The following is a 66,665-nucleotide window of genomic DNA, read 5'->3' as shown; positions in this document are numbered from 1 at the left end:
AAATGCATACAAGAAGAATCAGAATTAGAATTCATGTAAGGGCTAAAGCACTTTTTTTTTTACCCCTATGGGTGGAGATCCCATGATAATTACATATGCCATGTGGATGTGACATCACAACTCCCATAAACACAGCTTCTTATGATTGTTATTTGAATGACTACATATACCGCTGTTGATTTATTTGAATACAGTTGGCATGGCTGGGTGATGGAAAACACATAAAACTTTCCAAACCCAAAATAAATTTATCCAGTCCTAAATAATAACTTATCTGGGAAGTGAGAGATGGTTTTAATTACTCTATTAAAGAGGGCAAAAACTTCAAGAAAAGGATCCGTAGAGTTTGAATTTGTTCTTTATACATCATGTAATTACGACTGAGAAACAGTCTTATTTAAGATTCAGCTGACTCTGAGTCCATTTCCTAATTTACAAAAGAATCATCCAGCTCAATGGCATTCTGCTGGCTTTTAACCTAAACTTCTTTACCCAGCTCTGATAGATTACTAGGTTTTTAAATTTATCTGTACTACAATCATGCCATCTAAATGTCCCAAATAATTTATTCTATGCCTGTCAATAGTAAATAGCAGATATTCTTATTAGCATTACAGCATACCTATCCCAGGGAGAGGGGTTTTTCAGTCCCTTCTTCACACTTTTGAACCTGTTGATCTATGTCAGCCTGTGTGGCAGAACTAGGCACCTCAAAGATTATCCAGAATTTACATATATACAGAGAGAGAAAATAAAACGTGGCATTTGTACTGAAGGCAAAGCTGGGGAAACAGCTATTCCCCATTCCCTTTGGCACAGGGTGGTGGGCTGTTCATCCCGTGAGCATTAGCTGACCCCTCGGCACGTAGCACTGCCTAGCTCCTGAGGTTGTTCTGAACTCTAGAGTGTTTCTCCCCTCACCTTAGAAACACAGGGAGGAGAAAAAGAAAAAAACAAGAACACAGAGGCAAATGCTGAACTGGAAACACTGCCAGCACAGGAAGATCTCAAGTTACTGAGATGAAGATCTCATGGGATGCTGGAAGGGAAACTAGCTTATTGCAGGGAGAGGTGGTGGGTGACAGAGTGTACAGATCTGCAGATCTGGAGGAAATCAGGCTTCCTTAGTTCTGTTGCTCATGGAATAGCTTGTCCTCCCTTATCGCATTTCAGCAAGCATATGGAGCATAACTATTCTAATAGCATCTTCTGAACTGGGCGAATACTTTAGGGCTACATTCTAATATAGGTTCTGTTTTTCTAGTTGTTATGCATTAGATGAAAGTGTTATGGGATACTGCTGCTCAAAAGTAATGCTTGGCTAAAGATGGCCAGATAAGAATGGGTAACCATTCCAGTCACAGGACACAACACATGTGCCCAGCAGGGAGGAAAGGATGAAACAAATTTCATTTACAAATTCCAGATAAGGAAGGTTTCAGCTGGAAAAATGTCTCTGTTGCAACATGTAGCTGCCTCCTCACACTTAAAAAAACCCCAGACAGATAGTTTCTCCCTTTCATAGTCATCCATTTACTTTTATTTAACAGGAAATCTGAGACTATCATGCAGCTGTCTGCATTCCCCTTGCAGCTGGAATAAATTAGTGTACATTTATTCAGATTAATTTAGGACTGGAGACATCAGTACACCTTTATGTGTCCCAAAATCCAAGCTAATCAGCTTCACAATGATCTAAATCCCAAAACAAGGTGCTTCGGTCCTCAGTGAACCTGAAAAGGTCCCAGGTCACTGAGAGCTTCAGGGTACACAGCAACTTCCAGAATCACCTGTTTGGTGCTGTGGATGTTGGCATCTTGTCGTTGTGTAGTTAACAAGGGTATACTTGACCACAAGATATCTCAGGAAGACACATTCACCAAGACATTGGTTGCTAGGCTTTACTTAACACTTCAGTCTCGTTTCTTTCCTCAGCACCTCTATTGATTATTTTCGCATGCATTACCCTGCTTTGGTGGCTGGAATCTCAGAAGCCTGGCTCTCCACTGAAGAAGAGCACCTCTGGAATCCAGGCAGCAGGAAAGCACTCCACCCCTTTTTTCTTTTTTTAAATCTTGTTTGACACTTTGTTTTTTTCTGAACTTTGGAAGCTAATCTGCATAAGTGGGTAGATGGAGACCTGCAATTCCTGTATTAAGGCAGAGCCTCTTATTAATGCATTTATCTAAAGCTAGGCAGATTACAGGCAGGGATTTTTTTTTTCTGTGTGAAAAGAGAACTTTAATTTAGACTGCTCCTGGGAGTTTTTTACTGTTTTGAAACAGAAACTGCTACCTAGAAAAAAAAGAGCATGAAAGCAGAGGCTCAAAGTTACTTTATGAACCTAGGCTTACAGGCAAAAGTACTTAGGTGTTCAAATGCCCTTTAAATATGGCCTTACAGATCTTGTCTTTCTACACCCAGCCATATTTTGAACCACTTGGGAATGTTATGATTTGTGGTTTGATATGGCCTGTGGTTTCAAAATGATGCTGAACTTGTCATTGAGGTTACCCTGGAGAGACAGACAGATTTGTTTAGACCAGTCTTTGCCAGTCTTTGCTAGTCTTTGCACTCTTTAGAGGAGTTTGTGCACCCTGTAACATCTGAGAGGCTTCCAGTACTAGAGGTCTCCAAAGAATACAGAAGAGTACAAAAATGCATTGAGCAACACTGGCAAATTTGATCATGGGGCTCATCCCCCCCATCCTACTTTCATGACCCTTTACGAAACTTGTATAAAGCCTTAGTGCAGTTAAATAAATGCTTTGTTAAATAAAGCTACTCTAGCTTCACAGCAAGATCTAGCTTCACAGCAAGATCTACCTTTCAGTTCCCATTGCTCCTGTCAGTCCTACCCACTGAGGTGCAAGCATGGGAAGGAAGCTGATTTGATCAGTACTGCTCCGCCTCAGAAACATAGATGACAACTTTGTTTCCTTCCCAGTGTGCAGCTGTACAGATTGATAGCTCCCACTGATCCTGTTTGGAGTCCTGAACGGTTGGCACTGCTGAAAAGTTCAGCTCTGTATTTTGGTAAAACTAGCATGATTGCTTTGAAACCCACATTCTCTATGGTCACCCCTCTGGATTGCCATTTCCTGCTACAAAAGACTAAGAAGAAAAATCTGCTCATGGTATTAACCGGCAAAATCAATAAAGAGTCTGGCTTGTGACCTCTCCATACAACCTTCATAACTTCAATTAAGTTGGAGGGATATGATGAATGATACAAAGAGATAATGTTTTATATAAAGAAATAATGGTAACCATAAGCACAGGCACCTTTCTCCCTGTATATTGTTAAATGCAACCTGAAATTAAGGCTTCTCTATATTTTGGAAATATTAGATTTTTGCTATTGCATTATACACAAAATAAAATGCTTTATTTCTATTAGTTTGAGACCTTACATACTAAAATAATAATCTTTTATAACGGTTTTAACAGAAAATAGATGAATGTGTTGGATGTTGGATGTTTTTAAAACAAGAAAAGAACTGTGCAAATTAAGTGAAGGTCAAATTTCTTGTGGTTGAACTCATGAAGTAAATACAGAACACATTTTGTTTGTATCTTGGGGGAACAAACTGTTTTTATGGTGGAGTAGTTGTATTACACTAAAGCAAGCAGTGTAAGGTATTGCATTTCAAAATCACATAATCGTAAAGTAGGGAACATACTAACATCCAACATAATCAGTCTCAATCACAAAAACTGGAAACAATTCTGAAAACTGAAAACTTAAAAAAAACCTCACCTTTGTTTTCAAAACAATGGTATACAAAGGAGGAAGAAAAACTGCACTGAATGCTGGTGTAAACCTTCATATCACTAGGCTCTAATAGTGAAAACCTGTTTATCATACATTATTTTATTATGTGAGTCTAATTCAGAGTGGTCATTCAAAATGGCTATAGTTGAAACATCCTGCCTTGTTGCTAAACCCCACTAACTCTTTCATGATCCAGGTCTCCATGATGCAGTATTTTACCTTAATTCCCATACTTATGTTTCACGAGGAAAATGTATGATAAAAATAAACATTGTACAGCATCTTTATTGAACACGACCTGTCAGGTATTTTGCAAGTTTTACTAGTAAAATTTAACAAGATGGTATCTTCAGACAATAACAATTGAGAAACGGTTATGAGTGTCTGGAAACCTGTCAGACTTCGCAAATTGTTCCTGTTCTATCCAAGGAGAAAACCAAGATCCTTTGAGATTTACAGCAAAGAATCTGAGAACGAGGAGCTCAGAGTGGAGAACAACATTCTGTTACTGGAACTACTACTGCAGGGCATTGGCAATTCATGCATAGGTGCTCCTTTGGGAGGTCCTTTGTATTTAAGCAAAAATTGTATGCAGCAAATATCCTCAGCAAAAATTCTTTTCCGCTCTGACTCACTCATTAACAGCTGTGGTTGAAACTAATCAACACCTGTTAAATCCCTGCTTTTGCAAAATTCCTAACCTGCTGAATTGATGCCTCTCTCCCAAGGTAAACAAGCTGCTCTGTATTATGAGTGGTTGCATTTGGGAATTATTGTGTGGTAGGAAATTATGACATTTCTAAATAAACAATGATATTGACCATTAAAATGATAAGCCTCCATTTGTGATCCACTGAAACACAAGATGGATCCAATATTCCTAAAGGAGGAGTAACTTAAGCTCATTAGTTTTAGGGAAACAAATAAACAGTGTGTTTCTAATTATATCAGTGAGTCACCCTGACTAATATAATTGCACAGTAGAGTGCAGATTTAATAGGGTACTTTTGCATGCCTGAAGTCTGTCAACCTTTTCAAAGAACAATGTTCTTGTCACTTTTGCCTTTCCCAAGCACAGCCAATCACTAAGCAGCATTAGTCCACCATCACAGCCAGGACAGTTTAGGTCACAATCCTTAATCTTTTTCTATACGGGGACATTCATACTGTCACTACACAAGCGCTACACAAAGAAGTAACACATTCCTCTTCCCTGGTTGTGCCAATTAGCTTAAACACTGTGTGCTGGTGGAGCTTAAGAAGTGTACTACTACATAAGCAGATCTGAAAATGTCTGTCACACCTACTCAGGCTAAGAGTATTTAAAAATCTCAAGGCTATTCTCATAATAACTGGGACAGAAAAGTGAACATATTTAAGTAAAACCCAAATTTCAAATCAGGGATTCAAGTCTTCACAACCTCTTATGGATTGACACTTTGCAGGTTATTACTTCTTCATTATGGAGACACGATTTTTCAGATTAGAAGTGCACTTTAGGCAGCTACAACTCTAACCTCCTGGTTGCTTAACTTTTCTAAAATTCTGTTCATTAAGAAAACACAGGAAAGAGAACAGACTTTACCTAAATTGGAAGTTTTGTGTGGGTTAGGGTTAAGGGTGTGGGGATGTGTTTCAGGTGGGGCATTGCTTTAAAATGCAGAAACACCATGATAAATTAAGTTTAATTATGACAGTTGTGATTATACCTCAATCACCACAAATCTGTAGATCATGTGTTCATTGTACAGTCATCTTGGCAAAACTGCCATGTAAGTATGGCTATGGTTTATTCAGCTTGTAAAAAGCACCCTTTCAAGTTTAAAACAAGTGTTTAGAGTAGTAGAAAAAAAGTATTGTACTTTGTCTGTCTGTCTATCTGTCTGTCTGTTCTATCCTCCCTCCTGCACTGATTACTGCACATTAGCTAAAAATTTCACAAGTTCACAAAATTCTAGTAGATCTCTGATCCCATTTTCCTCTGTAAGCATCAGCAATAACTCCTAGATCCCCTCCTTGATTTACATTCTTCTCCCTCCTAGTCCCTCCACCCAAACAGTTCCACAACCAGAAAGGCACATGCAGTACCACTTAATCGTAAGTTAGTACTAAAACAATACACTAATAAAACCAACACAACTGCTATGTATTTATTCCAAGACCAAGAAGTTTTATAGCTCTCTTTGGTCCTGTATACTTTGGCAAATATGCTAGAGTAAGTCATGCAAGTTCTCTAGCATGAATAAAATTGATTTTATTCTGGAGCAATATTTGTTCACAAAATAGAATAAATGTGGGTTTGGTATTGAGATTTCCTTCATGGTGGAAAAGTCTGTCCACCTGGAAAAGACATTCCAGAGCAGTCTGGAAAGAAAATTTCCCCCATAGTCCTCCCCAGTGGCTTGATAGCATCCATACTGTTTGTCCAGTCCAACGGCTCTGCAGCAAAGTCACAGCCCTTCCTGATTTTCCCATCTAGTGGTCCTCCAGCAAAGTTTACCCTGTGCAGCAGAGTCTCCCAGTAGCATCTTTATTCCCACTCTCCCAATCCTACATTTGTGAGTCATCTCTTTGGTTTTTCTTCAGCAATTTCCTCATATGCCCTCTGCGTGCCTGTTCTCCTTCCCATGGCTTTCTCCACCATATCTCTCTCAAACTGCTATTCCCAAATGGTCCTCAACTCATTCCCAAGAAACTCCTTTTTGTTGTTTCTACTCCAATACCAAATTTTTCCATTTATTTTCTTTGAATCCATTAAATTAATGGATGTCATCAAAACCAGACTGATTCCAAGCAAGAAAGCTAAATGTCTTCTCATGCAGAAAAATAGGAGCTACAGTTGCTTCTCCAGCTAAACAGGGGGTCTGCTGCTCCCCGCATGTGCTGTGAGCCAATGGATTAGTGGAGCTGCCTAAACATAAAGCTGTGAGCCCTAACTTCTATCACACCACCTGAAAGCCACTGCTCCACTTGAACTGCCTCCCCAAAACTCACTGCAAAAACTCTGAAGGAGGGCATAGATTTTTTTTTATATATATGGAAACCCAGAAACTCTAGGGAAAGCAAAAGGGAAAATTCTGTTAAGGCAAACGAAATATATGGTGTAATAATTAACTTGGGGACAACATAAAATCATATCATAATACACTTGCACTGGCCCTGTGCTGAAACTCTGTGTGCTAAACAGGTCTTTTTTGGGGTATTAGTCACTGAAAACTCCCAATTCTTTACCATGATGTTAAAACGTAGTAAAAAGACTAAATAAATGAAAAGCCACTTGCAACATATCTTCTGGAAATGCACTGCCTCTCTTTCCTTTACTGTTCTCCTTAACCTGAAACACCCCACATTCAGCCTCCTCTCTGCAGTACAGATACAGCTCTGCTTTTGCCGTCTGCTGTGGGGTGGGTCTGCAGCCTGAAGCCACAGCAGCACATCCTCGGTCCTTGTAGGGTTTCCAGCATCATGGGGCTGCACAAAGTCCCCATCCTGACTGGAAAGAAAGGGGAAGGTAGCGCAGTCACATGACTGAACCACAACAAGCAGATGCACACATTGCAGGGCTCATTTCCTCAGCTCTTCTAATGATTGAATGGTGCCGATGGTGCCATCTTCAGCTAACAGAGATACAATCTGCAGGAGCAGCCTGGGAGGAAGTGTGTGCACTTTGAAACTTGCTTACAACCTTTCTTATCTCTCCTAGTGATTCCAGCCTTCCCAAATGGTGTGACCCTCCCAACATATTTGAACTGCTGTTTGGAATTTCATTCCTAAAAATTTATGACAAAGGCCAGTGGGAACAACAAGGAGAGACATTTGAAATTCCACAGGCATGTCCTCCTAAGAGCAGTTTTACTGATACAGTGCACATCAAACAGTACAAGGAAATTATCCATTATAGTGAAACTCAGAGAGGAACACCTAACCGCTGAGTTACTAAATACATCTCTAAAGTACGAAAGAAGCTGTTATTGTCACTCTTGCTCTGATCAAGAGCCTTTGTGTTGCTTATAGGCATTTACATTTCAGTTCTTAGAAATCAAATAATACCTGAAAGCTTTAAAAACTTTATGCTAAGAAAACTCACTGACTTACGAATATTGATAATACTTTTGGTGGGCAGGAGAGAAACTTTCTTAAAAGAAAATATCTCTGGGAATCTTTTGGCACTGAAATTAACATACATAATGATGGAATCCAACTCTCTACTTTTAGCCTGTCATTTACTCAATAAGTAGTACTGCTGTGAGGGGACTAGGGGAAAGGGGATGTGAGGGAACTCATCTACACACCTTGAATATGCACACCCGCCCCCAGCAGCCCTACTACCTGTTCTGTGTCACAAACATGGTGTAAGCAATTTCTTGTATTTGCAAACACTTTTAATACTATACAGCACTTACTAAGACACAGCAAGTTTTCTCTTTTCTCATATTCAGATCCATTTGCTTACTTCTTGTATCTTACTGCTTCCACATCACTTACATCAGCTTTTGATAGAAGTTTGCCAGAAAAGTAGAATTAGACCAATCAGCAACTGTCAGAAAAAACACACATATTTTAGAAGCAGTTTAAAACTTGCTACCTTTGTCTTTACTTGAAAAATACCCGGTTTTGCAAAGGCTTGTCCATTTTCCCATAGTTAACCTAATAAATTATTTTACAACTCTGTCACATTTTTATTCCCAGTTTATAAAATAACCTGTTTAGCTCCTTCTTCTTTTATAACCTTCCTTATCCCTTGTTTTCATTCAGGCTTTTCTTTCAGGCAGCCTTTTTTTAAGCTGCTCTGCAAACCACCAAGTCTCTTCTGAACATTTCTCTCCTGGGAAATCTAAGTGAGATTTAGCAGGAAGCCCTTCTTCATACATACTTCTAAAAGAGTTAATTTAAAACAACGAGTTCATGCATGAAGCACCCTACTACCCATTTTCTTGGGTGTGGTTGGGATAGAGTTAATTTTCTTCAAGTAGCTCATTTGGTGCTGTGTTTTGTATCTATCTGTGACCAAAACAGCTAGATAGCACACCCATGTTCCAGCTGTGGCTAAGCAGTGCTTATGCAACTCCAACCTCTTTTCTCAAGCTGCCCTGTCAGTGAGCACGCTGGGGGTGCACAAGAAACTGAGAGGGGGCACAGCCAGGTCAGCTGCAATTTGTGTTGTGCTAACCCACACTGCTTGGATAGGAATATTTTAGTAAACTGCAATCTAACTTAAAGTAAAAAGATACTACAGTGGCATTAAACTACTTAAATGGGCTATAACAGGCTCCTAAGAATTGAAACTTTCAGGGCCAAGGAGGTTTATTTAATGGGGTGATACTTTTAAGCTTCTGGAATCTGTTGCACTGACGCCAGGAGGAGAAGGATGAGCCCTATTTCTCACCTTGCTACAGATCTCCTGGGTGACTCTGAATTGTGAAATGCTTTCTCTGTTCCTACTTGCTCCTGGCTTTTTTCCTGAAGATCCTCTCAGCAATAGTACCTCTTGCTGGAGAGCTGCAGTTTAGGCCTTTCGTGTAGCCTCATACCACACAGGAGAATGTAACACCTCATAAGGCTTCCTCACACAAACAGTCCTATTTGTTAACAACCTCTCACATTAACTTTATTCCTCCTTTGCCTGCACCATGGCTCCAGCATGCAGGTTTGTGTAAGGGCTTGTCCTTAACCAACATTTTTATGCCCTTGTTTTTAAGCTAACCTGAGCCAGGGTGCAGATGCCTGTATCAATATATTTTTATATAGGAATATATTCTGGGAACTGCCATAACATCTTGAATGAGTGCATGCCATCTTGCAGAGGGACAGCAGCCAGGATGTGCCCTGCTGGACTTTGCTGAAGGGATCCATGACAATACCTGTCCTAAAAAGACACAAAAAGAATGATAGACGGTCCTTCTTGGTGAGGCAGCCTTTGTACAAAGATGTAGGCAAGCTAGTCTGTAACACACAAGACATCAGGGTGTCTCACGAAGGAACAGAACCATGAGCTCCATCCTGGGCTGACCAAAACAATTTCTGACATCAAGTAGAACAGCACCTCACATGGGAATGGGATGGCTACTTGAATCATGCAAGATCTTTGCTGTCATGAAACACATCGGCACAATAAATACCATTTTGAATGCAGAGTCCATTCCGGTTTTGCTTTGCTCCATGCACTTCTGCAGACAGGTTGGTCAGATTTGTCAGGATGGGTCTTTGGAGGAGGAGATGTGGGTCACTTACCATGGCCACACCATGTGCACACAGAGCATTGATCATGTAGGCATCCTGCCATATACAAGTCCTGAAGGTACCCTGAAAACATCTGAAACTGTGAAATTCAACTTCTGTCCCACATCAATTCTGACAAGTGCTGAAAATTATAGCAGAAGAAGGTCCATGGATTGGGCCGTGAAAGCCAAAATACAACAGGAATGACATACACACATTCACCCGAGCAGCTCACAGTCATGGTTACAGGCCTGCTTTCAGCTCCAGCTCTGGTGACCTGTTTGTAGAGAGAATTTGGAATTGTATTTGCTCCACTCCTGGTGCAGTCCTGTTGGCTGGCCAGACAGCAGATCCAGCCCAGAAAGGAACACCTGGAGCCTGTGTGTGCTGCCAAGCCTCAGAAGATTTAACTTGGGCAGAAAAGCAGTGGAATATGGCACAAGTGACTGTCACTGTGCTTTGTGGGATGGAAGACAGAACAGCCCAAATGCGTCCAGCACTCCAGCCAGAGACACACTCAGTCTTCACTAAAAAGAGATGTCTTGATCCATTCAGACCACACTGTCACAGCACACCTAATGCATCACAAGGCCAAAAGTTCTGCAGGGAAGAAATGTGGCTGCTAAGCTGGCATTGCAATGTGACTACCTTTGTCATTCCAAGCATGGAATGGAAATACTGGAATGGAAATAATAACATTACCTGAGCTCCTCCAGTGTTTTGCAGTAAGCACTGAGCAACAAAAATTGCAAGGACAGATAACTTCCTTATTTGATAAGAGGAAGAGAGATTTAGAATTTGTAATGATAATCATAAAAGTAAATAACAAAATATTATTTTTATGTGAAATGAGCTGTTCACCTTTAGTCAGTTTTGGGAGTACTTGGCTGCTTTCCTTGCTCCTAAGTAAAATGATGAATACTCTGTGCAGAAGTTGAGAAATCTATCTTGTGTGAGACTTAGGCTGTTTTTCTTCAACAGTTATGAACAGGAAATTATTTGATTTGTGACATTTTAATCTCCAGTTCCTTCAATATTTTATGCCCCACACACTATGATTCTGTATCAAGGGGCTTTCTGAGGTAACCCTTAGAACATTAGCAAGTTCCCATTTGGCTGTCAGCATAGGCCTAAGTAAAATTCAGGACTAATTTTAGCATTTATTGGAATGTGCTACTAGAAAGGAAAGGTCGTGCTCACAGGAAGACAGTGCCAACCTGGGTTACTGGCTTGAACCTGTTTCTCTTTCGCAACAAGTGATGCTTCCTTCCATCCGCTCCTGTCAAGCAGAATAAATCATACCAGCAACATCTGTTTAAGAGGAGGAATTCTGTATACACTTGTAGTGTGTACAGTACTCCCTCTTCCCAGAATATATTCACAACAGTGCTTCGCTAGCCAGGGAGGAGAGGGGAGCACACTGACACAGTACATGTATTGTCTGTGCTGTCAATACTGCAGACAGCATCCTCAGCTGATTCTAATGTGAAATACTGCTCCTTTAGTGAAGAAGAGTCAGAAGATGTTTTCAGTACTCACCGCCCCTGTGCCTGTGGGAGAACTACCTGCTCTGCTTCAAGTCTATGGAGGCAGCTTGATGCTCACTCCCTGGAACTTCTATGCCTTCTGACCTTTCTCCATTTGTTTACAAGAACCCATCTTGCAAGAAGGAAGAAAATTATCTGTCCATTCTACCTGGGCTTTCAGAGAAAGTCTTTGGATTCTGAAGGAAAAATGCTTCCAACACCTTTCCCCTCATACTGGAGAGGGAGTCTGTACCCCAAAAGGAATTCTTCCCAACACAGAAAAATTAGTTCCCAGAACTGGCAGTTGCTCACACAGGAGAAGCAGACTTACTCTTCTCCCCATTACTAAGTTTCACAATAAATATATCTGAATTTGAAAGGCGTAACTCCTAATGAGACTGTCACAGTTTGGAGACAAACAATCCAAACAGACACGACACTCAAACCTTGAGCTTGCTTCCAGAGGGTACTTCACCATGCATCCCCACAATACAAACAAATGTGGGAAATCCTTATCTTGTGCAATAATGAGATATGCAATACAGGGACCTTCAGAGGTGTCAATAAATGCAGGAAAAATACATTATAGAATCATAGAATCATAGAATAGTTAGGATTGGAAAGGACCTCAAGATCATCTAGTTCCAACCCCCCTGCCATGGGCAGGGACACCTCACACTAAACTGTATCACCCAAGGCTTCATCCAACCTGGTCTTGAACACTGCCAGGGATGGAGCATTCACTACGTCCCTGGGCAACCCATTCCAGTGCCTCACCACCCTCACAGTAAAGAATTTCTTCCTTAGATCCAGTATAAACCTCTGCTGTTTAAGTTTCAACCCATTACCCCTTGTCCTATCACTACAGTCCCTAATGAATAGTCCCTCCCCAGCATCCCTGTAGGCCCCCTTCAGATACTGGAAGGCTGCTATGAGGTCTCCACGCAGCCTTCTCTTCTCCAGGCTGAACAGCCCCAACTTTCTCAGCCTGCCTTCATATGGGAGGTGCTCCAGTCCCCTGATCATCCTCGTGGCCCTCCTCTGGACTTGTTCTAACAGTACCATGTCCTTTTTATGTTGAGGACACCAGAACTGCACAGTACTCCAAGTGAGGTCTCACAAGAGCAGAGTAGAGTGTCATCAATTTGATAGGTGGACCACTCGGTGGATAAAGAACTGGCTGGATGGTCACACTCAATGAGTCGTGGTCAATGGCTCAATGTCTGGCTGGAGATCAGTAACGAGTGGTGTCCCTCAGGGATCGGTGTTGGGACCGGTCTCGTTTAATATCTTTGTCACTAACATGGACAATGGAATTGAGTGTGCCCTCAGCAAGTTTGACAATGACACCAAGCTGTGTGGTTCTGTTGATATGCTGGAGGGAAGGAATGCCATCCAGAGGGACCTTGACACACTTGTGAGGTGGGCTGATGCCAAACCCATGAAGTCCAACCATGCCATGTGCAAGGTCCTACACCTGGGTCGGAGCAATCCCAGGCACAGCTACAGGTTGGGCAAAAAGGAAATTCATGGTAGTCCTGTGGAGAAGGCCTTGGGGGTGTTAGTCAATGAGAAAATGAACATGAGCCAGCAGTGTGCACTCACAGCCCAGAAAGCCAACCGTATCCTGGGCTGCATCAAGAGGAGCGTGACCAGCAGGTCAAAGGAGGTGAAGAGGTATTTGATACCACAGCACATCATGCCCAGGATGTAAAATTGGGAGCAGTTACCCAGAAGGGCTAGATCACTGCTCAGTCAGGCTAGGTATCGGTCAGCAGGTGGTATTGTATTCTCTTCCCTTGTTATTTCCCTTATCATTATTATTATTGGTGGTAGCAGTAGTGGTTTGTGTTATACCTTAGTTACTGGACTGTTCTTATCTCGGCCCATGGGAGTTACGTTCTTTCAATTCTTCTCCCCATCCCTCCAGCAGTGGGGGGAGGAAAGGAGGGAGGAGTGAGCAAGAACTGTGGCTGATTTACAACTGAGCTTAAACCACGACAAAAGACTCAAACAGAAAGTGATGACCCAGAGCTGAACACAGTACTCCAGGCAGGGTCTTAGGACAGCAGAGGGGAAGAATCACCTTCTTTTGGTGCAGCCCAGCATATGGTCGGCTCTCTGGGATGCGAGCGCACACTGCCAGGTCATGTCCAACTTCACATCAATCAACACTCTCAAGCCCCTCTCCACAGGGTTGCTCTCAATCACCTCATTCCTCCACCTTTTATCGATACTGGGGGTTGCCCTAACCCATTTGCAGAATGTTCCATTTGGCCTTATTGAACCTCATGAGATTCGCACAGGTCCACCCCTCAAACATGTCCAGATCCTCTGAAAGGCATCTAATCCCTCAGACGGGTCAACTGCTCCATTCATCTTGGTGTCACCTGCAAAACTGCTGAGGGTGTGCTCAATCACACTATGTCCTTGATTAAGATATTAAACAGTACTAGTCTCTGTACAGACCCCTAAGGGACACCACTCATCACTGATCTCCACATAGACACTGAGCCATTGATCACCACTGTCTGGATGCGATCATTCAACCAACTGCTCATCCACCAAGCAGTACACCATCAAATCTCTATCTTTCCAATTTACAGAGAAGGATTTTGTGAGGGACCATGTGAAAGGCCTTACAAAAATACAGACAGATGGCATCCATAGCTCTTCTCTTTTCCACTGATACAATCACTCATTATGACATCCTGAAGGCTTAATTGCCAATTTGTGTTAATTTTACAAAGCTTCCTTAAAATTATCTCTGTGCATAATTTATCAAGGACTATCAAAAAGTAGTACAGATAATACTTACTTCAGTTAAGTTGCCATGACCACAAGTGATCACATGCCATGATCAAATGAAATTCTCTTCCCCAGAGAATTTCACTAGCAGGAAACTGAATAGAACAGGAAAGAAAACCTAACTTGGGAAACCAGTAAATGAGGTGTTATCTCAGGTACCATACATACCAAATAGTCTCAGCTACTCTTTAATAATGTTTCATCTGCAGTTCTAAGAAATACCCAGTTAGGAAAAATGGATGTCAATGGTTCATTTTACACATGCTGGCACCCTCATGAATGTCACTAAAAGGCAGGCCCTATGGAGATGGAGGATTGCAAATTAGTTGCCTGGGTTTTGCAGCTGAAGGATGACTCAAGATGACCTCCTTTTTAACAACAGTTAGTGCAAAAGGTTGATACTTCATACACACACACATGTATATTAAGGATTGGGGGGGGGTGATTATAAAAGCATTAAAACATTTAAATTTATAATCAGGAGCTTAATCATTTGCAGCACATAGCTAATTTCCATTTTAAATCCGAAGCACTAGTTAAGAGGACACTGAAGAAGTAGAAAGAATTCAAAAGGTGCATCATTTTCACGAAAGTGATGAATAGAAGCAAATCAGCATTGTGGAAAACCTCTGAACATTTGCAATACAAAGAAAGCCTAGAAGGTAGAGTTAGAATACCACTTCTGTAACTTATGTCAATCAAGAATCCCATCTTCTTCTGACTGGTTTAAGGCCTGCCAGTGCCAAATGATATGGTAAAAAAGACATAAAGATCATATTGGCAATCTGAAAACAGTTCCCTGGCAGAGGGGTGGCCAACAGGTTCAGCTACCCTGAGGAAGCCCACATTCTCATACCACCTCTTTTTATTTAAGTTAAAAAAAAACAAAGCCACCATTCAGGCTTTCTGTATGGTACCTCTTCTGCATGTGAGAGATCTCTCTTTGAAAGCAGTGTGGCTTTACTATGAAAATCTTACAAAGAATCTCTTCCCATCCAAGGATTTTCTGAATAAGGAAGCTCCAGTTGTTAGCCCTGCATTAAACAATCAGAAACAGAGAAGCTTCTTGAAAAGTCTGGTTTCTACGAGCTGTCCAGAGAAGAATCTTTTCTGTCAGAAGTCATGTTGTCAGGTAGCAGAAAGGTAATATAAACAACATTAATGCAAAACACACAGCTTAAAATGAAGTCATAATTACTAAGATCTAGTTCACAAAAATGAATGAAAGCTTAGTTACTGATAGATAAGAGGTGAGAAATGAATCTGAAATATGCTTCATGTCAAGATCTATCTCAGACATTTTCTCTAAGGATTTGGAAAAATATTTGATTCAAGTAAATTCAGAAGAGATTTCTCTGCAAGGAACAAAGTTTTAGTGACATAAGCTTACAAATCTGAAAATGAAGAGAGGGAAAAAAGTGAAACTTGGAAGACTTTCTGAAATTGTGAGCTCCTCTCACAAACAGCTAGAAGGCTCTACTCTCTGTAGGTAAGAGTACCATTTTGACAGCAGCACTAACTAAAGCCTCAAAGGGGGAACAATGCAGAAAATTTTCAGCATCTTTACTTTGAATGCCACATGGTCTATGAATTAAGCAGAAAAAAGGAAGTTACTCAAGCAGCTAAATTACAACAGTTCCAGATTAGTACTAGCTAAGCTGTCTAACTTGGGCATACTAAAAAGTACTTCATAGGGGGGGAAAAAATGCCACATTTCATTCTCCCTGTTTCTTCAGTGGAAATAAGAAAGTTTTCTATTTAAACCCCACCCAAAATTTCCTGAAGCCTCAAACTAAGTTAATTTTCAAGAGATAATGGAGAGGACAATTTGTTTTTCAAAAACATTATAAAATAGTGTTACTTGATGCTTCTTAAATGTAGTATGAAGAACATATATGAAGCTTCTTTTTCTCCTCTACTTTGTAAGTAATTTCTCTATCGCTCAAAAGGGACCAGCAATAGTTACTATAGATCAAACAGAAAATGTGATGTGATTCCAAGTTTATCCTATGGGGTATGTCTTAATATTCAGCTCAAAGACTGCTTGATTTACACAAAATCCAAATTTCTGAAGTAACACAGGGCCTGTCAGACTAGTTCTGAAATGTGTTGCCCTCGATACAATTACTATTGTATTTTCATACACAGTATTAGGTGCATAATTTTTTGGAGAAGAAAACTTTACAGGAATCCTTAGGTATGCCAATGATATTTTTATTGTTTATTTAAACAGACTTGTACATCACACAGAACTTAAAAGCATGATTATAAAAAACAAGCACTACCTGCTTTACTTTTTCTTAAATCACAGAAGAGTAGAAGAGCTGAGCAACTTACACAGAGGTGATTGTATTTAGATTTTCTGAGGTCTTGACAATACTAAGCATCTTATAAATGTAGTTCTCAAACTACAGAATCACAAATATCACCAGTCACAGAGGCACTGTTAAAGTACCCTCATTTATCTTTCCAGAGTGCCTTTATCACCTTACTTGAAACACTCAAGTTTACAGTTCTGAGCTGCTCAATTTTCTCACCCCGTTGTGTACTTTTTACATAACACACAGAAATCTTCTCAAAACAAATCAGACCATCAGAAAGTCTAACAGATTGTGTAAGTATCTTCTCAACATCTATATGTAAACAGAAGTCATCAGATATTCAGTAAAGGCAATTTTTCCTTCAGAATAATAATGAACAGCTTTTGTGAGAAATGCAAAGAGGCAGTAAGTTCAACACAATATCCCCATGTAATTCCTTCAGAGATTAAGCTACAACATTAATGCCTGCTACAACAGCATTTATATATACTCAACTGGCTCCATGAATAGGAAATAACATGACTTATTGCAAAGAGTAGATTTTGGACAAACAGGTATTTAGAAGTCCAGTTTATTATTTTATTTGGACAAGAGTTTGATGTTCTCATGCAACATTTGCACTGAAGTCTTAGATAATCATGACAAACAGCAGAAATTGCTAAGGAATGCACTAATTATAGACTTCAGTGAACATACGAAAAACCTCAGCATTATAGGTTGTACAAAGTAAAGAACATCTTAAATACTTTCCCAAAATACTGCAGCAGCCGAGACACAGTGATATGCCTTACAAGGGCATAGGAATGTAATTTGGAAATCACATGGGAACTACCCATTTCCTTTAATTTCACAAACAAGACAAAAGCAACATTCAACTCCACACAGATTTTCAAATTATGTCTATACAGTACCTTGAATTTTATCCAAATAGCAAAAGTTAGACATGTTGTTTATTAAGTAAACAATTACGTGGTAAATCTCTGTTACATTTCTTCCCTGGTTTTACCTGGAGTAGCCATGTTATCTAAAAGAGGGCAGGTTTGGCACTTTTATACTGATGTCACCAATATTAATATTTCTTGGGATCTCTGGCAGATTCATATTCTTCACAGCTGAAACAGCCCGGGCTGGAGCTCCTGCTAAACCAGCCTGTGTATAAAGTGAGGAAAAACACAAGTCAGGCAAAGTTGGTCACAAGAAAATTCACAAGCAATACACACAGACAACTAACTTTTAAAGTATTTCCATGGTTACACAATTATAAAGACCAGATGGTAATTGTGTTTGGAATGAAATGGGTTATTTGAAAATATTAAACCAGAAGGAGAAAACAGGTCACACATTCCTTTTTATATGGTAAAACATGTAATGTCAACTTGATGGAAAAGTATGTGGGGGGGAACAGGAGGCTTATCCAAGCGTGTGTAACATGTATATTACAGAACAGACAATCTTGAGGTATATATATCCCATATGCTGCCTTTTCTCTTACTTATTCTAAGAGTTTACATGACTGACAGTTGATTAATGTTGGTTATAGGTTCAGAATATATAACCTCAAAGTAACAAGCTACCTGAACGTCAGTTGAACCATATTACTTATCTAAATGACTATATATGTGGGTTTATACATATATGGTATTTCATGGTTGTTAAAATGAAAAGGGTAAATACTTTGCTTTTGTGGCTAATAAAAAGCATGCAGAGAGATCATTTCTACAGACCAACTGGAGTAATCGATTATCCCACAGTATCAAATTAAATTCTAACGTACCTGCAGCCCCCAGGCACACTGGAACATGACAAAATAACTTGGTTAAGCCAAATTAAATGTCGAAGTAACTATTTTGTATTAAAGTCCTCTACTGTGCATAGTCTCTATTTAAAACTAGAGCCTTCCTGCATAAACATGCAAGTTTTTCAATACAGAAGGAATCTCACTTCTGACTCCTGTTTAGTTCTACCTTTTAGCATGTATACTTAACAGTCTTTTTATCTAAGGTATATTACTGAAATGCTAAGAAACAGCATTCAGCTGTAATGATTTACAGCTCAGAGTTTTGGAGACATACAGAACAGGATCCTTCTCTGTTGCTGCTGAAGATCACCTCTTCAAAACCTTGTTAATTCAAGGACTATTAAAAAAAGGCCTATAATTAAGTATTGTATTTGATGCTGTGTATAAAAAGTACTAGTTAAGTATGGAAATGTTTCTCCTAAAAGTTCAGCTTCTCTGTGTGCATTTAGAATTAGCTGTGTGATTTTACTTCAGGCTTTCCACAAAACAGTAAGCATAATTTTTGTTCTTACTGGGAAAAAAAAAAATTAAAAAAAATAAAAATAAATCCTGGAAGACTTTAAAAACAGTGCTCTTATTTGCAGAAAATGACATCATATTCTAAGATACCTGAATATGTAAAAAATTAACTTTTATTTTTATGTTTTAAAAGTAGGATTAAACTATTCAGAAAGAATAAAAACCCCAAAATTATTTTCAGAACTGCTATGGTTCTACAGTGTGGCACCTTGGAGGCCCAGTAAAAAGGAACAATTCACAACAAACAGGAACATGCTAAGAACTGGTTAAACAAAAGACTAAGCCTGTAGAAATGGTTTTATTGTAAGAGTGTCAAAGACTGAGAGCATTTGTAGATAAAACAATTCTGAACAAGTAATACAGCAAAAGAAAAAAAAATCCAGAAAAGTTTGAGTCATATTTTATTGTTAAATAGTGTCAGTATGTGACTACTGATTAAAGTATAACCTTTCCAGAGTCTTTATTTCCACTGAAATTCATTGCAATTACAGGGTATAATTACACAGAAGTACATCTGACTTCTGCTGTGGTGCCCACGTGCACTACTGCACTATTCTCCTCAGACAACAATTCTACTTTCCAAAGGCTGTCCAAAAATAGTATTTTCTCCCTTTTACTACTCTTTACAAGAAATAAATGTAAAGTCAAACTATCATAAGAATTCCACTTAAAATCATCCTTCTGTTTCCCTTCTCCCTTCAAAAACATAACCCATAGTCAAAGTAAAACCAATTAAAGTTTCCAATTTTGAACTAACCCTTTTATATCATGTGGAAAGGCTAAAGCAGCATAAATCCCTAGATTTTAGTCACAGGAGAATTCCCAGTACCAGGAACAGAGACCAGAAAACCATGAATCATCTATTACAACATCCCCCCCTGCCAAACCCTCATAATATGAGAAATGCCAGAGTTGGGTAAGGCACGCAGGAGTAGAGGAGAAAGCTCAGGAAACCTTAAATCTCAAATGCAACCAAATAATTTGCTCTCACTTTGGCCCTGACATAATCCAAATTATTGGCTCTCAGAAGTACAGACTAAGTAAAACTAAAAAGGTATGAAAAGGTATTTTCAAAGACTGTTTTTCCTTGGTTTCCCTTAACATCACCAAGTCTATCAGATTGTTCACTTTTTCATTTGCTGTTTCATTTGCAGTACCTTCATGAAGAGGAAAATCTGGACCTAACACTAGAAGTTTTAAGAAATCCAAGTATCCAAAATATCCCTGAATCTGCAATACCTTAGAGGAGCAGTATGAGACACTGCAATTTATTTCTATCTATTAAAAAAGAGTGCATAAGACACCAATCTGCTCAGCACTGTTCTTCTATATTTGAGAACTTGGAAATACTAGTGTGAAAACAAGAAGTAACTACTAGTGAAGAATTCCCAGATTTAAAAAAAAAAAGGCATTTCCTTTTTATTTGGTCCTATCCTTTAAATTCTGTATTCAGAAACTTTCTGAAAAATCTGTCAGCAAAACCAAAAGTGGGGCAATGTAAACTGTTTTCCACAGAGAAAATGACAATACTAATAAGGTATTAACAAAAGCAATGAATTGTAACTGAAACAATGGGAAACCAGGAAAGTATCTTAAGTTATGGACATGGTCCACACAAACAGGCATGGCTGGCAATTCAAGACAGAGATGCCTTCTAGGTTACTAGTATGGAGATTCCTTACCCTAATTTAATGGAAGTTTATTATTCTTAATGGACAAATAAAAGCTTTTATATAACTGGTCATTATTTTTACCTACCTGCAGCTATCCTCTTTACATAGACTTAGCCCCTGCCTCCCGCCCCAGTGGCATAGGATACAATGGAGACACAATTGAGAATTATTTAAAATACCACAATTGACAGGATCCTTCCACCCCCTATACAGTCACAGCACCAGTCACGTTTCATGAGGATATTTCTGGATCAGGATCAGCAAAGATCCCTGACAAAAGCATGATGAATTTCAGATTACCTCTTTTTTTTTTTTTTGACATCGGCATTATTTTTCACTATCGTATGCTGGAGTAGAGATTTTCAAACTATTACATTCTCTTCTCCTGTAATTCTCTATATTAAGTGGGTTTGTAAGTCAATATGCATAGCCAAATGTGATATATCACAACTAACATCAACCCTATCAAGCACAATAGTCACATACAGTATTTCTAAGAGAGGACAACCAGCTCATAAAAATGTCTAATGGATAAAATGACTGAAAAGTACTTAAACTTCCAAATTGGATAACTAATACATTATTTCAAACAAAATATAATTATACAAATACCTTAGCACTCCTTTTTAGCATGTCAACAGTGAACTAGTATGCAGTGTTCCATTTATTTATAATTTCTTTTACAGAAAGTGAACTGTGCTTACAAACACAAGGTTACTACAAGAAGTACTTCCAGCCCAGTGTGCCTTTAATGAGTTTTATAGAGGTACCTGATTAAAAAGCCATCACTGTAACACTGAGCTGGACGAGTTTCAACTGTCTTTTTTGTGAAGTAACTCAGTGGGTAAGTTGGTGAGGTGCAAAGAAAAAACTGCTTCACTTGAAAAAACAAAAAAAAAACAACCCAAAACAAAATATGTAGCAAGCTTTAAACATGCAGTGAATGATGGTTGTCTGCCACAGTAAGCGAATGACTAAAGCAAGTGAAACTTAAGACATATTAATAAAATTTCAGAAATACAGTATGAATTGCATACAGCTGGTATTACAGAACACCACATTTTTTGCAACAGCTGTTTCGTGTTCTCAATGTAATTTGTTATTGGAGGTTTGTTTTACTTTAATGTTAAAACACTGTATTAAAATTTTAGATTTGGTTACTGTAAAAAATGCATGTAAACATGCTCATATACTTTCAGAATGAAAAAGCAATGGCATTTACATTAAAAAAAACTATTTTAGAGGTTGAAATAGATACTTTTAATAACAGAATTTTCATTCTATTGGTCCTAAGTCTACCAACTGCCACCATGATCTGTTGTAAGTTTACTTAGGTCATTATTTATCACTACAGGAATTCATTTTCTTAATTTTTATCATCACCCTTTCTCATAATGCCCCACTAATAACACTATATGAAAGTGATCTCAGACACATTGTTTCACTCTTTAAAAAGAAATGCAGATCATTTCAAAAAAGCATTGCACATCACAGACGTATTTAATATGCATTTACAAATAAAAAAAATAATAGTCAAACCTCTATCCCAAACAACTCTACACAGAGCTAGCTATCCCTAAAATAAACATATAAAAATACACAGCCTACTGGAAAACAAAATAATGAAGGCTAACGCTTTGCAAAATAAGCCACCCTTTTCCAGGTATTTTGGAGGTACTAGGACCTTCTGCTGCTGGTGTTTCATACCAATGCTTCTTTCCAGAACAAGTATGACTTCAAAGCAGCAGGGTTATGAAACCATGAAAGGATGCAATACATAATATAAAGGAATGATCATGTCCCCTGCTTATGAAGTTAAATAAATGAACATAATTAGAGAAAAAACAAAATGAAGTCTGCAAGTATATCAAAATGAGGCCAAACAGATAAGAAGACTTAAGACATACTCTTAGGAATTTTAAAGCACTTGAATCACAAAGAGAGTAATGGATGGGAATGATTAATTGTTTGTTTGTTTTTCATTGCCAGACCCAAAAATAAAAAAAGAGTATGTGTGAGCAGAACAGAAAAAAAAAAGAAAATCAGCTTTGCACAAATAATAAAAAGAAAACAGATATCAAGCTCCCTACTGCTACAATGAAATACAGATTTTATGTTACAAGTGTTGACATATTAGGCAGAGGAAGGTCATTTGCTTGATTTTCTTCATGTGCTATAGCATACTTCAAATTTAGGAAAAATGTTTCATACTTCCCAAAACTATTCTTAGCTAGCACTTTACAACTTAGTGCTACTAAATCCAATTACAGAATTATAGTTATTAAATCTTGATGGCATTACATTACTTTATCTTAGATCATATAAGAAGAGCAAAGCTATTAATAAATCAAATAAACTTCATCTGCTTAAGATTCCAGCTATATAAGATACCTGTAGTTTGAATACACAGATACTTAAAATGAGTGGAAATTATTTTTTAAGTACTGCAATTAACATTGACTGACATTTGAACTGTTGAGCTGAACTAAATGTTACAAACAGCAAATGATGGGGGTCAATGACCATAAACAGAACTTCAAAAATACATTTTCCTTCTCCTTTTTCATTTCCTTGTTAATATTCATGTTCAGTGACTGCAGTTACCAAGATATCTTAAAGCAAAATCCAGGGATTCAGATTGCAAGGGCAGCAAATATACATCTGAAGCTGAGTACATGCTGACAGCCCTTCTCATTTTTTTTTATATACTTGAGGTTAGAAGATCTTTACAAATTGCACTGATAATTTTCTTCTGTATTCATAAAACTACTTGAGTTTGTTAGGTTTGGTGTTTGGTTGGGGTTTTGGTTTCTTATTTGTTTTGGCTTTGTTTCTTTTTTTTTTTTTGTCTTTTTTACCTGAAACTTATTCTGACACTTTCTCTTTGCAAACTGGCAAAAGTTCTTTGTTTTCATTTGCAAACACTAAATGGTGAAGTAAAAAGGTTTACATTTCCTATTTTAAGTTATCAGGTATAGAAGTCTCCCAATAGGGAAGCTATTTCTATTATATCATCACACCATATTTTGTTATCTGTGTGTTCAATTTTTATTTACATTAGTTTTGCCATTTTTTTGTAACTATTCACACAAGTTTATATTCCTTTGTTTCTTAAACAATGATAAAAAGAAAAGTTAAATTCTAAAATGCAGGAAGAGAAATAAAATAAAAAATATGATGTCAATGGAAAGCTAGTAAAATACACTATAGCCAATAAAAAGATGAGGGAACTACAAGAAGAAACTAGCACAAAAAGTAGGCTACAAGGACTAGTATGGGTATTTTTACACATAATTTTTGAGTCTGGCCTACATAATTTATTGCCTTTGACATCATTTTGCTTTCCCTTTTTGTTAAAAGTACATTTTTTCTAAAAGTCAGCAATACCTTTGTCTACCTGTCCTGTCTGGGAGACTGAAAGATAAAGGTCTGCAAGAGAGAAGAATGGAAAGAGCTAGAAAAGATCAGGAGGTTCGGAAAAAATGAGGTCCAACTTAAAAGTCTAAATCACACGCAGTTGAACACTCCAAATAGAGAAGAGGTAGCCCAGGTTTATCTATAATACTTCCAGAGGCTCTGGATAAATTCCCAATGACCCCTCTCCCAAAAATTCCCTCCCTTAATCACAGTGATCCTTCAGCTTTAGGAGGATTGACCAGAGATCCATTCACAGATACACACTAAACTGAAATGTAGGGAAATGCATTTAAGACAACATTTCTCTGGGTAGAAACAGAATTTATGTTGTAGCCCACCCAAGCAATGTAAAAGCTGGATCAGAAATCAAAGCTAGGGACTCCCTCATCATGGTTTATATAATTAATCTCTGCTGAAAGCATTAACAAATTTTTTGAGTTAGTAATTTTGCTCAACTATTTGTGAATTTATAAATGCATTCAAATTTCTTCACTGAATTCTAACTGAAAGACTGTTTAGAAACTTGATAACATAACTAAATAAATACCTGATATCAAAGGGCTAAATTCTGTATATTATGGGAAGCCAGGTAAGCACAATAAAAAATTCACTTCTGAAAACATAGTTCAGTTACAACTTCGCTAGCTTCACCATTTCAACTATAAAAGAAAAGATAATTAAACCTTAAAGCAGCTATTTGATGGATGCAAGACAAAAGTCTAACAAGCCAAACAGACAAAAGTGAGAGTGTTGTGGCTTAGGTGGCAGCCCTATGAACTACAGACTATATCAATAATAATTATTACATTTTAAAAAATAATCTCTTAAAGAAAACTAAGAAGATCCACTAGTTTTGATTTCTCACTGACCAGCATTCAAAAATATTATTACGTTATTACTGATTTTGATTTACACAAAATGGATTTGCTTGTATCTTGAAAATATGTATTTAGGAAAGACATGTTCAAAGACTTACAATCTTGATCAGAAAGACAAAAGCAAAAGAAATAGCAATCAGGAAATTTCTGTGAATATACATGAAACAAATGATTAATGATCTGAGGAAATAGTTACCAGGTATTATGAAGTATCTCAGCATAACAGTATCTCAACTGTTAAACTTGAAAAGAAAGAGTCACTGAACTAAGGAAAAGAAATTTGTGGTGAGCAGACTGTGAAATGCTCCACTCGATCCCAGTCACCAAGTGATTTAATTTATTACTGCTACTTCTTTACCTTTTATAATTCATTGCTGAATGGAAAGGAACAGATTGCTACTTGCCCTGCATATGCTCTGAACTCTACATGGGGGTTTTTTATATCTTCTACCACCTATTTTTATAATAAAAGTATCTTAAAGAAGAATGACTTACTGATGAATAATGGAAAACAGCAAGCATTGCAGCTGGCTGTATTCAATTGATGTGTTTCAGATGAGTAGTTAGAGACTGGTCTACAGTTGATTTAGTAACAGAATTCACATAATTAAGAATAAATACCTTAATTAAGTGCTTTCAGGTAAAACCAATATGCACATAATACATGGTAGAACACAGCTGCTCAGTAAGTTCAGCTTCTGGGACCCTATGTTACTTTTCCACCAAATAAAGAAAAATATATGTATACAGAAGTTATTAAAATATAGCAAAAAATTACAAGAAATAGGAGAAAAAAATTGCAAAATTAGGAGAACAGTATACATTGTACCATAAAAAAGCAGAAGAATTAATTTCTCTTCTTGTTGCACTAAAGTTAAAATTAGGAAGTTCTCTGGGTCTTGTCCTAAAATGTCACTTAGTTCATATTTATGTGACCTGCAATATTTCAATCTACTCAGCTGATTTCAGCTTTAGAAACAGTCTCCAATTCAAGCAAAGGTTTGTTCAGAAATCTGAGTATTACACTTCAAAAATCAGATGATGTGCTCTCCTGTGGAACTGCTCTTAGCAATAAGAATCACAAACTAAGAAAAAAGGTACTTGAAATATTTTGGCTTACAAGAACTGCCTAGTGATGTTAAAGGAACAGTAATATTCTGTCATAGCTAAAGTAATTCTAGAACCCTTTTTTAGTCTAAGTTTTCCTATACACAAATTCAACAACAGTTGAATTGAAAAGGGATTCCCACAACTTATGTGAGTAACCCCCACTCAGACTGCTATGGGCATACACATAGAGTATCACTTTCTTACTCGAATCTACTCAGCTAAAGACCAAATGTTCAGATTACCAAAATGGAAGAATTCATATTTATTTTGAAAGTCTAAAACTGGGCTTTAAATTCTAACTAGTCCACTTCAGTCCAATTTCTTATTTTTCATTGCAATATTAGTATTGTGACACTAAATGTGCTGCAATTAATTTCAGGTGCTAGAAACACTCTAGCAGACAGAAATATGTAGTCTTTGTATATACACTTTAGTTCTTTATCTATTTTGATTTAAGTGTTAAGAGTCACTAGTCCAGCATAGTAAATACACTGGAAATAAAATGTTTTCTTCAAGAGAAAGTTAGAGAACTACAGAAGTATGCCAATAACAATGGCTAACAATGCTATTATACACAAATAGCAAGAACTAAGCAACAGCAACTCTAAGCAATTACTTCTGATGAAAGATACAACATCCTAAAGATACACTGTTAATTTTCAGCCTTAGAAGCAATCAGATGTATATAGTTTACTACTGAATGACAATCAGCATCAGATAGCACGCATTTACTGCAAACATGTTTTTAAGTTTAGAAACCACACAGTGCTTAACTCTTACCTCAGATTTCTCCAGTTTATTTTGAGCATCAATCTGAGTGACAATTTCATTCATGTTGGTCTCCAAAACCATTCCACCCATGACCATTTCAGCCAATATATTATGGACCTGAAAAAGACCAAAAGAAAATTTGAAAGTGCAGTATGTTCTAAATGCATCTGTACAGATCATACCCAGATTTCTCAATACAGAAACATATATTCTGTAAGTCACTTACTGTTAGCAATTTACTTAAAACCATTTGTGAAAAACTTGATGTTCATTTCTCCAATATCTTCTTGTTCATAGTTCAGCTACAAACTCATCAGCTATACCACTTCGTTTATTAATACTAGAAGAAACTTTCACCTTCATCTTTCTTTCAGGATTTGGTTTCTATCCAAGGACTATAGACAAGAGTTCCAATCAACATCCATACCAGCAATACGTTTAAGAAGCAGGCTCTACAAGACTAAACAAACTGCTCACAAATGGATGTGTAAAAACTACTTTGGGCTACATCTATGCAGGAAGAGACATAGTGATGCTCACACACCACAGTATGAAGACTAGGCTTATAAGGAGAATTAACATACCTGAGCTACAACACAAACAGGGAGTTTCGGCTTTTAGGACTAAGGCTAATAACTGGGTCTCAAACTGTAGGACTACATAAGCCATCTCAGGACATTAATGAAAAGGGTATGTCTGCATAGCCCCCTTCCCTGCAACCCTGACATGGGGATGTAAGCCCTGTTTCATGAATCTCTGCTTCAAGAGTCTGCATTAGCACTTTATCTAAGACTTTTTTTAAAGGCATGCTTTCATATAGTTTCTCGTGAAAATCAAGAGATAATATGTGTAATATTTTAATTCCATTATAATTCTAACGACAAGGAACATTTTATTACTTTTATTACTTTTCTGAAATAAACACACTTTACAATCTGATACTTCAAAGCACAATTCTGCTATTATTTTAGATAGTCTTGCAATTTTCTTGTGGATCAAGGATAAAAGTAAATCTCTAAATCAAACAATTCTAAAGATGAGATGCAAGTAGTATATCAAAAACCACCACACTTCCAATTTTTGTGCCATACCTCAAAAACAAAATTGAAGAGTTGTTTCCCTGGTAAATCATTAATGTATTTCAGTATAAATATACAATTATTGTGTTTAAAGAGGCTGAAAACAGCTCTTCCTTTCTGCCTACTGCTGCTGAGTATAGCTCTAAGAATCAAATAAATACTTAGAAGAAAGAATAACAATCCTTATTTAGATTCTTGACTCAAGGTTTTGTTCATCTTTTATTTTGGAAATGGGCTGCTTCTGCTAACATATATAATTAGTATTTAGGCTTCACCTTTTTTTTCAGAGCTTGAAAATTCTAGCCTAAACATCTAATCAAATTTTAGCTTCCCTTTGACAAATAGTTTTCAAAAAGAAAATACCATCTCATATCTGATACAAAGTAAAATATTCTCCAGGAAATTTAACATGTTGAAGCAACTCCGTTCTCTATATTTTATTAGATAGACATTTCTCATAAAGTGTAAAATAATACTTATGTGAAGGAATGCTACTGAAGGAAACATGCAACAGAGTAACACCTCAGCACAGAAGATAATATATTCTGCAACTGAAGATCAAGATCTTTGCCACAAAATGATTGCAGTATGCTGGCCTTTTGCGCTCAGAAGCCAATGTATGAGCCACTAAAATTCTTCTGTACTTTAATATTTCATTTTGGAAACAACCAACATGTTCCAGCCAGACTGGAAATCCTAATGACTTGTCATGAACATGATATCAATTTAAACACCCACTCAAGGTCATTTGCATTTCACTGTCTGGTCCAGGTACAAACGCTTCTTCCAAAAGAAGTTCCTGATTTTTAAACAGAGTCAGCTCTAAATGGTTGTTTCAGATACCTAACTTGTTACTGTTTTCAGTTCACTTTTAGTGATTCATGTCTTACTTTCCTTTTGCATCTTTTGCTGTTGATGCAATGAAATTTTCACAGATGGGGAAAGGTGACTGCACAGAAAGGAACAGTAGGCACAAAATGCAACCAAAGGAATAAATTCTATATATTCAATTCTCGGCCTTTTAAGTTAATACTCCAAGAGGTGCAAACAACCTTTTAAATAAAAGACTACTTTAGTAATTCCTTTACTATTAGCATTTCTCAAAACTACCTTAATAAATAAACCACTTGCTCCTGATAACTGGGAATATTCAAACAAGACTGGTTCTGAATGGCTGAAAAAAGACACAATGCCTGTTTGAGATCTAGAAGTGAAAGACTCACACAGTATTTAAATTACAGAATCATAGCATCTGAAAGACAACTGCCAGCCGTAACTGGGAAACCCTGTAATAGTTTCATTTGTGAGGAATATAATACTTATCCATAAACAAAACAGAACAACTTATTTCTTGAAACTAAGTCCTACTCTGGAAATATTTGATGTCTCAAATTTTATAATTATATGTGCAGTAACACCATACAAATCTCCCATATTATTATTTTTCCTCAGAAAAACATAGGTTTCAAGTCTTAAAAATAGTATGTTGAAACTGTCTAGATCTGACAATACAATTGGACTCACTGCAGATTTGAACTAAACATTCTACTTGACAAGAAGTATTACAGAGTTCACTACAGTACCTTGTCTACATGGAAAATTAAATCCAGTTCACAGACATTTTCAAAACATTTGTCTAGTGTCTCCACAAATACCTGCAAAAAGGAAAAAAAGCCAGAGGTCAAACTTTAACAGAAACGCAATAGTTTCATCAGGGCAGATTTAGGGCATTAAAAGCATCTATAGAAATTATGTGGTTAACATTATTATGCCAACAGTATGTTCTCTGCACAGGGCAAAACTGTTTGCACAAGTCAGCTTATGTTACAACACCGCCAAAAATTAGTTTTAAACAATAAGTGCATCATCTATGCTACAATTCTCTCAGCTGTGATTCGAAATGTTCCTTCCCAATCCAACCCAATTATTAAACAAAAATCAGCTAATTTATTATTATTATTATTGTTGTTGTTGTTTTTAACAATTACTGTGTTGTAGGCATCTCCTGGTTAACCAGACTGCTGTTAACTACTTCCACCATACAGAGACACATGAGCAATAAAAACTGTCAGCATCATGCAAATTTGTCAGCATTATGGCACCTGGTAACATTACAGCAGCTTTCACCAGGTTTACAGACCTGCAGAATTCAGGATGAACCAAGGGAAAAGGTAGCTCTCCTAACTGTCTTAACATCACACCTGCTGATCCTGTCAGGCATACCACCATATAAATTTAGAAAAGTCCAGCAGTTTGTACCCTGGCAAATAACCCCTCCCTGAATCTAGAATATAAGCACAGAAAACGGAAAAATCAAAGCAACTGCTAAGTCTGGCCACTGATGATCTTTGCCAGATACGAACTGCACATTACTGGGCTCCAGGTACTTCTGTGACAGATTTTCTGGCACTCAGTATTGGTACACTAATTGCATCCCAGACTTCAGTTAGGCCTGATAATGAAAAAATGATCGTACTTGCACTTGTGAAGCTCCTGAATGCTTCACTCAACACAATGTCCTTGTGGCAAGTACTGACAATACCTTAGTCCTAGAGAGGTATAAGCACAGTTCCCTTTATGCAAGGGTAACTCCTATTCAGATGAGATGTCAAGATCTCTAAGTTAAACATATGCTTCATTAACGACAAGTAAGTAAGATGCAACTTGTGGGAAATTCTGACCAGTTTTGTTTCAGGACTGTTTTGTCACGATACGCATTTAATATTTTTTATTTAGTTGCCACTGTATGCCTTTTTTCCTTTTTTTTTCCAATATTAACCTCAAACCCTAAGGCAGAAATATGGAAGAATTTAAACACTTGGTCTCAATTCTCTCTCTTTCCAACATGGTTTATCAATCCCATCTCAGTCTTTGAGAGGAATCAGATTTCAAACTGCCTAGGCTCAGAGAAATAAGAATAAGAAGCCATGTTTTGCTGACAAAAATTATAAAATAGTTTAGGTTGGTAAAGACTTCAAGATCATCAAGTCCAGTAACACTGCCAAGTCCATAACTAAAACATGCCACTGAGCAGCACATCTATACACCTTTTGAGTCACCAGGAATGGTGACTTTCCTGGGCACTTTCCTGGGCAGCCTGTTCCAGTACTTTACAACCTTTTAGGTGAAGAAATTTTTTCTAATATCCAATCTAAGCCTCCTCAGTGCAACTTGAGGTCATTTCCTCTCATCCTACCACTTGTTACTTGGGAGAAGAGACTGATTCCCACACCTCACTACAACCTCCTTCTAGGTAGCTGTAGTGATAAGATCTCTCTGAACTCTCCTCCAGACTAAACACACCCAGTTCCCTCAGCCATTCCTCATCAGAGTTGTGCTCCAGGCCCTTCACTAGTTTCACTGTTCTTCTCTGGACCTGTTCCAGCACCTCAATGTCTCTCTTGTAGTGAGCGGCCCAGAAGTGAACACAGAATTTGAGATGCAGCCTCACCAGTGCTGAGTACAGGGGGATAACCACTGCCCTGGCCCTGCTGGCCACACTATTTCATCAGAAAGGAAGCCACTGGCCTTCTTGGGTGCCTGGGAACAAGCTCACTCATGTTCAGAGGTATCAGTCAGCACCTCCAGGTCCTTTTCCATGGGCAGCTTTCCAGCCACTCTTCCCCCACCCTGTAGCATTGTTGTGGCCCAAGGGCAGAACCCAGCACTTTGCTTCGTTAAACCTCATACCACTGGCCACAGCCCAGTGATTCACTGTCCAGATCCCTCTGCAGAGCCTTCCTATCCTCTGGCAGATCAACACTTCCACCCAACTTGGGAGGTGCACTCTACCCCCTCATCCAGGTCACTGATAAAGATATTAAACAGAACTGGCCGCAGTACTGAGCCTTGGGGAACGCTGCTTGTGACCAGCCTCTAACTGGATTTAACTCCTTTTATCACCACTCTGTGGATAAAAGGACTGCTTTCTATAGGCACAGATTAATGTCTGCAGACCCAGTGAAACAGGTCTACATGACATTAGCCATTTTCAGCTATCTACTTTGGATATCCATGAAGAAAGATTATTTCCACATCTGATCCCTGATCTCAGATCCCGCTTACATTTATTCTCCTGTAACACAGAGGACGATCACCGTCTGTTGTTTTTATAATTACTATTATCAAACTACATCTAACTGATGTTCCATGTGTTCAGAACAAAGATTATCTTTAATACCAAAATACCAATTCATAACTTAAAGTAGGAACAAACAGCATTTTCACAGGCAGATTCAAGACAGTAAGGTTCATTAACAGTTAAATAAATGAAAGCTTCAGTATAATTTAACAGAAGCACAAAGCAAAGCAGATTTTTCTTCTTCAATTAGTTGTTAATCTGTTGTGATAAAACTAGAGTTGTATAAAGAAGGAATGTGAGCAAAGTGAAAAACTTACAAGTTAAGCAGAACAAACTACACAGTTCACAACTATGTACAGCAAGACAAATGACCAGGATATTCTCTTACTTTAGTTGTACCTTAGGAGAATGTGGTTACAAGGACAATGCTGTTTGATATCAACTGCAGGAAGAAGATTGGAAATAGATTGTAAACATTATCTGTATCCACAGGTTTTAGTTACAAAAGCTAATAGTTTGATGACATTAAATATATATATATATTCTTCATATACATCACCAAGTTTGCACATGAATTTACATACTCATTGACATCCATCTAGCTCCTTAGAAAATAAATGAACATGTTAAAAACAAAAACTCAAAAACTCTCAAAAAAGGCCCTTGCTAATCTGTATTTAGTAGCAGCTTCTATGTCCCATATCAACAAGACAATATGTTCTATTCTTCTGACCTTCCTGCAGTAACTAGGTCTTCCTACCAGAACACTTGAATCACAGTTAAAATGATTACTTTTAAACCTTTGCCCATTACATAGTGACAACACAACCCGCTGAGTCAAGCCACAGATCTCTGCCTGATGAATGACCAGTAATATGTATCAATCATTTTTTTTTCTAAGGGAAATCATCAGGCACTGAGTATTCTTCAAAGAGATTTTTCAATGGTTAAGGATTTCTCACAGAAATTTCAGAAACTTCTCAATCTTCCATTCATGGAGAAGAGTTCACACAGAGTAATGTCAGCACTGACAAGGTATACACCCATTATGAGTAACTAGTCTTTAAAAGCATGGTCTGCAAGGTGAGCTAGATTTTTCATGCTAACATTCCTTAACCTACCTAATTTAACATGTCCTCAAATAATCAATATGGTAAATAAAATTCAAGCCTTCACCATAATTTTAGCTGAGAATCAAGTGAATTGCACACCATGGCAAGCAGTGATAGAATTTAAGTACTTCGGTACTTGATCCAGATGCTGCAGTCACAATATCCAGAAGAAAAAAAAATGATTGTTTTGGGACACACACACACACCCTCCACACACCAGTTCAAATGAGCCTTGTGATGTTCTTGGAAAAGAACCATAAATAAATGAGTCGAATAGCAGGAAAATAAGGATACATGGAATATACACACAATGTATTACTAGCTCCCCCTTGTGCTTAATTTTTTTAATCATAATCTTTCAAATACCCAAACATATCCCCATGGAAGTAAAAAGGGGTGGAGTGGGGGGTGAGGGAAACATAAGAAAATAAAAAGAAAAATAAAAAAGTGGGGGGAAAAAAAATTGAAAAACCCACATTTTTGTAGTAACTATGCTTTAATAAAGCCAGATACACACCTGGAGAGTAACTATATGAAGCAAAATATCAAAATTGTTATCAGATATAGACAAGCTCCTTATAGAGAGCAGTATGTCAAAACATAAAACACCATCTTTACCATGAAGGGCTTTTAAGGTCTGTATGGCTTTTTTGGTTCTTAATTCCTGCCCTTCACTTTTCACTGAAATCTCAAATAAATTAATAGTGTTACCTGAGAACTATTTAGTGATTTTTCTGCTGTCGAAATAGGTATCCCAGTCATATGCCTCTCCCTGTTTCTTACTGAACTTTCTTACCTTAAGAGGCTATATACAACTTTTCATGGGAGACTGATCTCATATTTAGTTGCTTATCAAGTCAACACGTCTTGGAAGTACACCAATGTGCTAAACTCCTAAAAAATGCGCAGTTGTTACAAGTTTTTAGGTCCCTAGGCTAGTTAAGTACCATTTAAATGTCACTCGATTTTTCCACATGGCAGCCTACAGCTAGTTATATTTTTGTATGTATTTAATTTCCATGCATTACAACCTTACACTTCACAGGCTAATGAGAAGAGTCTGAAATAACTACAACTTATGAATGAATTCGCACTGAATCCAAAAGACTGCAAAACCTATCAAAAGCATAGCACAAATGCTGACGAATCTCCCGTCCAATTAATTAAAAATAAACAGAATTTTGTGCTTATTAAAAAAAGAAAACGGACAATTATTAACAGTATGAATTTGCCTAAAATGTTCAAACACATTTAGTTTGAAGACAGTGCAAAATCTGAGGCAGAGTGTATGATTTGCAACACATACAGTGTATTCATTAAGCCTGAACCAAGATGACTTGTGAAACAGTTCTGACTTAATGGTGATGTAACAGGCTTTCATTTAAGTACCTTAAGTATTACAACAAAATCTTTATGCTGAAAATAACTGCAGACTGAATATGTAAGTTAAGCTACCATAGACTGACTCAGTTTACAAGAGACAAAACCCTTAAGTTCTGGGTTCATTTCACCAGTTTGTTTTCATGATATCATAATCTGGCCCTCCACATAACTACTTAAACAATTTGGTAAATGTATAATCTATAACAAATTCCAAATGGCTTACTCTTACCTGTGTTGGCTCTGAACTATAGTAAACAAAGAAGTATGAAAGTGGTTCAACACTTCTCAACAACAAAAAAAAAAAGACAAAAGGTTGAGATGTACTAATAAACTTTGAGAGCATTTTTCCAGCGCAAGATGCATTTAAATCTGATTGCTATTGCTAAGAAATTAAACAGATCCTTCTTGTGAGCCACACTGGAAAATGAAAATGTTTAATTGATCTCTGCTTACTTTCTACCATAATCAAACTGTTGAATTACAGTGACCTAGAAAAATGGGAATAATGAACAGCTGCTGGTCCTATGGTGAGACTATTAATAAACAAAACCATATGGGTAAAAAAAAAAAGTAAAGTATTTCTATAAATAGAAACAGCATTCTTATTATTTCTGATTCCTTCAAATAATTATACTGACAACTAATTAAACATTGGGGCATAATGAAAAAGATGATAAATGTAAAGACTGAGAGATTATAATCCATCAATGTATTTCTGGTACAAGAAGCAACACAATTTAAAGAAAAGTTTAACATCTCCCTAATGCAGAGAATTTGAGAGCTATAAAAATATAGCTAGTAGTAAGGTCAAGCAATTTGCTTCAACACCTTAAAGTAAAGTTTAGGTTACATTATGTAACTGGAAATAACTGAAAGTTACTGATGTGGTATTTTTAATATACCATAATGAATAAAATCTTAATTGAACTTGCATAGGGGCCCTGCAAAATATAACAGCTCAGACTGATTGACCCACATAGTCTTTCCTATCCTTATTATCTGATTAAATAAATTTATAATATCCATTTTATCTGAAAAACATCCCTAAGTTACATGAAATATTAACATGCTTCTTTTCTCATTTCATAAATGTTTTAGCACTTCCAAGCAAGAAGACACACTATGCAAAAAGCAACTAAGGAACTCTGTATAAGAAACTACTAAGAACAGTTAAGGCCATTGTATACTATGTATAGTAACTCAGTAACTCGCATTGCTCAGATATTGCAGAATGCTTCTATTACCAAAGGTGATACAAAGATCTAAAAACAGAGCTTCCTTCCCTGCTACCCATCAGCCAGTTAGAAAGACAATCTGGATTGGCTGTCCAGAAGGGCACTAAATACTGAAGAGCAGCTTTCAATACTAATAGGTGACCATGAGAAGCTATACAGATCAAAGAAGGTCTGCAGGGAACTGTGATGCCTTTAAGACTCACAGTGCTTTCTTCAGTAAAATAATCAATAGATACAGGCCCATTTCTTAGGATACCACAGATTTTACTTATGTAATAAACTAATAGCCTTGATGTGCAAGGTTCTGAAAGGCTTAGTAGTAAGTGAATCATGCATATACACCCAAGACGTGTGGGTGATGGACAGAAGTATTTAATGAAATGGATCCATGCGTTATCACCCTGGTCCGGCTTAAGCCTTGGGAGCTGTAAAGAAAATACCAGGTGCTGTTGCCCTGGAAAGGCTTACACCTTGGGAACTGTGAAGAAAACACCAAGTGTCAATGCCCTGCTGGGGCCTAAGCCTTGGGAACCAAAGAGAACAATGAAGGGTAAATATCAGTTTGCAAATCAAAGCAGGCAGTTTGCAAGGTAAAGCAGGATGTGCATCTCAAAGACAGTCCAAACAGTGTGAATATTTGTAACCCTTAGTAGTTTTGCTAAATCGGGATGATAAGGGAGTAAAAGAGTGGAAAATTACTGCTTAGCACTTAGTAGACTATAAAAGGGATGCGAGACACAAAATAAACAATTTCAGATTTCACCAGAACTGGAGTCCATGCTTGATAGGCCACAAAGGTCCATTTTATGTAATGACATACATCACATCATACTGTGAAACTATTTTTTGCCATATCTGACTACGCTAAAAATCAGTGAAATTGTTTACATGCAAAGTTGAACTCGGAAAATTCACTGGTATAGGAGGAGTTCTCTTGACATAGGTGTGCATATTACCAGGCCTAATTTTGTTGCTCCATTGATACAGACATATTTAACAGTTTAAATCATACCTGCTGTATTGGGAGCCTGGCAAAAGACATTATATTGAAGGAGTCTGTGATCTTAAACAGGACACGTCTGCTCTAAGAGGCTCAAGAAGCCTGTATCTTATTAACATGATCTTTAACTTCTGTCTTTGGGAAAGGTTGCATCAAAGAGTGGAATGCACTGATTCTGCTCAAGAGACTGTTGGAAGGTTAGGAGTTACTGATACACATTAACACTTAAACTGAGTAGGCACAAGCCTGTGCTGTGCTACACAAATTCCTTGGCTGCAAGACAAACTCAGCTAGCTCAGTGTAACAGAGGAGCCTGCAGGAAGCTCCTGCTTGGTACCAGTGACTGCACCGCTTACATGACCTTGTCTGTACCTCACACTGCAGCAGGAAGTTGTCATGAGAACTCCTTTTAGGTAAAGAGTTGTTTTCTTGTGAGGAAGTTATGCAACAGCTCAACCATTCAATAAAGGGAGAGCTTCTCTCCATGGACAGGATACACTCTGCGCAGCACACTGTGAGAAAGTCCACCTGGGTTTTCATCATTGACGCTGCATGAATATGGGATACATCAAGGGTTGTAAGATTTACTATCTACATCCCTATTCTTAATTCTGTTTTACTAAACAGTTAACTTACTACGTCATCTTAATTCTTATTGAGACTCAGAAAGAACCTCTACTTCTTTCTCCTAACTTCTCCTCGCCCACCTCTCAGTGCAGAACATATGACTAGGCAGCATTTCCTCTTGTTTTCTAAGGTATATCTGACCCAAAGCTCATAAGTCACAAGGAAAGTTTCATCCAAAGAAGTTCTGGATGTATTAATCCATTATATATTTGTAGTGAATACATATATATGTGTATGTCTGTGTGTCTATGTGTCTGTGTGTGTACATACAGACACAGAGAGAACCTTATCTATCAAGGTTCTCATAATCCAAATTTCTCTAGCAAATGTCTGAACTATACCATTTTTTGCCTGCAGAACAAGGCCTTGAAAAGCTGCAGCAAAAAATAGCTGCTGATTTTTCAGTCAGTTCCAAACAACCTGTTTCCTTCCTTTTTCATCAATATGGGAAACAACATTTTCAAAGACAGTCCAGAAAACAGAAATAAACATACTACGAAAAAATACTTTCTGATTGCAAACAATTTCATGTGTGTTCACAGTATGAAAGCCACCTTCACTTCCAAGTATCACAGAAAAAAAAACACAGCTAAATACTGAAGCTCTCAAGTACTTAGAAGTTCACTTACTAAAAAAACAAAGCAGAAAAAAAGAATCTTACTTGTATGAGGTCTAAAATGCCAAGCTCACTTTCTGAAGAATCCACACAGAAGACAAAATACAAGGTGGCATAGTGTCGGTAAATTAATTTGTTGTCAGATCCGCCTATTAATCTAAAAAGAAAAAAAAACAAGAGAGCTTAGTTAGCCTCTCAGGATAAGCTGGGCAAATCCTCACAATTATTCCAGTTAATAGCAGGCCTACTGTTAATGGTTGGCTGGAACTTTCCCAAATCCAACTGTACAACTTTTATTTTGCAACATAATTACATTGGAAGAATACTAGGTATCAAACAGCCCAAACTACATGTACCACAGAAGCAGTTATTGTTATCCATATGGATATAATTATATCAACATATGCACCATTTTATTAAAATAAATTCAAACAGATAATGCAGTTTCATTAAAAAAAGAAGTATTGAATGTACTTCCATTACACACTAACAGGCACTGTACAAGGATTAATCTGCTTTACAGATTAACAGAGCACATGTGTATGAATTCTTCTCTGCCCTTCTCCAAGGAGCATCAACGGGAAACTGTAACATAGACTGGCATTTGGATTACAGAAATAGCCTTAAGTCAGGTTTATGATCCACTTAATAACCAAGAAGATGTAATTCTCGCATGCCATAAAATGTTTGGTATCTTGAGAAATAACACTGTACTGCAACCAATAGTTTGTGATGCAGTGTTAAAGTCACAGAAGCAATTATGTTTTTATGGACTCAATAATCATCAGATTACTAAATAAGAAGAGGTCTGAACAGGTGTTTCCTTCACTCTTCTGCTATAGCCTTCCCAAAGAAGGTACATATATCATAAGATGTTAGTCAGATCACTGACATTTGCTTTGAGCAATAGGAGGCTCACTCAAACAGAAATGAAAATATTTTGTAGCTTGAGGCTTGTATATAATAATTCTCCCTTAATTCTGTACCAGAACTGAATCACCCATCTGGTGTATCATGTCTCATCCCTTTATCACAGGGAAAGAATATTTAAATAAATAAAAAGTATAAGAAATCTTTTAGCTCACTTTTGCTTCAGCCCATCGTTTTGCATTAATGCTTGGGTGAGGGCAGGGAGAACCCTGAAGAGCAAGAACTATGTTTAAGAAGTATCAGACAAAAATATTACAAAAAAAACGTGGCAGTGGAAATAAATGGCATATATTTGTGCTTTAATTAGCCAATTATTCCAAGTACTTCAGTTCACAGAGTTAGTGTGTACACAAACTGTTGAGCCCTTTGGGTAAAGTGCAAACCAAAAAGTGATCCCTGTCCTGGAAAAACAAAAAGTACTGAAAAAAAATATTGATATGGTAACTCTGGAATTGAGCAGTAGGAGTAAAGCCAGAATTGTGTCCTCTGTCTTAGTTTCTTTCTGTTGCACAGCTGTGATTTTTTTAAAAATGCTCCAAATGGCTTGTCTTTCACTTACAGAACTCAGGCCAGCATGTTCCAGCCTGAAATCACCTCCAAGAACCTAAAGACAGAATCAACATTTGCGCAGTTGGAAGAGAACTATTTTAGTTTAAAAAAATAATAAAATAAAATCAGGAATTGTCTTGATCTGACATGGTATAGGTAAGCATTTAACTGACTCAGCACTAAATTTAGGCATTAGCATACTAACTTTCAGTTATCAGAAATTTCCACAATTACAGTACTTAACAGGATATGACAATCTCTGTTTAAACTGGAGACCATGAGCGCACTGTATGAATTGTGACCACTCTTCCTAGAAGGTGGTTTTGTAACTATTTAATCTTGATGACGAATATCTCAAAATAAAACACTTCCATTTCAGAATTTCTTCTCTTCAACTAAAGCAAAACCACATTAGAAAACCCAGCATGATGATTCAAGAAAGAATATTTTGTGTGTGTCTTCCAGAGACAGAAGATGTGTGGCTTTCCTCCTACCTCACCCTATCTAATGAAAGAATCTTGGTTTCTGAATGGAGACCGGAAATTCCTGGCTTGATTTAGGGAAAATGGTTAGGTATCATCTGCCTGTTTCTTTGCCATCTTGTGTCTGAAACAATTATAACACTAGATATGGCACTGTGTCAGTTACTGCCCTAGACAAAGCAGTTTTACTGCCTAACTCATATTGATACATACATATATACATGTATAAGTATGCTTCAGTTAGTAAGGAATATGTATGTGCAACATATTAGTCTTTCTGTATTAAAATATCTCAAGTGATGCAGCATTTACATTAGAACTGTATAAACAAGTATATTACAATCAGAAGTAATCATATTTGCTAGCCAGCATTTATACTTACAATCCTCCTTCTAGGAAGTTACAGACATTTTCGTCACGTTTTGATACTAAGTGGAAAGTTTCTCTGATAACTTGTTGCTGCGTATCTTCACTCTATGAAAGAAAATACATTTTGCTATCAAGCTAAAATGGATTCATTAACAATGCACACCATGTACATCTAGTAAATACAACACAAAGTATATAGCACCCTCAAACCATTTCTGAAGCCTTAGATCTGCCAATTTACAAGCTGAATATCACTTATCATTTCAGCACAAAATTGTATTTTTGCAGGTCACAAAAGAATGCACTAGTGAGAAACAACTGTAGAAAAAAGTTACTGTTTTTAAGAAACTTCTAAAGAAAAATAAATTCTAAAAACAGTTCCTTAAAGTGAACAGGAAGTCTTCTCCAATATTATGAAATTTTTGTATCTCCACCATAGCCTGAGCAACTTCAGACATGCTTTGAAACCACTGTAGAAAGTGGATGCTTCCACTTGCAGGAAAAAAAACGAGGAGATTTGCCTCCAGTACTGGTTCAGTTGATATTAAAGTATGCATAAGTTTCAACATGTCCATAAATAAACCTGGCTCACTGAAGCCACACACAGAAAAAGATAATCAAGACAACTGTACCAGTCTCTGTGCACTACAAAGCTTTAGGGAAGTCACCTGATCACATAATTTCTTAGTTTCATGTGCTATATTTTTGTGAAGACATTTGAATGGAAATTGACAATAGAAGTTAACTGTTTCACACTGACACATGTTCTGTATACCTTTCCAAAGTGTTTCTTTTATTGGTTACTTCCACACTGAGCAAAAAAAAAAAGAAAACTAATCAACTTTTCTAGTAAGTTCCTGTAGCTCTGCACTGGAAGTGACCAAGAATAAAGTGGGAATGCACACAAGGGTGTCATGATTTTGGTTGGGATAGTTAAGTTTTCTTCTTAGTAACTGGTGCAGGGCTGTGTTTTGCCTTTAGTCTGAAAATAATGCTGTTAACACACCAATTCTTAGTTGCTGCTCTGTAATGCTGACCCTGATCAAGGACTTTTCTGTTAAACCATGACAAAAAGCAATGCTTATCATCAAAACTAAATATTCCATTTTATTTTTTAAATCAGAAAGAGTAAGTACAGAAAGACATCTGCTTGGTAACCCAGAACTGGGACAAAGAAGAAAACGGGTTAACAAACAAGTATTAGTATTTCCCAGTATTGCCTTTCTAAAGAAAAGGGATCAAATTCAGTCGCCCATAGCAACAACCTCTGTCAGTTACACTCCTCCAATTAAAAGCCTGGCTATGCAAACGGAAGTGTCAGAAGTGTTGCAGTTATCATTTCTGCTCCAATATGCAGAAGTAAGATACATCCCTTCCAATAAAGTTAAATATGACTTCTGTAATACCCAGAACTGTAGCCATAAAACCAAGTCAGCAATAGCACTACTGAAAAAGCATATTTTGTTTACACTATCTGGGGAAGCATCAGTAATTTTTTGTGTTCTAATGCCCAAGGTTTAATGCCCAGAGCTTAGTTTATTTGTTAGCAGATACACTACATGATAAAAACACTGCTCTAAATTTTTTTATCCTTGAAAGACATCAACTGTTTCCACGTCTCAACTCTCTGTGGCTGCACTTCTATTCAGAACAAGCCCTTGTGCTACATTTTCAGACCTGCCTTGCTACTTGCTTTCTCCCCAGTAACAGAAAATACTTTTCTATTCCATCACGTTTCTTTTTCATGTCAACTATATTTTCACAGCATTCTGAAAGCTTCCAAGGGAAGAGGCGCTACTTAATTAACTTGTGAATCCCATAAAACCCATCCTCGCATTTCTGACACCCTTGCCACAGCACTGATACATGCCGCACTACATTAGAGACGCAGATTAGGCTAAAAATCACGGCAGCCCAGCGCTTTCACAGATAAACTCAGAGAATCGACTCCGCATCTGAGCGAGACTCCCTTCCTCCACCCTCAATGTGCCAAAGGGCAATTTCCAGGAAAAAAAAGAACAGTGTCTGTAAAACCAGCTTTCGGAGTGTCATTTTCCTTACCAACAGGTCTCAGAAGGCCCCAGCACCCCCATCTCCCCACGCCCTGAGCCCTGAATCGTGGAGCAGCAGTCACCACGATGCACCCCAGGCAGCGGGGCAGGGCCGGGAGGGTTCCCGGTTACAACCGCCCCTCACATCTCTCTTCCCCAGCCCTGGTGACAGGCCCCACGCGGCCGCGGCCCGCCCGTACATAGCGCTGGTAGAACTTGGATAGCCGCGGCTTGCCGTGGTTGTTGAAGATGAGGATGGCTTTGATCATGGTGGGGCGGCGGCCGCCGGGCTCGCTGCCCCTGCTCCTCCTCCTGCCCGCCCTTCACGCCCCGCTCTCGGGGCGGCAGCAGCTATTCACACCGCAACACGCCGCCGGCGCCCGTTAACAGCTGAACGCCCCAGAGCCGCGCAACGTCCCGCCCGGTCACCTGACCGGAAATCAACGGCCAGCGAGGGACAAAATGCCTTGCGCAGGCACCAACATTCCCGCCGTCAGCGTCACTTCCGCCGCCTCTGGAATACGGCCTCTCTCCAGGTAGGATGGCGGAAGTGGAGGAGCAGCCAGTGCCTGCCTCGCCTCAGAGTGAGGAAAGAAGCGAAGCTGGGGAAGAAGCTCCTGATGGCGGGGCTGTGGCGGCGGCTGCTGACGCGGTTCCCCCTCCGGCCGGCTCGCCGGGCACCGAGGAGGCCGCTGGAGACATGAAAAAGAAAAGTAAGGGAAGGAGAAGCTATCACCGGGGCAGGTGGGCGGGTCTGTGGATGACGGGCAGGTGCAAAATCGGAGGTGGCGGGCGAGTGGCTCCTGCCAGTGGGGTGCAGTGTTGACGCTTGGTCATTCCTACAGTTGACGTTCTGCTCAAGGCCGTGGGCGACACTCCTATCATGAAGACCAAGAAGTGGGCCGTGGAACGAACCCGCACCATCCAGAGCCTCGTCGATTTCATGAAGAAGTTCCTCAAGCTAATGGCCTCCGAGCAGCTGGTAGGCGCATCCCGAGGAGGGCAGGAACAGCCGGGGCAGGAAACTGCACACCCCGAGGCCAGCTTGTTCCACCTTGTAGGGATGCTATATGAATGTAGGCCCTGGCTTTCGGTAAACAACTGGTGTAGGGACACCAGGAAAACTATTCAAAGTACACACAGCTGTGCACATTGACGTGAGCCATCGTGCTGCAGTTTGGATGTGCTCAGGTGCTCAACTCCATGGAACCTATGGGCTTTTTGCAATGTCTGTTCTTGTCTGATGTTGCCACACAGAGCTGTGTGCGTGTTATGCAATGATGCATTTCAGTGAAAGGTTCATGCTGACAGTGTAATTGTAGAAGTCAGGTATACAGAAGGAGTATTTGGGAAAAAGTCTAAAGTGTTTAGGATTGGTGTTCTGAATATTGATGTCTGTTTTCTTCAAAACAGTTTACTTACTAGTAGGACTGACTTCACTTTAAAAGGGAGTACCTTGGAAACATTCACAGTTTGGTAAGGTATTACCAATATTGCTTATGTGTTCCTTCATGTACAGCCCAGGTGGCCTTCTGATAAAATTGGAGGAGCTGGAACAGAGTCAGAAATATTGTACTAGTTGTACTAGTTTTGTGCTTAACAGGGGTACATGCATTTCAAAGCTTTAATTTAAGATGTAAAGTTAAAACTGGACTCATTAAAACAGTTAAATGTGTAGCTAAAGTGTAGATTAAATCACTCTGTCTTTGGTCTGCAGGCTCTTATTTAAACACATAGGCATAGAGAGTTTCACTATGCATCTCTCTTGTCTAGAAGTCCTGAAGGGTTTGGTTTTTTTTTTCCCCAAGGCTTAGTATCTTAAAGAAGACTAATAGTTCAGGTATTTATTGTTCATAGATGTTATCAACAGTGTTCATAGGTATTGTCAACAGTTTAACTCATTAATTGCCATCTCACTGTCTTGGGAAAAAAAAATACAGGAGCATGGAGTCTTCCAGTGTGGTTTAAGCTTATAGCTATACTTCAGGAGCAAAGCCCTAGGAATTTAATACCTCTTTTGTGGAAATAGCAGAGTTTACTATACTACACATCACTATCTCACACTGTAGATTCCAAGGCCCTCTTTGACATTATGGACTAGCTACTGTATGCATGTATGTACGTTTGATAGAGGAAATGAGAAGGATGACTTTAGAACAAAAAGTTTTGTAATTTCTGTGACTGCTGTTTTAACTGAGGAGATTTGGAATAGTGGGAATGGTTTGCATACTTTAAATGAGAGTAAAGACCAAAACAGTAGGTTCATTTTGTTCTGCTGTATGGGAGGCTAATGGGTCAATTTGCAGCAGAAGGAAATCAGCACACTTGGTTTGTGACAGCCAGTCACCCGTAGCTCCTGGAAGTCATGTTGCCCCTCCACATCAAAGTAAAAATACTAATTTGTGATATTTTGGTGTGGACTCTGAAGATTATAAAATAAAACAGTGAACAGCTGACAGATTTACCCACTTCTGGCAGCAGAATGTTTCTTCTGTGTAATCTGTGAGAGGTATGGGAGCTCTCCATCTTCTGTTTTCTTTTTCTTCCAGTTCATATACGTAAACCAGTCTTTTGCTCCATCTCCAGATCAAGAAATTGGAACCCTCTATGAGGTAACTTTCTCCTTAAACGTCCTTTCCAACTCTGCTTAGCAGAATTTGCTGGTATATACTTCTGGGACTTGAAAATTGTTACTACGCCTAGCTATGCTGGTGGTCTTTTGCATTTAATGTAATGTAGTTGATAATGACAGATGTGTATGAGTATGATTTAGAGAGACATGACTTCATACAATCCCTGGAAATGTATTCATTCACATACAGGATGTTGTCATGCCTCCCATTATGATGGAGAGCTTTGTTACTGGTAACTATTCTATGACACAATTATCTGGTGTTGGGGGGGGTTGTTTGTTTTAGTTCATGTATATGCTAGTCCATGAATAATCTAACAACCCTTGTCTTGATTTTTTTTTTTTCTTGCAGTGTTTTGGAAGTGATGGCAAGCTTGTACTGCATTACTGCAAGACTCAGGCATGGGGGTGAATGACAAGCAGTAAAATTCAAAAATGGAAAAGGGAGAAACTTTCTTAAATTTGTCCTGTAAATACACAGAAAGAAAGGTTTTGGTTTTTTTTTTTTTCATTTCTGTCTAAATTTATAAAAATTATCCAGATGAGTAATGTGAAAGAAGACCTACCTAGGCTATCTGATCATGGAACCTTTTTTTTGATGTACATCTGAGGTACAGAAAAACAAATGTATTTGCAGTCTGTAAGATGGAGCCAGGTTCCTTGCTGCCAAATTCTCAGTTGCTGTATCTGAAGGGAAGCTATTTCATAGTTGTCTGGAGGGCTGACTAGACAGCTCTGTCACTATATGCTGTACTGAATATAAAAGTTCCTTTTTATTAAAAGGGATGTTTGTTGTATATGTAGCGTGGAATTGAGTTTACTTCTGACATGTTGTATATCCATTATGTGGATTCTATTCTTTGTGTTCATCTTTAATGTGAATTATCCCTTTCTTTTTCCTCAGCATTGATATGTAGGTATTGGTATACAATCTGATTACTTCACACTGTGCCTTGGTTATGTCGTTACTATAAGTACCTTGTTTATGTGGCACAACATAATGATAGATGTCAGAAATACTTTTCGTCCTGCCCAAATTCTGTAGCAATCTGTTGAAAGCTGAAAATCTCAGCAGTTAGCATGGTGCTTCTTCTGGCAGTGTTTAATGGCTAGCATCTTTATCTGAATGCTGCAGCTAGCTGTTGCTTTAGTTAATGAAAAAATAGACAGGAGTTGCTAAAAACTTACCATCTATATATTCTCCTTTTGATTGCTGTTATTTTCCTGTTTCATCAGCTGCATGTTCCTTCAACAAAACAGAATGCACTTTACAACATTCGCTAAATATTTGTTGTAGATTTTGGGTGGGCAGGATGGGAGTTTTTTTGTGTGTGAATTTATTTTGTATATGTTGTACAGTCTTTTATGTTTAAGCCAAACTAAATTAAATGTTAGCTCTTTGCTTTCGGAGTGTTCTTATGCTGGAGGAGAGTTTTGGTCCCTGGCACAAAACACTTCTTCAGCACATACAGGCAAAATGGACTGTTCTAGGTTAAAGTGTCCTTGTACAATAGTTTTGAGCTGTTCATTGCTGTTTCATGTATAAGTGTTTCTTTAATGGTCACTGCAACCTGTGTACCAGATTGTTTCCCTCCTTAGAGGACTAATGGTGAACTGATACTCAGCTTAACTTACTGGTGTTGGTGCAGTTTTCATGCATCCTGCATACATGGCACAGCAACGCAGGCACGTGCCCCAAGTGCTTGCTTGATGTATTTTACCACTTCTTAAGTGGAAAACCTGGATTTGTTGGATTAAGCTAACAATGCAGAATTTGTTGTAAACTTAAATCTTCAAATAACACATACTGTTGCTGTTTAGAACCCTGATCTTAAGAATATTTGTCTATATAAGAGAACTGTTGTAGAGGTGAGTACTCGATTCTGTCCTTTTGAGGAAAATTCCTTTCTCAACTACTGAGGCCAGTGTAACCTTGCACAGCCACTAGAGGGTACACAAGGGCAAAGGTATTTGTGTATTTTTTTCAGACCATTTTTGCAATATGTCCTCTTGCCAGCCTTACAAATATAAGTAGTTTGTTCTCCTTTGTGGCAGTATGTTTACTTAAGGTAAGCTACTAGTCCGTCTGTCTTTAAAGAATGTTTTGTTGGTGCCTTTCACCTCATTTGATCTTAACAAATGAGACCACTGATATTCTGTAACTGTGATCTTTAAAAATTATGCAGGAAAGTTGTTGGAGGTGAGGGGGTATGTGTTTGGAAAGGGGGTTCTGTGGATTTTTTTTTTTATTTTTATTTTTTTTTAATAAAAACCCACAAGGCTTTAGAGGTAAAGGAGAGATACGGATCGCTGTATCTTACCAGCAAATGTTAGAGAAGGTTGTCCTTCATGTTGTATCTATAGATAATTTCTATCCTCTGAAGGCGGGAAAAAAAGGTTTGCCTTGAGCCCTTCAAAGTCCAACATAACACCCACAATAATGGTCTTGATTTCTTTTATTCACCAGAAGAGTTTTTGAACTTTGATAACTTATGCAGGTTTGAATCATAGAATAGTTTGGGATGGAAGGAACCTTCAAAGGTCATCTAGTCCAGCCCCCTACAATGAGCAGGGAATTATTAATTTATATAAGGTTCAGCTTGTTCCTTGAACAGTACTTAATTAGTGTTTGCTCCAGCATTTTTTCTGCTCTTAACTTTCCTCCAACTAATTATTTCTTGGCCCCTAGTTTACCAGTATACAGTAACTGCTCACCTGATTGAGCTCTTGCTGTTCCTGAATGCTCTAAGTGGCTGTCTTTATTCTGTTCCTTTCCTTTTAATGACTGCCAGTTCCAGTTCTACTAATTCCCCCATGTAACTTTGTACCTTCTTTATGAAAAGAGTCCTCTTTTTTGCTGCTTTTCCTTGTAGTTTTCCACCTTCTCACTTCAGGGGGGTAGTTGGTGCTTGCTTATCTCTGGTAACTCCTTAATGCCCATGGGCTCTCTTCATCTGGAGTCAAAGTGCGACTGTTTTAAGTGGCAGAAACGTTTCTTTGTGCATATTCTTAAATAACAGATTTGGCTGCAAACATGCCAAGTAAATAAATGAGCCAATAAATTATTGGCAGCACAATACTTGCAGAATTTGCAAAAGACAGATGTTGCAAATGATATGTTGAATCTCATGTATTTAAAGGTGACAGTTGTAGCATCTAAAATCATAGATTAAATTAAATGCTTTCAAAGGTATATACCTCTTTAAAAAGAATAATTCCAGTAAATAAGAAATATCAAGCTTAAGTAGAACATAAACAGAGAACATGTTCTCTGTATTCACTATGCCTTAAGCAAAAGTGTTGACTGTATAGTTTAAGTGATTTCAGTTGCTACAGGGGGAGGAAGAAGAATATGAAAGTAAAGGCTGTTGTTTTGGGCAAATCTGTGCAAGTTGCACAGGCATAAAAAATTAAAAAATATTCTAGTTACTTAAGAGTGCTGTGTTATACCCAGAGATGCTGCGGTACTGAGCTACCAATATTTGTGGTGTAATTTAGTTCACTTGACTTTATGTAATTAATTAACAGAACAGGCAAAATGATAAAATCAGTAAATAAAGTAAATTTTAGAGATTTATATATGAAGGTAAGAATTGGAAGTGAAAACTATTACACTGTTTTTATGAAAGACTTAGTACTTCACAGCTCTCTAATACTGAAGGACAGTGCTATGCAAAATTCAGTTATCCTGTTTCCAAGGTAACTATCACTAGCTTCAAACCTTAACTGGGGGACATTATTTATATTAATTTTTCAGATTATAGTTTAAAGACTTGCATTCATTATAAATTTCTAATTTGCACATTGAACTAGTCATAAAAACACATGAAGAACCTGAAGGAGCTAAGTGAAACTCAAGATACCTTGAAAGTGAGATTATAAAATAATGTCATCTATGTGCATATTGAGCAAATGTCATCTTTTAAGCTTTGAAGAATTACTGCTAAAATAAGTTATTAACCGAAGATATCCCCACAACATAATCTTGGGTGGACTGATCTACAGTAAATTCCAGGTGGGGGTGGAGATTCACACATCCACTCTGCAAACACCTTCTGAACTCTAAGGCAGCTTCTTTTTATCCATTGCTGCTGTTCAGGCTCATTTTGCAGATCAAATTCTGCTTTTAGTTGCACAAGCTTTTGGCTTATGCTAGTTGTGACTATCCTGAAGTTTTAATTGCTCTTCAGGGATGTTGTACAAAGGTTACTCAAGGCATTATCATATTACAACATTGTTGTACTTGCAGATGAGACAATAAAGGGGGAAAAATGCCTTTAACACTGGTGTTCTCGTGGTTATTATGACTATTACAAGCTTATATAAATGCCATGTGCATTAAAAAGGTGGTTTAGCATTGTTTTGTATTGGATTGTCAAGAGAAGAATCTGACAAAGTATGTTAAACGTGATTGTTCTCATTTGCAGAGACCACACTTCAGCTTTGCATCATCCTTAATATGATGCCAAGGCTAAAAATCTAAAGTTTACACTTTTTTTCATGTACCTGCTTTGCACTTGCTTCACTAGCCATAATGACATGTGGTGTGAAGTGCATCTCACTATATTTCAGTCACAAAACTTTCAGCTATATGCCAAAATATCTAGAGAAACAAAAACTCATTAGGGATTATTTCCTCCTAAAATGAGTAGTTAAGAAAGGTTAAATGAATCACATTGACTAAAGAGATCAAAATAAGTATGTTAAAAGCTTAGCATTAAGCCAGTCACACTACATCTGTGTCACTAGACTCAGTAGCACTGGAAGTTTTCTGCGGCACTGTAGCTTGGTCATCTGTACAGTTAGTTGGCAGAGCAGTTGCTGGCACAGGCTTTGGCCTATGCACAGTTTAGGAGTTGGCAAGGGACCATGTCTGGTGGGCGCTTTGAGCATGACCAGCCTGTTTGGGAGGTTATAAGATAAATATTGTGGATACAAACTACTCTTTGCAAGTTGGCCTTTGTGCCAAGGAGGTGAGATTCTATCCTTTGTATACACATTAAGAATTAAGCTTGAGGGAGAAAGACATTGTCCCTCTTCAAAGTTCAGGAGCAATCCTTGAATTTTTTTAAGTGCTTCTGCAGCTTCCCCTCTGTCATTACATGTATGCTTGCTATAAATGCCTGCAATATTTTTTTTGTTAAGGAAAAAAATTATAGATGGTGAGGAAGTACTACTTGCACATCTCAATTCACTCCTACTTTTGCTTATTAAAAGTAGTTGACAAATACTAGTAAGATTTAGGGAGAAGTACAGATTCTCAGTGTCCTTGCACCCTCTCTTCTCATGGAATAATTTCACATGAAAATTATTTAAATATATATAAATATATATGTATCAATTGGACTGAGTGAATATAGTGTCAAAATATAATTGTGTGGAGGGCTTGAGCATTAGAAATGTTTGAGTTACATGTTCTAATGGCAAAAAACAGCATATGATATTAAAAATCAGCCTGTGACATTAAAGCAGGCAAAAATGTGTTTTTCTCTAGCTCAGTTTAGTAACAGGACTAATAAACCTAGCAACTCTTGGGAGCTAAAATGCACTAGGAGCTCATCAGCTCTGAAAGAGGAAAACCTCAAAGAATAAAAGGTCTCCAAACAGAAAACTACACTGTAAATAGTGCTGTTACCGAGGAGGCTACCCAGTGCTTAAGCTTTCTCATATAAACACCACAAATTGAAATAAACCAATTTATTTTAAAGGTTTGGGTTTTTTTTTTTCTCACAGAAAGAAATGTCTATATTTTATTTATAACACATGCATAGTGTACTAGCCTCCCACCAAAAGTAGACCAAACTGTTTTCTTCTGAGAGTCCGTTTTGAGCTGTGTGGTTTAATGCTTTACAGGTCTTCAGTGTGGTTTATTTTTTAACTTCAGCAGTACACATGCTGTTCATTAGTATTTTCAGCATAAGGCATGTCTTGGTGTGTGGAGCCCTTGTTTCAGTCACTGAATACTGCATTTTGTAGTCTTACGATATTTCACTGCATCATCTATGCTTGGTACGATCTATTCTCCAGCTTTTTTGGTGAATAACTGTGCAAGCTGCAGGTTCTCATGCAAAATCTGTTGTGTACTAAGGGATCAATCTTGCTTTTGTGGTTATATCACCGGGGAGCAGCTGCAGTGCTGTTCCACAGCCCCAGAAGGAGTCATCCCACTTGGATGTAGGACTCCCTAATCATTTAGCTTGGTCTTTCAGATCAGAGTCCAAGAACTGCTTCAGACAGTGCATTGCTTCCAAATAGCAATCTGAATGACGTCTGCAACAAACATTTACTTACATTCCCTCCTGATTATAACCTGAAAGGTGATATCTGTGCAATCGGTGTCCTTCCAGGAGTCCAAAGACCTTCATGTGAAATAAAAGGGACAGAACTCTAGGCATCATAGACTGAAGCACTTCGGGTATTCAGATGCAGGATGCAGATCTTCAATCATATAAAGCTTAAAGGAAAAGGCAGTAACCATTTTGTAATGCTTCGGGACTACACAACAAAATGTTCTGTTTCAGTAAGGTGAGTTTCCTTGCTGCAGATTATTAACCTTTTGTCTGTATTATGGTCAATGTGACAAAATATTCTCTTAAGCTTCCTCAGAGTCATGTAGCCCCAGAACTTGCACTACAGCTGCAGATCCAGATTTTTTTTAAAGGTGATCTCTAAAGATGTAAGGAAACTTTGGAGAACAGAGACAATACAATTGGTAAAAGGGTAAAAGTCATAGGATCTGGAGGAGGAGATGTAAATTCACAGAATGATAGGATAGTTAGGGCTGGAAAGGACGTAAAGATCATCAAGTTTTAGCCCTGCTGCCATAGGCAGGAGCACCTCACACTAAACCACGTCATCCAAGGCTCTTTCCATCTCAGCCTTGAACACCACCAGGGATAGAGCATTCACAACTTCCTTCAGCAGTCCATTCCAGTACCTCACCACCCTCACAGAAAAGAACTTCTTCCTTACATCCAGTCTAAACTTCCACTGTTTGAGTTTGAACCCATTACCCCTTGTCCTGTCATTACAGTCCCTAATGACTCACTGTGATTACATATCTCCTCCAGTAAACACCAAAGCCTGCCATAATTAAGCAGAGCTCAATAGCTCATTTATCAGAGAAACAAGATAATAAGACCCTGATTACAGGAACTAGCAAGTGTAAGTTTTGCAGAATTAATGGGATATTTTCTCCTTTATCCACACAATGGCTGTTATCAGAGCTGGGATATCCTAGTTGTGTTTCAGAGACTTGGGATGCTCTTAGGTTAGGGATCAGCTATGCAATCTGGACATCTATAAATCGACGGGTCCAGATGGAATACACCCACGGGTGCTGAGGGAGCTGGTGGAGGTCATTGCTAGGCCACGCTCCATCATCTTTAGTAAGCTGTGGGAAACGGGAGAGGTGCCTGAGGATTGGAAGATGCCAAATGTCACACCAGGCTATAAGAAGGGCAAGAAGGAGGACCTGGGTAATTATAGACCAGTAAGCCTTACCTCTATCCCTGGAAAGGTGATGGAACAGCTTATTCTTGATGCCTTCTCTAGACATATCAAGGATGAGGGGGTTATTAAGAACAGCCAACATGGTTTTACCAGGGGGAAGTCATGTTTGACCAACCTTATAGCCTTCTATGAGGAAGTGACTAGGTGGAGGGATGATGGTAGAGCGGTAGATGTGGTTTTTCTTGATTTCAGTAAGACATTTGATACTGTCTCCCACAGCATCCTCATAGATAAGCTAAGAAAGTGTGGGCTTGACAATCAGGTAGTGAGGTGGATCAAGAACTGGTTGAAAGGAAGAAGGCAGAGAGTTGTGGTCAATGGGGCAGAATCTAGCTGGAGGTCTGTGACTAGTGGAGTCCCTCAGGGGTCGGTGCTGGGACCAGTGCTGTTTAATATTTTCATCAACGACCTGGATGAGGGAACTGAGTGTACCCTCAGCAAGTTCACTGATAACACTAAACTGGGAGGAGTGGCTGACACACCAGAAGGCTGTGTTGCCATTCAGTGAGACCTGGACAGGCTGGAGAGTTGGGCAGGGAGAGACTTGATGAAATTCAACAAGGGCAAGTGTAGAGTCTTGCATCTGGGGAAGAACAACCCCATGTACCAGTACAGGTTGGGGGTTGACCTGCTGGAAAGTAGTGAAGGGGAAAGGGACCTGGGGGTGCTGGTGGACAGGAGGAACCAGCAATGTGCCCTTGTGGCCAAGAAGGCCAATGGCATCCTAGGGTGCATTAGAAAGGGTGTGGTTAGTAGGGCAAGAGAGGTTCTCCTCCCCCTCTACTCTGCCTTGGTGAGGCCGCATCTGGAATATTGCATCCAGTTCTGGGCCCCTCAGTTCAAGAAGGACAGGGAATTGCTTGAAAGAGTCCAGCACAGAGCCACAGAGATGATTAAGGGAGTGGAACACCTCCCTTATAAGGAGAGGCTGAGGGAGCTGGGTCTCTTTAGCTTGGAGAAGAGGAGAATGAGGGGTGACTTCATCAGTGTTTACAAATATGTAAAGGGTGGGTGTCAGGATGATGGAGCTAGGCTTTTTTCAGTGATATCCAGTGGTAGGACAAGGGGCAATGGGTGTAAAGTGGAGCATAGGAGGTTCCACTTTAACATCAGGAAGAACTTCTTTACTGTAAGAGTGACAGAGCACTGGAACAGGTTGCCCAGGGGGGTTGTGGAGTCTCTGACATTGGAGATATTCAAGGCCCGCCTGGACAAGTTCCTGTGTGATGTACTCTAGGTTACCCTGCTCTTGCAGGGGGGTTGGACTAGATGATCTTTCGAGGTCCCTTCCAACCCTTGGGATTCTGTGATTCTGTGAAATCATCACAGTTCTCTGTTAGACACATGTACACACAAACACAACTTCTTTAAAAGGTGGCAATAATGTTGGCCCCACTTTCTGTGTTGCAGGAGAGGTTCTGGACAGATGCCTGACAATGTTACCTGTCTAGTGCATTTATGCATAACTCACTCCAGCGTACTAGACCCCAGCCCCATTTAAATCTATGGGAGAGTATTCCCAACTGCAGTGGAACCAGAAGTTTATCTAGCCTTTCAAGTTGTAGCTGTTGTTTTCATGGTGCCTCTTTTTCTCGCACCTACTCTCTGCACGGATCAGGAGTAGAGAAGAGAAAGCAGCCACATTAGAAATCACTCACTATAACTGTCTTTAAGGTAATTTCAAGCTGCTGCTATGATGAGCACCTTTAGGCCTCAGAGCTACAGCAGACCATACAACCAAGCTGCTTACTTCCACCCCACAATCATTAGCAGACCTAAATAGCTGGACTCTTTTTTTTTATTTTTTTTTTATTTTTTAGAGAAAAGATGGATTTTCAAAGCACAATTCTATGATGTATGATGAATTCGGCTGTCAGAATTCATGACTAATAATCATCCTATTAACAGCTGGACTAGAAATTAGAGAATCAAAGAATAGTTATTGTTGGGAGGGATATTAAAGATCATTTAATTCAAACCCCCGGACTCCTTTTGTCCCATTCATTACATTTCTAGGTAATGACAGGCCACAGCAGCCTGTCTGCAGAATGCGCAGTTTTCAAGGAACAGCACTTCCCACAGGCAGGCTGTATTATGTAACCTCCAGAAGCAATTTTCTGTGATACTTTGGTACCATTGTGGTTTGTTTTGCTTTTAAATAGAAGCTTCTACGTGTATTTTTGTAAGGCTGGGCTCAAATTAATATTTCTCTGCTGCAGCTTATCTGCCTGAAAGCTTCCTTCCTTTGTGATACAAGTAACCGAGGCAGCAGTGGACCACGCTTCTTAGTTCTCAAAGCTTGTTCAAAGGGAATGAAGATGAACACACGAAGAGGCCTGGCAGGGAGAGGGAGAGCTGCGAGAACACATCTTCCAGGAGAGATGCTTTCCATGCGGCAGCAACAGCCACTTTTTATCTTCATATTCCCTCCACCGGGGATACCAGAGAGCCAAATGCTTTCCCGCGCACCCGGGATGTTAAAAGCGAGCCTTGCCAGGGTCGCTGAAGGGACTGGCGGCGGTCCGGGGAGGAGGTAGAGTGGGAGGCAGAGACAAGGACAAGGACAGAGGCAGGGGCAGAAGCAGGGGAAGAGGCAGGAGAAGGAACAGAGTTAAAGGCAAGGGCAGAGGCAGAGGCAGGGGCAGAGGCAGGCGGTGAGGGGCGCGCCCCTGCAGCTGGCTCCGGGTGCCCCCGCCCTCCGGGGTCGGTGGCCCCGCTCCCGGGGACTGGCACGGCTGGCCATGGTCCCGCCCGCCGTCGCCTGGCCCCTCCGCCAGCCGGGGCGGTGGCAGGCTCCCGCCGTTCCTCCCAGTACATAAAGGGAGGTGGCGGGGGCCGGCCGCGGGCAGCGACTGACGGCGGCGAAGCAGCCTGTGCGGACGGAGCTGCCGGCGGTGATGGAGCAGCCGGTGATGATGGAGGAGCCGGTGCAGACGGAGATGTGGAAGGCGCAGAGCCTGGAGGAGCTGGTCCGCATCCTCCACCGGCTATTTGCGGAGGACAAAATCTGCGTGGAGGAAGTGCAGGCGCTGATGGAGTCGTACGAGAGCAACCCCGAGGAGTGGCTGCAGTACGCTCAATTCGACCAGTACAGGTACAAACCAACCCGGAGCAGAAAGCCTCCAGTGCCTCGCCGCTCACCGTGCAAGGGGAGCCGGCGGAAGCGCAAAGTCGCGAACGGGGAGCGAGGACCGTGGGGATGCAGAGCAGACGCAGCAGTACCACCCCCTTCCCCATCCCGACCCGGCAGACGGCCCCTCCGGCAGTGCTCCGACATGGGCAAAGGCCCCCGGGGGGTCCGCAGGGGCCAGCGGCGGTGCCAGGCAGGGGAGGGGAGGGGGGGGGGGTGGCAGCGGCCAATTGCAGACCGGCGGGCACGGGCGGCGGCTGCCCCGCACCAGCTACGGGCGGTATCACGTGTACACCCCCACCGGCATAGCAGCCGAGCAGGGATGGCGCGGGGTTTGCGCGGCGAGCGGGGGCGCGGAGCAGAGCGCACCGACGAGCGTGTTCGGTGTCCGTAGGGAAGCAGGTGCGTGCCCTGCCACACCGGCGGGTCGGGAGCCGACTGCGCCCCATGCTGCAGCTCCGTACTCCTCGAGGGGGTTTTGCTGCTTGCCGGGAGTGAGGCAAGTACCCGCGGGGGTTTGAAGTCACTCCTACTTGCTAACAACTGATTTATCACTGCAATTGGTGACTGCCCCGTCTCAGGTTTCAATATAAATACATTTTATTTGAGCACTTCGTTAAGAAAACAAAAACCTAACCACCACCACCAAAAAACTCCAAAACTTTTACTTTTAGCCTTACTTTCATGAAACCATCACTCTGGCTTGACTTTTTTAGCCTTCTTTTACCTCGTGTTTACTATCCTCTATTCAGAATAAAGCACAGAATTTGCAGCAGGACACGGGAAACTAAGAATCAGAAAAACAAACTGTGCTAACTTTAGAAGTATGCATGGCAGCCGTATTATTTTTTTTCCCCAGCAAGACCCATACAGAAATAACAGCACTTGAAAAGTTTGGTCAAATGCCAGAATTGATTGTTTATGTTCTGGCGTCACAGGAAAGTATGTCTACCTGAAATATGAGCAAATTGTGGATGAGGTGAGAGGCAGCATATAGACATACATGTTGTGCTTTGAAAGTAATTTGTTATGAGCCTCCTATCTTGGGTGAAATAGAGTGGTCTTCTGGGAAAACTGATTAAAAACTGGTATCAGTGCCCTTTTTGTGTGCCCTGCTTGCATCTCCTAGCTGAGAGTGAGGCATCCTGTAATCAGTGCAAATATTTGCTTTACTTGGCAAAGTAAGGTGCAAATAGTCATAACTAAAGCTGAAATGAAATAAGACGGTCCCACTGGGTTACTTGCACTATAACAGCTAGAAGCACCAGCCCCAGATCAGAAGAGCTGCACTACAGAAAGTAATGTGTAGAGTGAAATCTCAGTTCCTTCTCAAGTGAACTTTTCAGTATAACAAGACAAGCAGCAACTCAGGGAGACTTGCAGGAGTGTATGCAAGGGAACAAACATAAGATGTTGCTCTTAAAGATATTTTCCAGCTCTGAGAGCAAATCACAGTCTAGAATATGCCTATCGGTAAAAGCATTCAGCACCAAGCTTATGCCACCCGTAAGACAGCACATGAAAAATCTTTTTAGGGAATCTTGCCCTTATAAACTTTGTTTAGAAGTAGATGCTGGCAGAAATTATCCCACAGGTGCTATATCAACACACAAATGCCACAGTACAAGATATAGGAACTTCCAGGATCAGACTAGGAGAACCATGGAAGAAAAGTCCAACTTCTTATTTCTTTATTGGTTTTGTACAAATGAGTGCTGCATAACAGAAGGAAAGCCAAGAATATTTGAAAAGGAAATGCAGAAGAATGTAACCATTTATTTTTCTTGTTCCACCACAGGCCTCTGTTTCTAATTATAAGCCAGATGCTGAAGTGACTTCATTCAACAACTATTTTGATTTGATCCTGTCTACCACCCTAGTCTCAGACTCACATTTCCCAGACTCCAATTGTCTATGTAATTCAAAAGCAATATGATTATAAAATACCAAAATTACTTTTTTTTTTCCCAGAAAAAAGAACTCTTACCAAAAAATGAAGTTCAAAATACAAGTATTTTTTTTTCCAAGTATAAGTTGGCTTTCAAGAAAAGGTAGAAAAAGGATTCTTATACATCACAATCTTCCTTCATAAACATGTTTGTATGATTTTGTCTTTTGTAGGCATATCAGTATGGTAAAATGCAAACACTTTGTATTTCAGGTATACAAGAAATCTTGTGGACAGTGGAAATGGAAAGTTCAATTTGATGATCTTGTGCTGGGGTGAAGGGCATGGCAGGTTCGTATCCAAAGACTATGGGTTTAGCAAACAGATAAAAAGCCACCATATCTTTCACTGTCATAAAAAGGAGGAAAACAGTCAGCCCTCTTGGAGCTATTGGAAAGTGTCTGGAATCAAAGCAGAGGTATTGGTATAGCAGTCCTGAATATTTGTTGTATCTTTTCAAGCTTTGTATCTCATTGACATCTTTAGATCACTGTTTTGGTTTTCTACCAAATCTAACCTTCTCTTCTGTAAGAGGAATTTTTTAGTCCAAGAAATACAGTGGATTCCATGGGTAGCAGGACTGTTCAACCAGTTCCATGCAATACTTGGCTGCACAAGCAGGACTTGGTGGCATTTACATAGTCTTTGCTCTCTGTTTGTTAGGGTGCTTAAATCCTGTCTCTATGTCAAGATGAGAAAGGTAGGTTTGGGTCAGGACTGCAGGCTGCCAGAAGAGAAAACCTTTCCAGGAGCGCATGGCTTTCTTTAGGTTCACACATTGCACCTCCTCCCTCAGAATGGACCACACCGCTAATGTGGCCTCCTGAGTTGTATACACAGACGGTACACTACGTTGTGTAGTCCTACAAATGTGAGGGCAGGATCTGTCCCTGGGAGGTCTTTCACAAAATTTTGACAAAAATAAAATATGGAATAAAAAACCTTGCAGGTTTTGACTGATTATTCTCACATATAAATAGAAAACCTAAGGAGATATTGGACTATTTTTTAATTTGTTTTAATTGAGCGTGCAGTTGAACATTTACAGTATTATCTAGGGGATGCCATAACGTCATACTCAGAGGGATATAGGAATTGACCCCACTACCTCTACTCCTTCCAGGCTATGCCCACAAAGCCTGTACTTTATGTCAAACTGTGTTTGGGTTGAGTAAGCATTTGCTAAAGCTAAACTGGACAGAAAGATATAAGGAAGAACCTAAGGAATATAAGGATGTAAGGAAGAAGTTCTTCACTATGAGGGTGGTGAGGCACTGGAACAGGTTGCCCAAGGAAGTGGTAAATGTTCCACCCCTAGTACCCCTGGCAGTGTTCAAGGCCAGGTTGGACAGAGCCTTGGGCATCATGGTCTGGTGTGAGGCATCCCTGCCCATGGCATTCGGGTTGGAACTGGGTGATCTTGAGGTCCTTTCCAACCCAAACCATTCTGTGATTCTATGATTCTGTGACTAAGACCACAGGTTGGTTTTGCTTCCTGCATGAGGAGGATCAGATTGTTTTCATGGCTTGTGGAAGGAGTGTGACAATTTGGCATTTGTGAATTGCTGTGTGTCTGAAACAAGCTTTGCTCTCTTGGCATCTCAGTTTTGCAAGAAATCCTGACATTTGTTTACTGAAACAGTAATGAACAAGAACCAAATTTTGACTGAAACTCCTTAGCACTGGATTTCTGGGAGGATCAGATTCTCCCTTTTCCGTCCCCCTGGATGAGTGATAGCTCTCTCTTTCTCCTAATCACATTGGCTTCTGTAACAGTCCTCTTCTTAAAACGCCCAAACAAACCTAAAGTACTTATCTAGCCCATTTGGAGATATACCAAATGTAGCAATTAAAACATACTTCAGATCAAGCAAGCAGACAAATCATACAAAATCCTGCTGTTTTGTTCATGTTTTGCCAAACTAGAGAAATTAACAGCTTACTGCAGCTGGTTGTACTTAATACTGCCAGAGCAAAAGGTACAACACTTTGTTTTACTCAACAAATGTCTCTGCGCTCCAGCAGTAAGGAGACTGTAGGAATTAAGCAGAAGTAGCTCACTTCTCCCACATTTTAGGATCTGCAAATATCAAGCATACTTGCAAACTTATACCAGCCTCTGCCTGAAGTAATTTTGTTTCTTGACCAATGAGAGTTTCTGTGTTCTGAAGACTTTTTCTGTCCTCCTCCCTCCTCCAGGCTTCCTTTTTTATTTCTCTGGGCAAAGCCATAGATGATTGAACATCTGACTCTCTTCCAAGTGCTGCTCTATGTGAGCTTATCACAATGCATTTCCAACATAAAGAGTTTTAAGTAGGTTAAGTAGGCATACCTTAGCCACTGTGAATGTTTTTTCCTAAGGCTTTTGTGCATGACCTGTGTGCAATAGCACTTGATTCTATGGCTATGTCTAGATGCAATATGCTATGCCATCTGTCCTGAAATTGCTGTACTGAAATTGACTATGTACATCACACTGAGTTTGGTTGTTCCTTTCACATATATAGCAGCATCCATGATCACACCGACTCACATTGCTTTATGAAGATCCTCCAGGGAAATCTAAAGGAAACTCTGTTCGAATGGCCTGAGAAAAAAGGGAATGGTGAAATGATTAAGAAATCAGAACGAGTTTTGAGGGAAAATCAATGTGCCTACATTAATGGTAAGTTATTAAGCTTGTTTTGACAACTGCCCATCCATGACTTATTCCTAACAAAACAGCTCATCTGCTCTCTAGTCTCCTACCTTTAACACTGTAATACTAATGGCTTTATGCACAGTTTAGGAATGTGGCTACCTAGATTCTGCACAAACATATTCAGTAAACCAAACAAAACCATGTTCTTTTAACTCACTCTTAAGACACTGCAGCAATTGCTTGATACTTACGTATGCTGGCTATCTCCTCTAGACCAAGCAGCCTTCTGCATTGTGTCCCTAATGTCTATCTGAAATTACTTGGGACAGGGGTTATCAAACTCAGTCGGGTTTTCCTGCCTAAGCAGATCTTTACAGTGCAAGAAATTGCACCTTGTGTGCATCAGATCCACAGATCAGATTGTTTTAAACAAATTTGATTGTTTTAAACAAATTTTGTATCCAATTCTCTGAGACAGTTTGGATCTCTGACATGTTTTATAACAGATGTTTTCAGTTGAAAGCAACAGGTAAAACAAGTAGAAGGAAAACACTGAGTGTTGATTGCTCTAACTACTTCAATAGTGAGCGACCTTCATGCTTCTATTGCATGCTTCTTGGTTGCTCTGTACTTTATATTTAAGGTTAGAACCCACAATGTTTATTTGAGTTTCCCATTAGATGAGCACAGATTTAGGGCTTTTTTTCCCCTATGTCCAGTATTCAGATAAACTAAAGACTTAGGGCTTACACTTCAAATGTATCAGAGTTAAGAGTGTACTCAAGATTCTCAGGGTATCATGCCTGTGTTGCACAATACAGGTCCAGGTATTATATAGCATATTAATTCAAGTATAAAGGCCTTAGTTGTTTTTACAGCAGGGTCATAAGTTTAAATTCCAGGTCTTTTAGGTAACTCAAAAACTCAACTTAGTGTAGAATGGAAATTACTTGTTTCATAGATGTGTTTCTTCATACCTTACATTTTTATGTAACAGCTCTATTTCTACTCCACCATCACATAATGTGCCATTACTTACTACTTGTGTAGTAACCACACAACAGATAGTGAACAGACATGTTCAGTTATACTTGCTGTTCAACTAAGCTTGGAAGTATGCCAGTCACTACTAATTTGTCACCTTAGTCAAAAGAGCAGACAAATGAAAAGCCTGTTCTCCAAACTAATAAACTGGAAGGATTAATTAGGAAACAGATGCCTGTAAAGAAGACAATTACGTCTCTGTCCAGAAGTGCATGTCCCAAATACACGTAGCTGACTTTTAATTTGACTGATGTCCTTGTTTCCAGGCTAGGAGCTGGCAGTACAAAAACTTCTTCCCTGTAAAACATCTTGCTAATTTTTAGAAACACAAACCTTCCTGCTTTTGGAGGAAGCTTCCTCCTAGGAACAGCAGCATTTGCTGGGAAAGCAGTAAACTTGAAGCCCTTTGGGAGTAATAAAACTAGTGACAGCATGCCCTTCCTTAAGTTTCTCTGAGTTTCTGCTGGCCTTTATCCTGTAGAAGATAATCCAGAAGTTAAATGAAGTGTGCAGAGCAGTAACTTATTTTGAATTACCACTGTATTTAGGAATCTGTGCTGGAGAACAGCAGTCAAATTCTCTGTACTGAGTTACTTGTTGCCCATAAAAATACAGGCATGCCTGAGCGGCTTGCTCTTAAGTTTCTGTCCAGAAAGCAGTTTTCCAGGTGTCTGAGACCTCATTGCATCTTCTCACTAACATAACCTCTTGTTTCATGCCCTCCCTGGTGTAGACTCCATTGGCCTGCACCGTGTGGAGAACATCAGCCACACAGAGTCTGCCGTTAGCCTGCATTTGTACAGCCCACCCTTTGACAGCTGTAACACCTTTGATCAGAGGACTGGACACAAGCACAAAGTCAATATGACCTTCTACAGCCAGTTCGGGGAAAGGACTCACTGTGTAAGTATGAGTTGACACGCTGACAACCTGGCCCTGTGCTCTCAGTCCCTGTGGGGACAAGGGCAAGGGGTTGTTCTCCTACCTACCCAGGGCAGAGCACCAGTGCCCAAGACAGGCAGAAGGAAGATCCAGCAGCCCTGCCTTTCCTGGGGCATCCCCATCTAGGACCAGCATAAAACTTGTTTCCAATGCTACCTGATTTGTCGGTTTGCACTTCCCCTGTGTGGAGTTGGCTGCTTTGTAGCTTCCTCCCCTTCACCAGCAGGAAATCAGTTCCAAGCAAAGAAGAGGATTACCGAGAATTGTCACTAGCTAAGTATCTTCAGGCAGAAAATGATGGTAAATATAAGCCAGCCAGTGGATAACTGTGAAGCAGCTACATTGTTTTGGCCAGCTTAAGTCATGTGTAACGTTTCCTGCCCAAACTGTTCTGCCAAAAAGCAGCACATTTCAAGTCATTAGTTCAAAACCTTGTAGCTTACTGCAAAGAATTTTTAATAGATTTAATTGAATTCTTTGAAACAAAAACTTTGACAGAGAAAGACGTTCTCTAAGTAGGCCTTTTGGCTATTGGCTGCATTCTTGAACAGTGGTGGGATATTTTATTTGGATAGAAAAGCAATCTTAGGATTGGTTTTGGGGAACCTGGCTAGGACATCTGGGAGAGTTTAATCAGGCTCCTTTTAGTGCTCTTCCATGCATTGAGAAACATAACTACTTACACGGGAAGAAAAGACAGATTCTTGATGTTCAGCCACAGACGTTCAAGGACTGTTTGGTTTTGTTAGATACAGAGCAATTTCACCTTTCACTGAAGCCAGAAATTCAGTGCACAGGCATTTCCCAGAGCGAGCCCTTGGTAAGATACAGCTGAAGTTTTATGTAATTGACAAGTATCGTGTAAATTGTTTCTTTGAAGCTTATCACGTTACATGATTTACCAAACAACTGAAACACAAACTTTGACCTTCCCAAGTTTGAAAGGTCTTTGAGAAAGTAAATTTAAATTTGTAATTCAGATTTTAAAGGAAAATTAACATGGAAAAATGCTGAACAAAATTCATGCAAGAGTTCAATGTTTGTTTGCTTTCTTTTTAAGTATTTATTAAATATGAGGTATGTCCAATAACAAGCAAGACTAGATGTTTTGACTTGGGCCATTTTCTTACTCTTAACGTGTAACTATCTAGCAGCGCTTGTACCTTTTGTATGAAACCAGATCTGGCTTTCAGGAAGGAGGTAAATCCTAAACATTGTGTCTCTTTCATGAATTCCTGTAAATGGAATTCCAGTAAGGGGGAAAGAGGTACTGAGTCTGGGCCATACCACTGTCTGAAATGACTTCACACTACAGAAACCTTCTGGTCTCAGTGAGGGTTTCTGGAAAGCTGACTGGAAAATCAGATATTCTTCTGCTTACCAGATCTCAAAAGGATGTAGGAAAACAGAGAGCTCTAAGTTAAAATACAGAAAGAGTAATGTAAAATACACTGGTGTATTTTACACTTTATGAGTGAGATATCTGCCTAGCTAAAGCACATTCAGTACTTCCTTTCTGTCATAATTTTTTTTGCAGCTAAATCCCTAGTGGCTTCTGGCCACAATGAAGTCTTAGATAACCAACTCTCCAGTAAATACATAACAAATTATATATGCCTAGTAATTATTACGGTATGAAGTATGTCCAGGGACTTCCCACAAAAGTAACTATTTACACAGTTTGGGTACAAACCATGGGAACACCAATGCAAAAGTTCACTGATGGGAAACTGATTTTGTCTTGGGTGTCACAGCACATCAGTTCCTGCTGCCTGGAATTTTACTGGGGTCTCTTTCTGCAGCCTGTTTCCAGCCTGTCTTCCAAGATGGATTTTCAAGCAGTTTCCATAAAATGAAGCAGAGCAAAGTACTGGGGAGAGAAGATAGTCTGAAGGGGGAAGCACTCCTCCGCTGTCCCTTCTGCCATGGGCTTACCTGTGGTCACACAGAGTCAATGGACAGAGTGACTTTCTCAGGTGCCCTCTGTCAAGCTCTGTAGTACTAACATAAATCATAGAATCATAGAATAGTTAGGGTGCATTAAGTATTTTAAGGTACTGAGCTGCTCTGGGAATTAAGGGCCCTACTGAGAAGATGAAATAGCCGGTGGCTGTCTCTTTTCTGAAAACAGTTACCTCTCCTATTTTCTTTCAGGCGACAGCAGTGCCGCAGGAGAACAACTGAGAGGCACCAGCATGCATTTGCGTGAGACTTGCTGAATGTTTAACTGGGGACAGAAGACTTGCATGGCTAAGGCTAGCAGCCAGCTATATTTCTATACCTTGTACATAGGAGTACACTAGGGCAGCTTCCAAGCCATCTGCAGTTCCCCCGACCAAATGCTGATTATGGGACACTAAGATAACTAGTGCCATAAACTACTTGAGAGGTTAGATGCCTTTTCTTAGGCTTTTGTCAGAATTAAGTAGTTTGTTTTCTGATTCTAGCCTCCTTTTAATTCCACTTCTGATACCACACTGAGAATATCAGAAATAGGGTTTATAAACATCATCTGACACTACTTAATAGGTGTATCTGTATGTATGCTCTCAATGTAATTAATAACTATATAAACTTCTAGGCTTCCAGTCACTTGTGCCTATGGGGATTACACTAGATACAACTAACAGCAGCTTCTTGTTTTTTTTAATTAAGCCTTTTAGATTTTAGTGCTGTAGGCCATTTTAATAGTTTTGTGCATTTTTTACTTTTGTTTTTTAGAATTTCATTTGTCAGATCTTGCCCTAAATAGGAGCAGTGAAATGCTTCATGCACAATGATTTTCAAAACTGGGCAGAGATTTGGGGTTTTAATAAGACTAATCATACTTAATTCAGCTAATGTCCAGTTCCCAGCATATTCCATATAGCTACTGAAGAAGGTAACTGAAATAAAACTGGATTTGTTCACAGATTTCAAGTTTTCAGCTTTTTTCTCCTGGTAACTAAAATATTCATCACATTTTGTGAGAATTCACATTCCTCATGAACATCTAAGTCCTTTCCAAGCAATACGCTATTAGAAGAGGCTTTAGAAAGTTGGAAATATTTCAAACATGCAAAGAATCCTGATCCCAATTAAGTTGGTGGGAGTTCTGCGCTTAAGTTCACTGATGCTTAGTTTTATCCTCCAGATTTAGTTACAAGGAAAGAACCATCTCTAATTGAACATACCAAAATCAGCAAAGCTGCCTGCACAGGGGTTATGTTATATTATACTATTTGTATATATTTAATGCAGCTAATAACATAAGACAAGTAGAGAACATGGAACACGTCTTGTAGTCTCATAGGTGACTGCAGGTTATTCCAGCAGCAGTTTAACAATATGCTTTTTCAGTGTCACGTACTTCCCTCCATATTGACAAGTACGGAAAATATTTACTTTGTGAGTAAATATTTCCAGGAAGGCTGTATCAAATAAAAAAAAAAATAAAATGTTTGAGCAGTATCATAGTTTTTAAATGAACCTGTGCTCTTGGGCTATGTTAACTCATTGAAGGCCAGGGGCAAGAGGGGAAAGATGGAGAAAGGGAGTGTGGAAGGAAAAGGAGGACCTAAAAGCAAAAGAACAGGGATAAGCATCAGCAGTAACTGGGGACTGTCTGCATGAGGTGGACCTGGAATCTGTGCAAAAGGCAGGTCAAGGTAACGTGCAGCCCAGAACTGGAAGAAGCATTAGTAGCAATGGCACTGCAAACACAAAGAATCCCCTGTGCTTTCCCTGGGATACAGAATACCCCAGGATTTAGCATGTTTCTTTCTCTTTCACTATGAGCCAGATCCTGAAAAATATTGTCAAGGATTGGGATGGAGCATCTCAATTTGTCATGGTTCAAACTGTTGTGGGAGCTTTGCAGCACCAGAGGTGAATGGAAGCTGGCAGTCCAGCCACCCCACTCAGGCAAGGTGACCTAGAGCAGGTAGGTCAGGACTACGTCAAGGATGAAGGCACAACAGCCTCTCTGAGCACCAGTGTTTGACCACCCTCACAGTAAAAAAAGCCTTATGTTTAGACAAAATGCTTTGTATTTCAATTTGCACACACTGCCTCTTGCTCTCCTCCCCCTTCTGACAGGAAATGAGCCATTTCACTTAACTAACTTCAAATACAGCATGTTCATCATGGCTTTGCTTACTAGCTAAAATTAAAGAACAAACCAAACAGCTTGTATATCACAGGTTCAGTCAGGTCAGGGGAACTGGAAAGATCAGAGAGGCAGCCAAGAGGCCCAGCAGCAATGACAACAGCTAGCTGTACCAAGACCCATTGATACAGAAATTCAGACAGTTCTCCAACTAGCTGCACACATGCCCAGCAAGTGAGGCAGAAGAAATAAAAACAAAAAAGAACACAATTACCTACCCAAGCTGTCCCAAACACTGTTTAACCATGGTAAACGTAGTATCATACATTGCGTAAAGTAATACAAGAATTTCAGTGTTTCAGAACAAGGTACTTACCATGTTCTTGTGCATGCAATAACA

The 66,665-nt window shown here is 39.3% G+C and overlaps 3 protein-coding genes across 3 annotated transcripts; 2 read left to right on the top strand and 1 right to left on the bottom strand.

Moving 5' to 3' along the window:
- Positions 1–16,521: 16,521 nt before the first annotated feature.
- On the bottom strand, positions 16,522–42,775 carry AP3S1 (adaptor related protein complex 3 subunit sigma 1). The gene is made up of 6 exons (XM_005142979.3): positions 42,530–42,775; positions 40,292–40,383; positions 37,994–38,105; positions 29,478–29,549; positions 26,825–26,932; positions 16,522–17,798 (listed from the first exon to the last, which is right to left on the bottom strand). The coding sequence occupies exons 1-6, from the start codon at positions 42,596–42,598 to the stop codon at positions 17,670–17,672; spliced, it is 582 nt and encodes a 193-aa protein (XP_005143036.1). The 5' UTR covers positions 42,599–42,775; the 3' UTR covers positions 16,522–17,669.
- A 45-nt stretch (positions 42,776–42,820) lies between these two features.
- ATG12 (autophagy related 12) lies at positions 42,821–45,758 on the top strand. Its single transcript, XM_005142978.3, has 4 exons — positions 42,821–43,042; positions 43,175–43,311; positions 44,879–44,941; positions 45,314–45,758. Exons 1-4 carry the CDS (start codon positions 42,871–42,873, stop codon positions 45,371–45,373), a joined length of 432 nt encoding a protein of 143 aa, XP_005143035.1. The 5' UTR covers positions 42,821–42,870; the 3' UTR covers positions 45,374–45,758.
- A 9,530-nt stretch (positions 45,759–55,288) lies between these two features.
- CDO1 (cysteine dioxygenase type 1) lies at positions 55,289–65,091 on the top strand. Its single transcript, XM_005142980.3, has 5 exons — positions 55,289–55,567; positions 57,765–57,842; positions 60,059–60,216; positions 61,970–62,139; positions 64,333–65,091. The coding sequence occupies exons 1-5, from the start codon at positions 55,371–55,373 to the stop codon at positions 64,360–64,362; spliced, it is 633 nt and encodes a 210-aa protein (XP_005143037.1). The 5' UTR covers positions 55,289–55,370; the 3' UTR covers positions 64,363–65,091.
- The last annotated feature ends 1,574 nt before the right edge of the window (positions 65,092–66,665 follow it).

Source organism: Melopsittacus undulatus, chromosome Z, assembly GCF_012275295.1.
Source record: "Melopsittacus undulatus isolate bMelUnd1 chromosome Z, bMelUnd1.mat.Z, whole genome shotgun sequence".
Lineage (NCBI taxonomy): Eukaryota > Metazoa > Chordata > Aves > Psittaciformes > Psittaculidae > Melopsittacus > Melopsittacus undulatus.
The sequence above is the reverse complement of the archived record's forward strand: the minus strand, read 5'-3'. Positions and strand labels throughout refer to the sequence as shown.

Bases quoted from the DNA above. Each gene is read 5' to 3' on its own strand.
- AP3S1 (XM_005142979.3), bottom strand. From the start codon at position 42,598: ATGATCAAAGCCATCCTCATCTTCAACAACCACGGCAAGCCGCGGCTA. The intron at 40,384-42,529 runs GTACGGGCGGGC...TTTCTTTCATAG, and splicing joins CCAAGTTCTACCAGCGCTAT to AGTGAAGATACGCAGCAACA. The intron at 26,933-29,477 runs GTACTGTAGTGA...GGTCTTTTTCAG, and splicing joins TAATTTTCCATGTAGACAAG to GTCCATAATATATTGGCTGA.
- ATG12 (XM_005142978.3), top strand. From the start codon at position 42,871: ATGGCGGAAGTGGAGGAGCAGCCAGTGCCTGCCTCGCCTCAGAGTGAG. The intron at 43,043-43,174 runs GTAAGGGAAGGA...TCATTCCTACAG, and splicing joins TGGAGACATGAAAAAGAAAA to TTGACGTTCTGCTCAAGGCC. The intron at 43,312-44,878 runs GTAGGCGCATCC...TTTTTCTTCCAG, and splicing joins TAATGGCCTCCGAGCAGCTG to TTCATATACGTAAACCAGTC.
- CDO1 (XM_005142980.3), top strand. From the start codon at position 55,371: ATGGAGCAGCCGGTGATGATGGAGGAGCCGGTGCAGACGGAGATGTGG. The intron at 55,568-57,764 runs GTACAAACCAAC...TTTGTATTTCAG, and splicing joins GCTCAATTCGACCAGTACAG to GTATACAAGAAATCTTGTGG. The intron at 60,217-61,969 runs GTAAGTTATTAA...TCCCTGGTGTAG, and splicing joins TCAATGTGCCTACATTAATG to ACTCCATTGGCCTGCACCGT.